At 40.7% G+C, this 71,624-nt stretch overlaps 4 protein-coding genes across 5 annotated transcripts in view; 2 read left to right on the top strand and 2 right to left on the bottom strand.

Annotated features, from left to right (window-relative positions):
• The first annotated feature begins 4,203 nt into the window (after positions 1–4,203).
• LOC133461477 (E3 ubiquitin-protein ligase RNF19A-like) lies at positions 4,204–27,310 on the top strand. Its single transcript, XM_061742419.1, has 10 exons — positions 4,204–4,342; positions 14,737–15,558; positions 19,696–19,904; positions 20,102–20,246; positions 21,517–21,679; positions 22,398–22,512; positions 22,662–22,820; positions 23,721–23,940; positions 24,936–25,079; positions 25,789–27,310. The coding sequence occupies exons 2-10, from the start codon at positions 14,960–14,962 to the stop codon at positions 26,570–26,572; spliced, it is 2,538 nt and encodes an 845-aa protein (XP_061598403.1). The 5' UTR covers positions 4,204–4,342; positions 14,737–14,959; the 3' UTR covers positions 26,573–27,310.
• Positions 27,311–29,232: 1,922 nt separating this feature from the next.
• spag1a (sperm associated antigen 1a) lies at positions 29,233–41,115 on the bottom strand. Its single transcript, XM_061742421.1, has 8 exons — positions 40,712–41,115; positions 37,615–37,714; positions 36,708–36,860; positions 35,233–35,390; positions 32,778–32,919; positions 31,769–31,895; positions 31,553–31,690; positions 29,233–31,439 (listed from the first exon to the last, which is right to left on the bottom strand). The coding sequence occupies exons 1-8, from the start codon at positions 40,986–40,988 to the stop codon at positions 31,434–31,436; spliced, it is 1,101 nt and encodes a 366-aa protein (XP_061598405.1). The 5' UTR covers positions 40,989–41,115; the 3' UTR covers positions 29,233–31,433.
• A 25,466-nt stretch (positions 41,116–66,581) lies between these two features.
• Positions 66,582–67,809, bottom strand: polr2k (RNA polymerase II, I and III subunit K). Of its 2 annotated transcripts, none has more exons than XM_061741818.1 (4): positions 67,741–67,809; positions 67,479–67,561; positions 67,015–67,107; positions 66,582–66,917 (listed from the first exon to the last, which is right to left on the bottom strand). In XM_061741818.1, the coding sequence occupies exons 2-4, from the start codon at positions 67,537–67,539 to the stop codon at positions 66,895–66,897; spliced, it is 177 nt and encodes a 58-aa protein (XP_061597802.1). In that variant the 5' UTR covers positions 67,540–67,561; positions 67,741–67,809; the 3' UTR covers positions 66,582–66,894. The 2 variants fall into 2 exon arrangements, with proteins under 2 accessions (XP_061597802.1, XP_061597803.1); XM_061741819.1 differs by having other exon boundaries at positions 67,479–67,545; positions 67,741–67,798.
• A 2,571-nt stretch (positions 67,810–70,380) lies between these two features.
• The window catches only part of stk3 (serine/threonine kinase 3 (STE20 homolog, yeast)), a 9,720-nt gene continuing 8,476 nt past the window's right edge, over positions 70,381–71,624 (top strand). The window contains exon 1 of the mRNA XM_061742422.1: positions 70,381–70,534. Within this exon, the coding sequence (XP_061598406.1) occupies positions 70,512–70,534 (23 nt within the window). The 5' untranslated portion in view covers positions 70,381–70,511. The remainder of the gene's footprint in view (positions 70,535–71,624) is intronic.

Here is a 71,624-nt window from a genome sequence, read left to right on the forward strand (position 1 = left end):
GAAGTAAATATAGAATTAATGAAATCGAGTTTCTAGGTGTGGTGACTACAAGATCTGCTGGAAACTTCACATTCAATTTGTTCAAGCTAAAGTATCCACAAGTATTTTAGTCCACAGTAAAGCTAAATATGTATTGAATAATAAAGTATTACATGTTGTATATTGTTCAATTATTTTGCCGTATTTGAATTATTGTGTGGAAGTTTGGGGCAACATCTACAAATCCTCACTCCGACCATTGTGCACACTCCAGAAAAGAGCCATCAGAACGGTTCATAAGGCAGGTTTCCAGAAGCAAACTAATGATTATTTATAAACTCCTGCCTGATAAAACTCCCAGATCTTGTACAATTTAACACAGCTCACTTGATGTATAAGGCCAGAAACAAACAACTACCAGATAATATACAGAAACTCTTTACTGATAGAGAGGGGGGTAATGATAACAGGGGGAGCCTGAACATCAGAACCAGGAATGTTCCAACAACCATGAAGAGAAGCTGCACTTCAGTCAGTGGCGTTAAGGTCTGGAATAAACTCAGCCAAGAACTGAAGCAACGTCCAAGCATGATTTGTTTAAGGAAACGGAGGCTCTTGGGGTGCACTGTGTATGTGGGTGTGAATGTGTGTATGAGTATCAGTGTGTAGTTGGATTTGAATGTCTATCTGGATGTGAATTTACAACTCTAAAATGTAGCATTAAACTAATATTAGATTTATTTCTGCATTACTTTATATGCATATATAGTTTTTTTTTTTTTTTTTTATAAATTCATAAGAAAGCAGAATGTAAAGTGTAATTATGGACTACTGGAGAAGAGATGTTTAATGGGATTTACGTGTAATGTGTATTGTGATGTGTTTGCATGTATAGGTATATATGTATATATAGATGTATACAATATACAGGACTGTGAAGGCCACTGACTGGGACATTCTAGCTGTAAATTCTATTTGGGTTAAAGTCCCTCAGGTTTGAATCTTATAAACTACTTGGTTTGGAGTCCCTTCTGGTTTGAGTCCGGATAAATACCAAAATACTGAGTGTGTTTGTGTACAAAATTTAGTTTTCGTTTTGTTCTATTTTGTTTTAGTTTATTTCTTTTTTGTTTAAATTTTAAACCATGCTGTTTATTTCTACTATGTGGTGTTTTAATGTCTCTGTAAGGCACTTTGAATCACTTTGTTGTTGATTTGTGCTATACTAATAAACTTGCCCTTCCTTGCCTTTATCAAGTCAACACACGACTGAAAGTGAAAGGGTTGGTTTAGTTTATTAAACTGGGATGAAATTATGCAAGAACCTATACTTAGATTTGTTATTTATATTTTGAAAAAATTAGTTCTCAGTTTCCTGGAATCTGACCGAGGATAAGTCCCATGAATCAGTGTCAATAATCCACTCTGTTTATTTCTATATTTGGTAGTGATTCAGGTTCTCTCAGTAAGTTTCTCTCAATTTCTTCTCTCTTTCATTTCAATGTCTCCCTTTCTCCACAAGTTCACATTCTGACTAGCTTTTTGTCCAAGCCAAAACTTAAGTAAGCAGCAATGGTTATATAAGGTGGTGTTCTAGTACCAACTTCTAACACTATTCTCACATTTGCATGAAGAGATCACTGGACAGGAACAGGTCTAGTGGCCCAGGAGTAAGGAGACCCCTGGTCTTGTGCCTATCCATGGATTTAAGGAGTTGACCAACAGTCAGTTTGGTATCAACCAAATACTGGCTGGCTACAAGACACTATCACACCTTTCACACCATGGTATCCACCTGACCCCAGTCTTATTTCAGAGGCTGAAGGCTGAGGTCTCCACAAACCAAAAATGTTCAAGGTACCTTGAGAGGATTTTGAATAAGAAGAATGAAATAGAATCAGTGAATAAGCACACACACACACACACAGACACACACACAGACACACACACACACACACACACACACACACACACACACACACACACACACACACACACACACACACACACACACACACACACCTTTAAACTGTTTTCCATGATGTAAAGCATATAAGTACAAACTATATGTATTTTTCTCTTCACACTGGCGGACAGATCCGAAAAAATGTGTGTTACAATTTGTCCCAGCTAAATATTGTCGTGGGGACACTGTAGACTAGCGGCCACAAGGTGGCTGTGTTTCCTCTACAAGGTGAACACCAGCATACTGTCAAGGCAGCAGCTGCTACAAGAGAAACACGTTTAATTGACCAAGTGGTTCCACAAATAAAACAGGTAATTTGCTGCAATCGGTGGAGCCATTTCTTTCAGTTTTTCTTGTCTCATAATAAGATGTAAACCACTATTTATCTAGTCATAAAAAAAGCACAGTAACAACTTACACAAAAGGGGAAGCAAATACCACGTAAAAACAAGAAGATGCATGACTTAACAATAGTGAAATTCAAGAGTTGACTCACAGCTTCAGTTTTATTTTCTCAACAATAAAGTTATAATAAACCTGAAATATTTTATGAATTCTACTAATACCGTACTTTTCGAGGGGAAATTATATAGTTTCTATTACTATGTATAATTAATATTACGGAAATGTCTACTTATTCATTTTGAAAACATTTTATGGAATATAGTTGTGAATGATGCTTGTGTTGCTTACATTTCAATTATATTCAATAACATGAGTAATTAAGTATGCTAGGCCGGATTATCCATATACTGAACCCAGGGACACCAGCCAATGAGCGGGGACCAAATCAAATGACTAACTGGACTATATATGTCATATTTTTTTATTTTCTCTATATATTTGCTGGAAGAGGAGCAAGCATGTACAGCAGTAACCAATGATATAATAAAAATACATGAAAATTATTATTATTATTGTTAATGTGCTGTTCCCTACCTTCACATCAGCTCATTGCCTGTTTGATTGTTTATTTGATATGCTGTAATAGTTTTGCATGTAGTCCTCAGACAGGCCATATATGATGGAAATGATGATAGTTAACATGTGGTGTTACATTGGCATGTGAGTTGCATTCTGATTGGAGCGTCAGTGTAGTTTGGCGTTTGTAGACTCATGTCCAGGGGTGCACACAAGCCGGTACTCGAGGGCCAATCTACTGCACATTTTAGATGTTTCCCTGTCTCAACACAACCCTGATAGACAAGGCTGTGTCACCAACAGAGTTGTGTAAACCTTGATGACATGTTGATGACGACCAGTGATTAGAATCAGGTGTGTTGAAGACGGGGAAACATCTAAAACATGCAGTAGACTAGCCCTCGAGTACCGGCTTGTGTGCACCCCTGCTCATGTCTATCTGTGGTTTTACTCTTAGTTGGTTTCTTGTCTTACATTTATTTGTAGTATGAGTGTTGAGCATGTACTTCAGCAATACGTTCATGTAAATCTATGGTCTTTATAACCAAAGTAAATTTTTTTTTTACATGTGGTAGGAGGGGGACACTTCAAGTGTGGTCACCCTGGGGAACCACACTGAGTTAATTCAGGTCTGTAAATATGTGGTCTCATTTAGCTTTTAATGAACATACATTTACTTAAATACAATATTTAAATTGATTACATTTAGTAGAAACAGAGGTAAGTGATTTGTCCCCAAAAAATATGCGTATTCATCCACCAGTGAATATTAACCCTTGTGCTGTCTTAGGGTCAAGGAAGGGGGAAGGGAGGAAGGGAAGAAGGAAGGGAGAAAAAAGGGAGGAAGAGAAGAAGGAAGGGAAGAAGACAAGAAAGAAGGATAGAGACAAGGAGGGAGGGAGGAAGAAAAAAGTAGGAAGGAAGAATGGAGAGAAGAGAGGAAAGAAGGAAGAATGGAGACAAGAAGGAACGAATGAAGGAAGGGAGAAAAGGAGGGAGGGAGGTAAGAAGAAAAAATAGGAAGGCAGGAAAGGAAGAAATGAGGAGAAAGGAAGGAAAGAAGGAAGAAAGGGAGAAAAGAAGGAATGAAGGGAAGGAAGGAAAGAAGAGGAGAAGGAAGGATGGAGACAAATGAAAGACATAAGGGAGAAAAGCAGGAAGGGAGGAAGGGAGGAAGAAAAAAGTACAAAGGAGGGAAGGAGGAAGAATTGGGAAGAATTGGGTCATTTTGACCAGAGGACAACGCAAGGGTTAAGAAGAAACAATAAGGGCTTTTATTATGAAAATAAACTATGTGAGAGCGGAAGTACGTGCGTGCTTTTATTGTGACGTGCGGCTGTAGAGCGACATCAGACTCGGGGAATGTTCCTCCGCTGAAGTTTGCTCTTACACATTTTCTCCAACACCCGCTGTGAAATGGAGACTACGACCAACACTTCTGCTGTGAAGTAATTTCAAATCGGCGTATACGTGACGGTAAGTGTTATATAAAAACAGAGAAATGTCCCAACCAGCTATCAGTCGTTAAAGACTCTCTCACAGCAGAACTTCCTTCTCTGCGAGGCTCGAGAGCTAGCCGTGTTAGCTCCTCATTTATCTGCTTTAAATCAACGCTGGGCTGGCACTAATAGCGTTTTTTGTACCAACATAGTTTTTATTGCGGTTATAAGTAATTTATGCAAACCGTGTGGTTGGTATAATCGAGAGGTAAACAGTAGAACATGGCAACTCTCTGGTGATTAAAGTTCATCAGCTTCCTGCTACAAACATGAGCTCAGTGTTTTAGCAGCTGGAGAGTGTAAACAGTGTTTAGTCCTTATGTGCAAGAGTTAAAGACAAATACAGTTAGACCTTTCCAGTCACTGATCTTAATGTCACTTCTCTTAAAATGAGTTGCTTTTTAAAAAGAAAAAATGTAACTGGATTAATTTATTTAAAAAAAAACATCATTTCTACCATCAAACTAATCACATGTTTGCGGTAAAATGGTCCATCTTCCGGTTCTTTTACTGGGGATTACACTAAACGTTATTGCCATTTTGTCGATGATTTCCTAGATTTGGAAAACGTCAGATTCTCCTCGTCAAACTAATTTAACACTATCCATCAAAAGTAGTTTTGGTTTCCATTTTTACACTAATGATTGATAGTAAAAAGCCCGTGTTTTGAAGTTGTGTTCTGTCCTGGTACACATGCATGGTTTCCCTATTTAAACACTGTATCAATGATTAATGATTAGATTAATTTATCTAATTTAGATAACTTATCACCCAGGTAGTCCTTCCTTAGTACAGGTTTTCAATTAATCTAGGCCATTTGCACTAGGCCTGACAAGATAATATAATTGCCTGTTCACAGTCATTTGCGCTCACTGTGGTCCTTTTTTGATAGTCATTAGAAGAATTACCTTTTTAATTATAAGCAGGTTAAAACCAACCATCGAGTCAAATTTCAACCACCATTAATTTTTGGTTTTACACCATTTTTGGCATGTTTTTCTGTTAAGGTTTAATGGCTCAAACTTAAAGTGACACACTTAAACTCTGTTACTGAACAACAAAACATTTCTGAGGATCTAATGCAGTTATTCTCACTTATAATGTTGAAAAGCTACATATATCTTCACTGTTGGATCATTTTGAATTTATGTAAATGAGAGAGAAGAGTCCAATCATTTTCACACACACAGAGATTTAAAGCAAAAATATGGTGGGCAGATGTGGTTTTACCACTTAACACTAATCAGGACTTAAATGGGTCAGACTAAGTCATTTAAATCAGTAACTGCAGCTTGTTGTATGATTGGTTAATTATCAAGCAGAATTTCATAATTTTAATTGCGTTTGGGGCTCTCATGGCTGGGGCTTTCTGGTGGTGAGTCACACTGCTTTTGCTTCCTCTTGGTGGCCCGTATTGTTCAACTTACTGTAAGTTTTTGACTTCAGGAATACACTAAACTAAATGTTTCATGTGGAAACTTTTTGTGCCACAGTGCTATATGGGATCACTCCCAACAAAGATGAATTGTGGTTGGTACTTTTTATTTATTTTTTATCAACTATGACAGTACGTTTTCATTCTCTAATTTGTACTGGTTTATTGTGAACTGATAAAACCATTGAATTCAATTATTTATCATCTTTTTGCCAAGATATGTTTTTCATAAACACACCAGTAAGGTTTTAAATGGGCTGCGGTTTGGTATAGTTTAGTCTTTTGTGAAAAGTGACTAAATATACAGGTAGTCAATTTCATCTTTTATGCTTATCCTTGGTAGGACTCCGGACTAATTTTTCCCACTAGTTGCAAAGCTGCTCCGAACTAAAAATCTTAGGAGCATCACTACAGAATTGGTAAGATAGTCAGTCGCTGCCTTCATTCCACGTGGGAATTGGACCCTGTTAGGGTTCCCCTTTGTCACTGATTGTCATCATTACTCCCATGGGCAGAGTTTCTAGGCACAGCCAGGGGGCAGAAGGGGTCCCCTTTAGTGCTTTCATGTTGTATCAGTCTTGTATTGGCATCAGCGTTTTCTGTCTCTGTTGTCTTTTGATCTTGAAAGAACAAGATTGTGGATACAAGTGGCTCAAATCATTTTGCTCCACAGGGCAGTTGGACCCTCCCTTAGAAATGAGGTAATAAGTTCAGTCATTGTGTGGTTTGGGCATCCCTTTAGGCTGCTTCCTGGAGCCCTCCCCGGTAAGGTGTTTTGAAATGTCAAACCAGTTGGAGGCCTTGAGGCAGACTAAGGACAAACTGGTGAGTTATTTCTTGGCTGGCCTATAGGAACACCTAGGTATTTTCTCTGAGAGCTGAACCAGGATAAGCAGAAGTTGATGAATGACTAATGGTTAGTACTAAAACTTTACAAAAAATGTTTTGTGAAATTTGTAAAACGGAGTACATATTTAATGGATAGTACGAAACCTAGGAGCACCTCTTAAATCTACTTCAGCACAATATTCATATTCATTTGTAACAACCCTGAAGAAGCTTATTTCTTATAGAAAGAAAGAAAAACCTCGGCCCATACTTCACATTTGAAACCTCAGAGTGAATTAGAATTAAAGAGAAAAATCACTAAGTTAAACAGTGTGTTTTATTATTTATTGGACAACACATTTTCTGAATCTCTTGATAAAAGCGCTTCCTATATGACAAAATCATAGCTTGATATATCTGTGGTTGTCATCACAATGCAGCCATGCCAGAAACATAAATTAAGTGAATTACTCATTGATAGACATGGATTTCCTCAAACTCTTGTTTAAAAAAAAAAAAAAAACTGGCCCTAATTGTGACCCATGGCATTAATATATAACAGATCTTCCTTAGCATTGTGATACAATTTGTTGAATTGTACTGACATTTCGGTGCCTTCTGCAAATCATTGAACAGATTGCTCACTTATAAATGCTGCAGGGAAATGTGCTGCAGTTCATGTTGATGTTGGGCTTGATGAGTCTCATGTCTTTGTGGTCGATTTAGCAATCTAGTTTTCACAACAAATGTTGGACCACACAGAAAGGACTCCATTAAATACATGGCATTAACTATTATTGAATGTGTGCTCAGGGAAATGCTGTTATATTTACATGTCAAGAATGGTAGACATGGGCTCTCGTTTACTGTTTTAGTTTATAAATGCCAGATGTATTTGATCAGGTCGACAATATATCCAGCTAGAAACAAAAAGGACTAGAAAAGACATTTATGTAACAAGTATTACCACTAATCATGCTCACTTGTTTTAGACACTGGAAGATTAACCACATCTGAGTGTTAACCCTTCCACTCATTAGACTAGTATAATTTAATTTCCTATATTGGTTATTTGACTGAGCTTAAACTGCACAGCGTGTGTCCAAACATTTGACTGTTACTTTTTTTTTTTTTTTTTTGTTATGTGGAAAGAAAAAAAAAAAAGAATTTATGTGGAGTCAAATGCTGAAAATAAGTACGGTAATGTAAGCTCCAGTTTGGAGATGTCTTGTATCAAAGTTAAATAAGACCTGCCTTAAGATAGGCGTGCAAGACCTTTGAGCTAAGCAAAACCTATTTTCTCGTAAGAATGCCTTTCAACCATAAACATGCTTGCTTATTTTGACTTTATTCTTGGAATAATGAGCTAACAAACACTGGTTCACAAGGAACAGCCAACAACCCAAATGCTTAAGCTAAATAAATTTAAAGATACCGTACAAGAAAAAACTTCTGACAAGGCAGGCCTCAGCAGTTCATGTAAATTGTGAATAACTGTTGATTTGTGTTCTCCCTTATTGGAGCACTAAATGGAGCAGGACTATTTCTCCAATTATTCCAACCATATGCTTACTGCTCTCCTGCTGTTTGTGGTGAAAAGCATTCTGCTGAAAGAAAGATGGAGCCTATTATACATTAGTAAGGAGATGGATGCAGATGACTGCATTTGTCAAAAGCCAACTATTCTGCTGCTGCATGAATTTGAATATACTTGAGGTTAAATTTATTCAGTCATTTATCAAGGGTGGTAGTGAGTGTCAACCTAAGATAAAGGGATACTTTACTGATCCCGAGGGAAATTCAAAGCATCCAGTAGCAGTCACATGACATTAGTTACAATAATGACAATCATTCTTCTTGACATTCAAAACGCACCTTATTTGCGTAAGGTTGTGTGTGTGTGTGCCCCCTTAAAACTTTGGTGGGGTTAATAGGCATACTCATGTCTTGCTCAGAAAAGCTAGCTATTTATCTGTGTGAGGCTTGAGGCATTGCAGGCAGATGAACACAGTTTGGCTAAAATTAGTTCTGACAAATGAGCCATAGAGGTAATTCATTTCTAGCTTGGTGTGCATGCTGGGCCACAAACCGAATCTTCTGAGGGATGACTTAGAACAGCATCAGACATTTTGCTAAGTCTTGTTTTATTTGTTTGTGTAGTTTTTCCATTGATTCTGAATCTTAATGAATAAGAACTCCAATTCTTCATTAGTATTTTTTTTTGTATTCATGTTTTGTAGAAAGTTACCTCAGCTTTGTTGTGAAACTTGGTAACATTAGAAGTGAAATGCATGCTTTCAAATTAAATAGGTGGGCTTTGCTGTTTAAAAATGTGCCGCCTCCCTCCAATTTGAAGTGTTACCGACTTACTTTTCTAAAGCAGTTCAAATCAGCTTGAAAGTATGTTTGTTCAGCATATTTCCTACATCTTTGTGTGGCATTTGAGTCATTCCAAGCTGAACTCAGTGACTTGTATATTTGTTTGTTTCCCCATCATCTTTGTGTCCACATCTACCGTACTTGCATATATGATTGACCTACTTTTAAAGTCCAGGGAAGGTTGCTATGTATTTATTGCACTAAAACGGTTGCCTTATCAATGTGTCCTAGATGGAGTAAAATAATACTTTCTTTTTTTCCCTCATGGCTGTGAGTCATACTGTTTGGAATATGTTGCACGAAGGGTCATAGATATTCACCCCAGTGTTTCTTGTCCACTCTTGAATGTCAGATGTTGTTTTTGTAGTTTGCATGGCAGAAAATTAACTAAAATTAACTGAGGCACAGAGTTACCCTTGATAGCCAGCTGATAGAAAGTTGTCCAGCACCCGATAAATGCTAGACAGCCCAAGATGTTCCAGGTAACATTTTGTAATTTCTTCAGATGAGTGAGGAACTGTTTGGCCTGTCTTTACCACTGGGCAGTGTTACGTAAACAAAGTTATGTTTGAAAAAATAAAAAGGTCTTTGGGCTGTTCCTTGGTACAAAGCCATAAAAACAGAATACATTGTCATGATCAGGAAATCTGTCTTCAAGCTGGAATGTCTCCGGAAATTAGCATACTTGAATACAGCAGAACAGCACTTTAAGTCATTTCCACTCTTGGAAGTTGATTCTTGTGTGAAGTCATTTGTACTAGACTGGAAAATCACATGACTCTTATGTCATCGTCCAGTGAAATTTTGACTTCAACGTTGAGGCACGCTGCAGGATGCATCTCGTAATAGTCATTAGCTTATTCAGAAAACGCACGGACTCAAATATTCACTGATACAAATTATTGTATGTTTTAATAATTGGGTGGGTTTGTGTTTTTTTTTTTTTTTTGACAGAAATAAAATTAATCCAGATGTGACTTAACTCATCTAATTCTGCCCAAAATAGGAGAAGTAGATAGAAGAACATAGTCCAAAGAATCATACAGGAAATGACAAAGCTGTGGTGACCGTTAAACTGCAACACTATTGGGACATTCATCTTGATTTTGAAGATATGTAATAATCGTGTTTGATAATGCTTGGTTAGCGATAGCAGATGTTGCTTTGGTGGCTAGAGAATTCAGTTGTTTCTCTGAACTTAGGTTTCCCACACTGTTGATGCTTGGGGCGGGACACTTGGATATATTAGTGGCTGCCTCAAAATATTTGGCAACCCACTCGGATGTTTTTATTTTTTTACTGTCCAAAATAATTAAATCTGCTATTGTAGGGTTTTGTGCAATACTTCAGTTCAGTCCCCTGCCCCGTTCGTTCACAGACATGTCACATTGGCCCCACCCCTCTCTTAATATACACACATCAGATCAATACACAATTGTGTATGGGAGGAAATTTTGTTGGGTTAACCAATTGACAACCAGATTTAACACACTTTTTTTTCCTGATATTTAAATCTAATCATTTAAACAAATAGCATTAAAGAAAAATGTATTACTTGATTACTTTCTGTACAAGACAGTCTTCTCCTCTCTGCTTCAGATATCAGACATGAAGCATCATGTCAGTACACCTGCATAATGATCCTAACACTGACCGTACTCCCCAACCCTAACATGTACTTGTACCACGTACATGTGGCCACTGACTGACCATTGTCTGCTCATTGAGTGACCAAATAAGCAAATAGTATGACTATACGAGGGCAGACCTTTTTCACCCTGGTATTATAACGGCTTGAAAAAAAAAACACGTTATTAAGACACTACTTCCCTTTCGTAATTTACAGAAACTATACGGGGAGACGTTTGAGCGCTGCAACAATGTGTGCTTACAACCCAGTAAGTCGTTTCTTAATCCGCCGTGTGACGGCACTATCTTTCCTAAGAGTGGTGTGTTCCACTTTTTCAGCTCAGCCCAGTTTGGTTCTGTGGCTACCTCCGTTACCAGCCCATAGGCTTATTAGTGGCATCTGTTTCAACAACCCTCTCCTCCTCTGTATTTATATACAAGACGCCAAAGCACAATGAAAGTGCATCAGTCCTGCCTTGCATGGACTAGGATAGGGAAAAAGGCACCAGTGTGAATGTGAAATAAAAAAATAACTTATAATGAAAAATGGTAAGTAAAGCAAAAAGTACATGGAAAAAACCTTGTATTGACTTGTTATATATTCAATTCAATTACTTTATTTGTTGAACAGGGACTGTACATATTAATAAACACGAGTGTAAATACGCATGGTTGTAGCCAGAGGCTAATTTCCACCATTCGTCCCCGTGGCAATTTAATGCCAGACACAGAATTGGACACCGGCAGACAAAGGAGACAAGATATGACATCCATAAACACAACATTAAAAGATACGACTGAGCTAGAAAAAAATCATTAAGCAATAAAACGTGTTACAATTGATAAGCCATTAATTAGGTGACCGTAAAGTTAAAGTGCTGAGTGCTTAAGTGCGAGAGTTTGTAAAGTGCTGATGCATATTGCACATTGCACATTTGCCCTATATATAGAGATTGTATTTAGGTTCAACTCAGAAGTAGAACAAACTGTGTAAATATTAGCATACTGTAATTAACTTCATCTGCATTTATCCATGTTCTTTTATAGTTGTCTCATAAATAAAAAATCTTAACACGGCATTTGAACTGCAATGTAAAGATTTCCATTAAAGTTGCATTATTTTTTTCTGAATTAAAGACAAGGAAAAACCTGGATTTACACAGGTTTTATTATTTTTAATTTCTGTCGCTCTCAAAAAAAAAAGTACTTATTTTGATTCTTCTGTCCCGCAGAAAACCCCTGGTTTGAATCCTCTAGAAGCCATAGTCATAATACTGGAAGGCACAAAGCTGAGGCAAACTTTGGGATTTCCTTTAAGAGTTGACAGGGGATTGAAACCATTTATTCTGCAGCAGTAGGCTTCTTTCGCCAGGCCCGAGGAACTGGGACACCATCCCAGTGTGTGAACTGTGTTTGCATGTGATAGCCCTTGAGCCACAAAACTGAACTGCGTGTATGTGTGTGTATTTGCAGAAACCCATGCACTGACCTCAGTCAAATGGAAAGTCCCACTCAGTCTTGCTACACTGCAGAGGCAGTATTTTCCAGTGTAATTACACCACAGGAGTGTAATTTCACATTGACTTGTGGGTTGCTCTAAATAATTTCTTTATCTTGTTAAATTTCCTCTTGCTCACATGAATTGGTTGGTTAACCCTACACGAGTGTTTTATAATGTGCAATTGTATTAAAGCATTGCTTAATCTTGTAGTTTGTTCTTGCAGTAAAAGCCGTCTTCAGGGTCACTGGTCTAATAATTAAAGATGTTAATGCAGTTCAGTGCTGTTGTGCTCCAATACTGGATCTGGTAATATTGTGAAACGGTTGTTCAGAGGAGCTCATATTGCCTCATAAACTTCAAAAACACTCCAACAAGTAAAACCTTTTATTAAAACTCAGTCTGCTGGATTTTCAATTAAAAAGATAAAGATGTGCTTTATTGATCCAGGACTGGGGAATGATTGTGCAGCAGCCGCATTACACACAGAAACAAAGCTCAACATAAAGCCTAGATATATACAAGTAGACGTATCTAAACGTCTATTCATATTTACATCCTATACATACATAATGGTAAGTGTGCAGCGGAAATGACCCATGAATGAACACAAATGAGCTCAGGCCCCTCTGGGAGACTTCTCAGTTTTATTTCTTTTGTGTGGTTCTTACTTATTGTATACATGAAGCATTCTAGTTTCCTTTTGCTAGTTATAATCTGGTCCTTAGGCTTATCGTAGTGGGAACACATGTGACGTTAACTAGTGTGAACAAAGAGGACTGGTACGTCAACAGTTCTGAAAATTTTTTTTTCTTTTTTTTCTTTTTTATGAGCTCACAACGTGAAAGCAAAAACGTTTTTTTACTTCAAGAGAACTGAATTTTGTTTATTTAAAAAGGACCAAATGTGAAAACTCAGTGTTGCATAGAAACTACCAAATGTATTATATTGTTTGACCTAGATGCCTCTCAAAAGCATACCAGATAGAGTTGGTATTTAAATGAATGCAGTCATGGCACCCAGCTGCATGTGGCTTGGGGCTGTGCAGCTAATGGTCCATTTAGAGGACTCTCTTCTCATACAATGAGCAGTAAAAGCTGGCTTCTGCCTACATGTCACAATTTAATGTCTGGTAGAAAAACCTCAGTCAGTCAGTCTAAGTTTCGGTGGTTTACAGGGCTGCTGCCTCATTTGGGATTTGCACCGGCTTGTTAATTAGTCGTCTATGGGCTCCCCATGGAACTTTCCTGCAATTAGTCCCTGAAGACAAACACAACAGCTTGAGGCATCCAGCCACAAAGGGAGTATTTCAGTCGTTGCGTTACCATCACTTCTAGATTTGTGCAAAACCCAAGTACCAAAAAAAGAAATCCTTTAATGGCTCTAATTTGAAAAAAAAAATCCCAACTATCTCAAACCTTTTTAATGCTTCCAGGAGGTGGTTTTTCAGGTGATTTGATAATCCACTTTATCACAAACATGTAAAACTCCTTTTTTGCGGATTTCCACGGCTTGGGCAGCGCTGGATGTGACGTAGCCGGTCAATCTAAAGTCAACCAAACCTAGTTTCCAGCTGTTTTTTGCCTCATTGATACAATTTTTTTTGTTGTGATATAACTGCTTTGCCATTTGAATTATCATCCGCTGCCTTCATCATCTGACTTTTTCTCAACAGCGGTTGTGGCAATTGGAATAATTTGTTAAAGACTAAAGATGTTTTTGTGCACCTTCCTTAACATTGAGATTTCTTTTTGTTTTGAAGAGAAGTAGGACGAAAGTTATGACAATTTTTCTTATTCAAGAATGATGAAAAAACTAATCCCCTGCAGCGATTCTCAGATCTTCAAAGCTAGTGTACACACATTTTGTATCTCTCAATTGTTTGTAAGAATAAATGCATTTTGCGGAAGAAGCCATTATGGTATACACTTTTCAATGTCGACTTGCAGGTTATTGTTGTAAATCTACAGACCGGATCTTGTAAACTGAAGGGTTTAGGGCCGAAGTTTGGTACCAACTTTCTTGTTAAAAGGTTTTTCCATCAGTTCAGTTATTAGTCCAAACCAGAAGATTTAACCAGCAAGGTCATTAAATTAGATCAGTCAATAAAACAAAAGCCCACATTGGTAAACAGCTCGTAACAGTTGTTTGTGCGTGTGTGTGTATTATGCCTTTAGATGTTCATACTGCATAAATGAGGAGTGGAAGCGTCTGCAGCCTAGGTGCTGTAGAGACACACTGACAGCTGTGGCTACACGCAAGATCTGTGGTACAAAATGGATTTATTGCCATGTTACACACTCATGGGAAAACATGCAGTTGCGGAGAGCACATGCTTGAAGAAATGCCTTTACCCAGACATTTAACTCTTGAATGGGGTCCAATAGAGGCCATCAAACTGATACATTTAAAGTATACTTTTTAAAAATGTTGTCATGTCTTTTTTCTATTACATTTCTAGTTGATTTATGTTTTATTTATGTATTTTATTTATTTGTGCATCATGGTTACTTTCAAATGCTTCTGCAGCAGATTATTAAAAGTGAATGGATTCTGCTTTGTCAAAGTACCTGATCCTCTGTTTTTTCTCTCCCTCTCATAGAACAGCATTCAGCCTTCAGAACCAGTCAACCATTGCGATATAAATCAGCGAGGAACCACATCCCCAACTGGAAGATCATCTTTACCAAGTTTCTGCTACCATGTCATAGCTAATGGTAGTTCAGCCCCATTAGTTTTTCTTTCTATTCATTTTCCTTCCTCTCAGTATCCCCTATTCCCCTATTCTCTCCTGATGTGGTGATTTCTGGCCAGCACCCAGCGTGATGAGCAGCCTCCATCATGGCAGCACAGGCTCAGAGCGAGACCTTCACTCTGCCGCTTCCTCTGTTAGCCTTCCTTCAGTTAGAAAGACGCCAAAGAAACGTCGTCTATCCCTCCATTCACTCTTTGGCCGACGCTGCAGGCCCGACCGCGACGCCAAGCGCAAGTCGCGGACTTTGCAGCCTGCAGCTGGAGTGGATGGCATCGCCAGCATTGAAAGTGTTCATTCAGACACTTCCCATGACAAAACCTCAATCCAACCTCCTTCGGATGTAGCATCAACCTCATCAGTGCCGGGGTCTTCCTCAGATCTACTGGAGTGTCCTCTGTGCCTGCTGCGCCACGGACGCGAGCGCTTCCCAGACATCATGACCTGTCACCACCGTTCATGCGCAGACTGCCTGCGACAGTATCTGCGTATCGAGATATCCGAGTCCCGTGTCAACATCAGCTGCCCCGAGTGCTCAGAGCGCTTCAATCCCCATGACATCCGGATGATCCTGGGAGACCGAGCCCTCATGGAAAAGTATGAGGAGTTCATGCTGAGGAGGTGGCTGGTGGCTGAGCCAGACTGCCGCTGGTGCCCGGCTCCTGACTGCGGGTAAGAGCGCAAACGGTGACGCTACACCTTGCTATGGAAAAAATCTTGGTATTCAGTTACACAAGAGTGCTTGACATTCCTGTTATTAAAAGAAAACAAAAAAAACACTAACACCAACCCCTAAATAGCCTTGCGAGGAACTACATCAAGGAGACTTCAAGGCTGTAATCTGGCCCTGTGAAGTTTACTCCAGCTCCTCTGATGGTGCCGAGTTAAAAATAGTTTATAGCTGTAATAGACCTGTTTCATCCTGTCAGCCTGATGAGTCAGCCAAACAATATGAGACACAAGTTTATAATCATGCTGGTTTTTTTTAATTTTATGTACAGCCAGAATTAATGGACTTAAAAACGTGGCTTAGGCCCAGCATTTATAGTATAATAGTAACTAGTGGTCACACCATAGTATATAACCTGTACCGTGGTAGATTGAGTAGTAATAACAATGTTTTGTGATTAAAGTTGGTTGTGGCTGATCACCATCATAACTTGTTTTATTTAATAGAAACTGGTTAAGAAATTAGTTGTATTAAAATACAGAAGTTATAAAGATAAAGCAACACAAAATAAAAATTTTGCACACTAAAAAACAAACACATAGAGCTTAAAAGCAAGACAACATTTAAATAACTTAATTGTATTTTATTTAACAATGTAAATGGCCCCGGTTGAGCGGGCGCATCACATACAGAGGCTATTGCAGGTTTGAATCCCGGCTTGTCTTTACTGTGTGTCTTCCCTCTCTCTCTATCTTTACTTTCCTGTCTAACAACTTTCAAAATGAAAGCCACGAGAGCCACCATAAAACATTTAAAAAAAATTTAAAAAAAACCTGTGAAAGTTATTAGCTTGAGAGCCATTAAAACTCTTCCAACTTTTAACAGCCTGATAAAAATATCTTGAGATATTATTGTGAGTGTTTGTCTATTTTTTTTATATTTTCACATGGTGATGGCAGTGCAGGGTTAAGGCCAGATCAGAGTCTAGTATGTCTGGAGCCAGCAGGGATTCAGCAGTTTGCTCACAGGGGCTATTACTGTGCTGCTCCTGCTGATTTGATCCCCTGGCTTCATCTGCAACGCAGTGCACAAAGTGTTCTTGCACTGTTCATTTACAGGCGAGACATTTTTTTGTATCTAGGGTAGGCTGGACTGTTTTGAATGAACACTACTTATGTGTCCATGGAGATTTGGTTCAGTAAATTCACATCTTTGGGATTATGGCCTCAAAGCCTGAACTCTGTAATGGTTTTCACTTTTTTTGTATGGCTTTGTTGCATAAACACTGCTGACCCTTGTCTGTTGGAAGAATGCGTCTTTCATGAGATTGTTGAAGCTCCTCTTGCTCTCCAACCTCAAATATCTGAGCTTTGGCTCACTTCCACACTCTGCACTGCTTAATGCTTTCTCCCATTGTTGTTGTATAACTGGACTTGAAGTTATTAAGCCTCCCAGGTCATTTCAGCTGCTGGGTTCATCAAACTAAAATATCATCTGTGTTTCAGGAGAAATGATCCTTTAAGCAAAGTAAAGTTTGACTGACTTACAGTGATTATGTAGTTACAAACGCATAATTTCCTAATTGTTGGGATGTCAACTGTATTTGATCACTACAAAGTTTGTATCCGTGTTTTGAATTTTATGGACTACAGAAACCGCTAACAGCAAAAGTATATGAAAATACATGACTTGATCAGTAAACTAATATGCCAACAAGTGCTGCTAATATAATTTTCCCATTGAAATGAAAGGTTCAAATGTTTTTGTAGGAGAGTGTCCAACCTGGATCTTATTAATTTTGGCCATATTTTGGTGTGAAATATAAATTGGCACAAGGGGGAGAGGGTATTTTTAAACCTTTTATTTAAGCTGTTGAAATTTAAATGAACCTTTTTAACCGTGTCCATCTCATTTTGTGTGATGTTTATAAGTAAAAAGTCACTACTAATCAGACCCAACCATTTACTCGTGACAAACCATTTACTCGCAATAGTTGTAGCTATAGAGGAGCTGCTAGAGCGTGACCTTCAGCCAATAGAATGACCTCCACTCAGTCCACAGCAGTACTCTTTGCTGTTAGAGGACAAATAGTCCTCAGGAAAAGGTGCTTCAGTCTAAGATAATGTCTCCCGTTGGTCTCTTGGTGATCACTCAAACTGCAAACACAATGGCCTTTCAGACACAGTGTGCAGACAGAAGTATTTACATCCATGTGCAGCACAGCCGGCCCCAACCTCTCTGTGTCCTAGCAGTCTGTCAACGTTTTGTGAAGTACGGCTCAGCATTTTGTTGCTTGAGCTTGTGAAACTGCAAACGTCCCACTGTTTGCCCTTGGAGAACCGTCTTGTATTCTGTGTAACATTGCCTCGCTGTTCTCAGGGAAGCTCATTCATACGAAGACTTTTCTCCCTTAACAACTCGCCACTTAAGATTGTAATCTCAGCTTACTATTTAAAGCACTTTTACGTACGCACTCTGAACTGTTCCTCCTTGTTATATTTGCATACGTGTGGGTTCTTACATGACCTCTATGTTCATTTTTATTGACGCACACAAATAAATGGTAAAGTAGGACTCTTTAGTTTAAAAATCATAGAATTATTTTGTTACATTTTTGAGGGTGAACTAACTTTATGTATAACAGCATCATGGGTTTTGAGGATAAATACAATGAGTAAAATCTGAGTATGTACAGTATGTGGGGGAAGACGCAGGGTAGTGATGAAGCCAACAAGTCCAATTTGGTCCATCCTATTCACTTGTAATTTCACACAATGTGCCATCAGCTTGTCACACTGATGTGCAAGATGTTTAAGTGGAGACTGTCTGTCTGTCTTTTTTTTTTTTGCTTGGACATGTGCAGTGATTTATTATCTCCCCTACTGGGCTGGGTTGAGATATGTGGGCTGCCGGTTTAAAATGCTAGCTTTTGGTTTTACTTCTGGTATTTGAAATTATGACTTTTGTGAACAAATCCAACAGTTATTATTTGAAAGGCCTTTAAAACACCTTTGCTACTCTGCTTTTATTGTATTTATTTATTGTTTTGCTTTTTCCTAAGAGGGAAGCTTAAATGTTTATATATTTTATATTTCTTGGCCTCGCAGCTCAGCCTGAAAGTCAAAATGCCTTTTTTCATATCCAATAAAACCTGTTAAAGGTTTAATATAAGCTGAGTACCGCTTTAACTTCTTATAGGAAGAAGCCATAGTTGTGTCATTAATTCAAATCCCTGTTTATCAAATGTTACTTAATGCACTGGTGTAGATTCATCTCAACCGATGGCTTTACCGTTGTTTTTAGTACATCAACATAATACTAGTTCCAATTGTATAGTTGCACTACATTTGTAAATCTAGTTCAGAGATATGTTTATGAATGTCTTTTTTGTGATCACATTATTTCAGTCAGATGGAATAATTATTCAGGCTCCTGTCCTGACCTCCATGCACAACTTTTATGTTGTACATTTGGCACTGAAGAGATGTGACACATGGTCCACTCCATAAGTCATCCTTTGTTTTTCCCATCATAATGTCAAGTATTAATTAATTAATGTTCCCTTCGAGGATTGATAAAGTATTTTGTGAATTGAATCATTGTACATTAACGTTGACCTGGAATGCTGAAGAGCTGCACCAGTTTCAGTCATGATCAGACTTTCAGTGTTGTCTAAGGTTTTCTTGTGAGAAAAACAATTACAGTCTCAAACACAATGTTTTTGAACGGGCAGGCAAGGTAAAACATTTACTATTATTCACCTCCCAATGTCACACATTGAAAAGCATTTAACTGAACCATTATTTGCTGTTTTTAATAGTTTTATTTATTATTAATTGCGTGTGCGTATGTGTGAAATAATGGATTTTGCATTTGTTTTGTCTCAAATACACCTTTTATTACTGGTGAGTTACGGCAACCTACAGTCATCCTGGATTGATTATAACAATACTTATTGACTGAAGATATAAAATGTATTAGCCTCAGTTTTACTTATTCTAGGTTTTTGTTTTCTAGCGCACAACCCTGTACTTGTCGTTCCAGCTCTGCTGACGCCTGCGGTTCTGTCACTCACTACATCTGTGTTTGCTCTTTCAAAACTACGAACCATTATTCTGACAGTGTTTTTCCTTGCGTAGTTATGCAGTCATAGCGTTTGGCTGTGCCAGCTGCCCTAAGATCACCTGTGGCCGTGAGGGCTGTGGGACTGAGTTCTGCTACCACTGCAAACAGCTGTGGCATCCCAACCAGACATGTGACACGGCACGGCAACAAAGGGCCCAGAACCTCCGGCTAAGGACTTTCAGGTCATCCTCCCTCAGCTACAGCCAGGAGAGTGGAGCAGCAGGTACCGTATAAATGCTTGTACACAAGTGCACTTGAGATTAATCTTACCTGTTCTGTGGTATTTGAACCCTCGGCACAGCCATCACATTTTTGTTTCATCTCTGCGTTCATCTATACACCCACCGCATGCAATATGCTCTAAAAACATTATAAATAAGTGGTCTGACTATGTATTTCTCTTGAATCAATCTACACAAGGTGATGACATCAAGCCCTGCCCTCGTTGCTCTGCGTACATCATCAAAATGAACGATGGAAGCTGTAATCACATGACCTGCGCTGTCTGCGGCTGCGAGTTTTGTTGGCTCTGCATGAAGGAGATCTCTGACCTGCACTACTTAAGGTGAGACCAACATGATCACAGCTCAAGAAAGTCAATTTCTTTGTAACAATGCTTCTTGGCAGTAAATCTTATAAGGTTGAAAAGCCTGTTTATTTCCCTTTTTAGATGGCGCCACATTTGTAAGTAACCTGCATTTTTGTGATGAGCAGCAGAGCTGAGGGCGTAGGTTGTGCTAATAACAGATTTGCCAAATTCTCTACCAATACCAAACAACTTATTTTGCTGTTGACTCTTGCTTTGAGCTCCTGTTACCCCCAGTTGTTGCCAATCAAGTGTGAATCAGGCACGCAGGTGCTGTAGATCGTCTTCTATAGATTTGCAGTCGGATTTAGAGCACAATATTTTGGTGGAGGCAGTGTGATGGGAGGAGGTGGAGTCTCACTCACTGGAAAAATGAGGCTCGTCTTCATTGGAGGCGCTCTCAATGCAGAGAGATGTGGAGATGAGATTCTGCAACCAGTGGTAAACTCACATCTCCACAGTCTGGGACCAAACTCTAAGATAACAACCCTCGACCCCCACAGGACGGGTTTAACAGAGCCCACCACCAGAATCTGGGAGAGGAGAGGATGAAATGGCCCTCCAGCAGTCCTGACCTCAACCCACTGAACATTTGTGGAATCAGCTTGTGCGTACTCTTGGTGCCAGAGTGACCAACACAACCACTTTGGCTGACGTGAGACAAATGCTGTTGAAGAATGTGATGCCATTCCCACAGCCGTGTGTGACCAGCATGAGGAGGTGGTGCCAGGCTGTAGTGGCTGTGTTTGGTTCTTACATACACTACTGTGGCTCCTCGTTGGTTAAATGGATACATTCTTAAATTGCCAATATGTTTTGTTTCTTCAAACTTCAATGATCCAGTCCACCAAACAAGAGTCAATAAGCTGTTTGGCATCAGCAGAGAAGATTTGGCAAATTTCTCAAAGGTCCAACCCACGTCCTCAGCTCTGCTGCTCCTCCCACAAATGCACGTTTCTGACAAATGTGGCGCCATTTAAAAGGGAAATAAACAGGATTTCCAAAAGTATAGGAGTTGTTACCAAGAAGCTTTGTTATACCAAAGAAATATTCTACAAATATCTTACTAGGTTAGTTAAGTTGATGTATACTGAGTCTAACTGCTGGGATACTTACTTAGAAATACGATCAGTGATCTTTAAATGGAAATTATATATTTTTTTTTTCAGAGCATAAAACAAAATGAAACTTTAGAAAAATATCTTGTCATGTGTACTAATATGTGTGCTATGTATGTATATGCTTGAAGCCCATCAGGCTGCACCTTCTGGGGAAAGAAGCCCTGGAGCAGGAAGAAGAAGATTCTGTGGCAGCTGGGCACGTTGGTGGGGGCACCAGTGGGCATCGCCCTCATCGCTGGTATCGCCATCCCGGCTATGATCATTGGCATCCCGGTCTATGTGGGCAGAAAGGTGAGAGTTTGCTCTGTGGCACCGATCAGAAGTGATTAAAAACCAACTGTGTCTTCAGGCCAACGTGAACTCCATTGGTTGTAGTAAAAATGTGATTCATTCATATAGCAAAGTTATGTTGTGTACAAAGTACTTGACTCGGTAATCCTTGACACATAATATTCAGCTGTCTTTATCCATACGGAAGAGTATTAGGGCCATGCAGGAGAAAAAATATTTGAGAGGGGAAGATTTTTTTTTTATTGTGCACTTCGAGAAAAAAGTCAAAATGTCGAGATTAATGTTGAAATACAATTTCAAGAATAAAGTCAAAATTTCGCCTTTTTTCTCAACATTTCAACTTTATTCACGAAATTTTGAATTTTTTCTCGACATTTTGACTTTTTTCTCGACATTTCGACTTTTTTCTCGAAGTGCACAATAAACATTTTTTTTTTTTTTTTTTGTAAGGTTTTAATAGTTTTCATAATTTATCGGGGGCATAAACTCCATGAAACAGATGAGAGTTCAGTTTTCTAATGTTCTTCTAAGGAGCTAAAACATAAAGATGTCTCTGTGCAAATCACACTCCACAGCCACTGTCCCATCTGTGTTAAAGAGTCTTACCGATGCGTCAATCAATACAATACAAAAAAGTCTGTGACCTTAATGCACAGGATATAAAAACGTTGCCTCATAATCTCCTTATTTAATCCTGCTCGGCTGTTTGTCTCTTCAGATTCACAATCGCTACGAAGGCAAGGACATTTCCAAACACAAGAGGAACCTGGTGATAGCTGGAGGTGTGACGTTGTCTGTGATTGTGTCACCAGTGGTTGCTGCAGTTACTGTGGGTAAGAAAGGCCTTTAGTCTCTGCCAATGCTACGCCGTCTGTCACTCATCAATTTGGGTTTAAATGGGTTTATCCTGGTGTTTGCCTGTGTTTTCCTGTATTTGTTCTTGGATTAATCTGATGGCGTTTCTTGTTTTTCCGCTGCGTAGGTATTGGTGTTCCCATAATGCTTGCTTACGTCTATGGGGTTGTTCCAATCTCCCTGTGCCGGAGTGGCGGTTGCGGCGTGTCTGCCGGGAACGGCAAGGGAGTGCGAATCGAGTTTGATGACGAAAATGAAAACATCGGTGGTGCGGCAGCAGCCACAGGTGACGATCTCCAACTCCCTTTCAGTAAACTATAAAGGAAAATGATGCCCCAAATGTAACAGGTCAAATTCTTTCAACAAATCATCAACCCGCAGCTTCCCAAGAGAAATATTTACACAACAGAAATAAGTTCCTGCAAATATTTGAGCTACTTTTCCTTGTTACTTCAGTATTAGTTTTTCATTTCTCCACTGGCCATTAAAACCAGACTGGCAGTTAATTTGCCGGTTTCATAAAGACACGTTTCTGTCATAAATACACTTTTGTGAAGCACCATGATCCTCTGTTTTAGTTATAAAACACTGACTATTGTGAAAACAGCACAAGCTGTTTAGCAGAGGCTGCACAGGAGGTTTGGGAATGTGTTTACAATCACTCATAATGTTCCTGCGAGTGTTTGGCAAGCAGAAGTGCACCTGGACCTGCCTCTGTTTTAACATTGTGGCCATTACCATGAAATGTTGCAGACGTTTATGGCAGATGAGAGCAAATATTTGTGCGTGTGATGATGATGTGAAATGGCTGTGTGAGATGTTGAACTTGCTTTTCGTTCCCTGGATGTTTTTGACAGAGGGAGCTGGAGCTGACACGTTCTGTCAACACGGAAAATAATAATCCAAATGATTAGAGACTTGTTCAGGGAACATAGATCTGAGGAATGATGACAATAAGAGTTTACAATGGCAGGAATCATTCTTGCTGTTCACAATTAATTCCTTTCATCTATTTTGACCTAGCGTTCCTGTACCTCAACTTGACAGTTGGAGAGCATCAATATTACAGTCAATACTTCGCAGGAAGCATCTTTCTTTGCACTGCAGCTAATCTATCTTAAGTTGACTGATTTTAACCAAAACATTATTTAAATAGCTAAAATTGTGTTGGCACTTGTCTCCTCAGACACGACCTCAGTGGCAGAGACTCGGCTCAACAACCCGAGCCTGGGAGACGGAGCGAGTGTCGGGGGTCTGACGGGCCTGAGCCTCAGCGTCAGCGGGAGCCACATGGAGCGCTGCGGCGTGAGCTCGGCTCAGCGGGACAACATGAGCGACAACGCCAGCACCACGGCCCTGGCCGGCACCAGCATCACCGGCAGCCTGTCTGGCAGCTGCTACAACCGGTAACGGACCAAACCTGCACCGTTTCTGCATCCTTGTAAATGTTACAGGTTTAAAGCTGGACATATACTGTGCGATATTTTAAATAGTTTGATTCAGCCCCATCTCAAACTGCACAACTAGATCGCTGAGTTCAAAAGTTCACAGCCCACGATTTATGGTCTCACACTGTACGTCCCGATGCTCTGATGCGACCCGTCTGCTCACACTATACGTTCATAATCCTCACGTCAGACTTCTGTTACTGGAACTGCAACGTCAAAAAGAAGTGGAAGAGGAGGAACCCCGAAGTGGGAGACACCGAAGATGCTCAGTAAAAACAAACGCGCATTTGTGCCATTCTGTGTGACGATAAATGAAAAAAGATTAGACAACGTTGTGATTGGACAAGGAATTGGCTGGGCAGACGTGGGAAATGCAGTCTTTTTTTTTTTTTCTGCTATTAAAAAATGATTTGTAATGTGAATTTGCAACACTTTAAACTACAAATAATAGTTTTTGACGTGACATCAGAGATTGCGCATGCTCTCTGAGAAAGGATGAGTCCAATCGATTCCTTCAGGAGCGACCAGGATTTCAAACACGCTTGATTTTCTTGAGAGCAGGCGATTTGTGATCGGGAGCTCGTCGTGAGGTGTTACTCTCTTGTCGTTACCCCACGTTTACTGCACGAGGCACGACCAACGATGGGGTCGAAATCCGTCCCGATCCAAAAAATAGTCGCACAAGTGGAAAATCGGTTCAAAACAAGCCGACAATCGCACAGTGTCTGCCCGGTATAAGTCGAGGCTGAATGCATCAGCTATCATGCATGTTGGTGAATTTGCATCTCCTACAAGCACATGATAAAGGATATTGTTGACTGCTTTGAGATTCATTTTAAAAAGACACAACTCAGAAAGCAGCGTAGAAAATATCTTGTACATTATGGATTTCACAATAAAATTATCTGGGGAATTTTCTTAGACTAAAATGTTTTCTCAACTTATTTTCTCAGGATGGAAGTCCAGGCTGATGTTCAGAAGGAGCGCTGCAGTCTGAGTGGCGAGTCGGCCACCGTCAGTCTGGGGACGGTCAGCGACAATGCGAGCACAAAAGCCATGGCGGGATCCATCCTCAGTGCCTACATGCCTCTGGAAAGGTTAGTGTTCAGAAAGCATTCATCCTACGTGTTGCCACGGCAACGTGTAGAACAAAGATGACCTTTCAGAGTACGTCTGGTGCTTGAGTTAACGTTGCACCTTCTTGTCAGATGCCCTGTGTTAGTTTAAAAAAAAAACAACCTTTGTTTTGATATTCTGTGTACTTGATTCTTGTTATCCCAAAAAATGGTTAAACACACAAGAATATTTTAAGTAAGCGAAAAAAGGCAGAATATTATTCTTATTGCAATCCTGAATAAGAGTTTCACTGACGCACTGCAAAAACTCAAAATCTTACCAGGAATATTTGTCTTATTTCTAGTTAAAATGTCTCATTTTTAGTCAAAAGATCTCATTACACTTAAAACAAGAGTCATTACCAGAAAAATGACTTATTTGACAATTCTCACCTGTTTCAAGTGAATTTTCACTTGAAATAAGTAGAAAAATCTGCCAGTGGGACAAGATTTATCTATCACAAGCAAAAAAAATCTTGTTCCACTGGCAGATTTTTCTACTTATTTTAAGGGAAAATCTACTTGAAACAGGTGAAAATTGTTGTTTTTTCCAGTGATGAGTCTTGTTTTAAGTGTAATGAGATTTTTTTTGACTAAAAATGAGACATTTTAACTAGAAATAAGACAAATATTCTTAAGATTATCTTTAGTTTCTGGATGCCAGTTAATTTCAAGTGATGATATTTTCCAGAGACAACAGTCTGGAGGTGCAGGCGGACGTGGAGCCCAAACAGGACAAGGTGAGACACGGCAGCGCCAGCAGCAGCCTGGACGGAGCCAGCTGCAGCAGCTCTGCGGGCGTCAAAGGAGCTGGCAGTAGCACATGCCCGTGCTCGTGTCCCTCCACCTGCTGCTCCGACCAGCAGAGTAACTACCACTGCTGCCCCTCGTCCCCTTGGTCCAAGGAGCCTTCCACTTCAGGGGGCAAAAGGTGCAAAAGTACTCTTTGGAGAGGAGCTAGCAGCAGCAAAGGAGAATCTAAAATTGATGAAACGCAAGGGGATGTAGATGCTCAGCTTCTGGAGCAGCGCAGCACAAACTCTTCTGAGTTCGATTCCCCGTCCCTGAGCGGCAGCCTGCCCTCCGTGGCCGACTCGCACTGCAGCCACTTCTCCTCAGAGCTGAGCTGCTCGGAGCCTGAAACCTCAAAACCAGCTCACGCACAGGGCTCCCCCCCAGGGGAGCCCCACCTTCACCATTCCACTGTCACAGCCCTGCCTGAGGTGGAGCACGATCGCCTGGAGCACGTCCCCCCTCAGAGTGGGTACCCAGCCTTCACCCACAGCCTGCTGTCTTCCTCCCCACCTGCATCGCCGAGAGAGGGAAGTAGTGGGACATTTCTGTACATCAGTGAGGAGGGTGGAAGTGAGGATGCAGACACAGGGCCAGAAAAGGACACGAAAGAGACCACCAGCAGCACAGCAACGCCGTCTGTAAGCCCAGTTAGGAAGCACTGTATACAAACCGACATCTGAAGGAACTCTTAACATCCTTCTTCCTCTTATGTTTTTGGTTTTAGTTTTTTTTATCATTGCAAGCTCAGTTACCCTACACCCCCATACAGCTTGGGAAGCTGACAATCAAACACGATTAAGCTGTGAAGACATGAATGTCAGTCTTGACGGTTACAAGAGAGTTAAAGTGTAAGTGAGTGATTCGTGTCTCAAGTATGCAGGAGTTTAGTTAAGTCAAAGATCGTTCGGTTTTGTGATGGATGTGAAGTCTGTTGGTAAGCAGCCAGACTCATAGCAAGTAAAGTTGAATGTAGGTGGATAGGTGTAAAGCATGTTGGCGAGACGCTGCAGTTCTTACGAACTAGGGAATCTAGGCAGTTCCTCAGTACGCCTTGGCTTCCCAAATCCCTGAGCATTTTTTTTTTTTCTTTTACCATTTTCCCGATTCTTAAAATCCACTGTGGTCCATTCTCTTTTTTAAAAAAAAAAAAGGCGAATCTGATCAAGCTGGGGTAAAGTTAAATTCATGCTTCTGCCTCAATTTAAGACAGTAGCTATGGCGTAGGTAGCTGAGAACTATACGTCATACCTCACATCGTAGCCTGACGTTCTCCCTCCCTGAAGTGCAACTATGCAGGTTGTTGTGGACCGCAGTGACGGTCTGTGAACGGTCGACTTGGTAGCATTTCATCTTCTATGCGTTTCCAGCTTCTACTGCTTCTCCACTCAGAAGATCTCCTCTGTTTCATTTGTCCCATCGGAGATATGAGGAAGTAAAGGGAAGCTCAATTCTGCAAGCAGAAAACGCAAACCCTGTGCTGCCACCTAGTGTTTGGCGACGTAATTACAGACTGACGCAAACAAGAATAAATGCCAACTATGGCGCCATAGTTGTGACGCAGAAGCATAAATCAGGCTTTGGGAATCTGAGCTGCTATTATAAAACTTTAAACCTTTCTGCTTTAACAAATCTACAAAAATCTTTTTTTTTTCCCTCTGGGTTTTCGTGATTCAGAATCCTCTGCTCCACTGCCGTGCTGCCAATTAATTTTAGATTTTTAAAGGATGAGAGCATCTGTCAAGTTTATGAGAGGGACCAGTTGATGCACGAGGAGATTATGTTTTCCATAATCAGACAAAAAGGGGGGTGGGGTAATACTTTTCTCTTTTAATTTTCCATTTTGGGAAAGTTGGTTTAAATGTTGGAGCCCTGTGTTGGGTTCAGTCTTTTCACTATAATCGGATGGAAACTGTGGACAAACACTGAACAGTGTGACCCGTCTCTCTTTTGTGTGTGTAATTATTGTGAATTTAAACCAGCCACCTTTTTATTCTGTAACTATTCAAAAAGCCTGATTTGCACTCGTAAAGAGATTTTTATTTTTCCCTGCACACATTTAGATTTACCCCATCACCCCTGTTGGTTTTTGTTGTCTTTTTTCTTTGAATGTATTTGAATTATGAGAGATTAATTCAAAAAAGGGAATTTTAAAATTATTCTTTTAATCAATGGGGTAAAATAAAAAGCTCATGTTTTTAAATATGATGCACCAGTTCATATATTTCACATGGCTTATTAAAGCTCAAACTGGAGAGGAAAGAAGCGTATATTTGCAATAAAAGAAGCTTTCAAGTTACGATACCATGAGCAAATGCACCAACAAGCACACACATTGGCTTTATACACGATTATTTTTGTTTTGTGCAATGTATCTAACACTTTGAGCTTCTTCAATATTAAGTAGTGAATGTACAGCAATGATAGAGATTTTCTTGTCATATTCAAATGTTTTTATGTTTTGTTTTTTTAATTTAGCTTTGTGTATTTTCATTACATTTTTTTTCTTAAATCTTCACAAATTATTGATTTCTAATCGTTTTCTATTTGTTCAACCTACAGTGCCTTTTTTGGGAAACCTCTCGTGTACAGTGTTCATTTTTTTTCATTCTGTGTGTCTTCATACGGTAAACATAAAAATCACAAGACTTTATTATAACTGCCTCAGAAAATACTATAAATGGATGTAAACTTGATAAACACTCCCCGTTCCTGCAGTCCCGGCCGTTGGCTGAACCTACCAAAGACCGCGCTCAGGTAGCTTCCTCGTGGCGCCGACGGCACCTGGAGAATATTTCTTGTCCATTAAGTTCAGTCACCGAACATTTGATTTAAGCCAGATTTTACCAAAACCTTTGATCGGCTTGATGTTGTGAGAAGATTCCTGTAAGTGAGCAAAGTTTGACGTTAACGTGCAGACTAAGTAGCAGCATGTCAGCTGCCCGAGAGCAAAGGTCTGCCCCTCACAGTGACACGAGAGTTTTAGTGCACCTCAAAAACCTCTCAAAACCTTTTCTGTACCCTCCACTGAAATGACCTGCTTAATTACTTTATTTAAAGAATAGTGCCAGACTTTTTTTTCTTTTTTTTTTTTTTTGGATCAAAAGAGGCATTTCCTCTTTTAAAACATGTATTTCATCATTATCTGCTTCAGAATGTGCATGTAAATGCATATCCTTATATAAAATAAACTCCTAAATCAAGCCTCTAGTCTTGTTTCGGCACATAACTGAAAGTGATGGTTGAATTATTGGTGAATTATTGTGAAACAATCTGATGAAAGCCATATAAAGTTGTGTTAAATGGAACCATTAAAAACCAAAAAGGCACATTAAAGCAGTCATGTACTTTATTTACACTTGCAGTCTATTTACATACAGGACATGCTTTTACATTCCATTAAGTTATAGAAACAAAACTTAAGTCAAGCTTTACATCATTTTTATTCATTTAGATGAGGTTTTCATTTTGAAAAAGAGATTTTCTTTGGGGGGGGGGCACATTGGGCTATCCCGAGTTTATTTGATGTCTGAGGATTGATGCGAGATGCTTCAGAAGCGTCATTACACTGCAAAAACTCAAAATCTTAACACGAATTTTGTCTTATTTCTAAAATGTTTAATTTTTAGTCAAAGGAAAATCTCATTACACTTAAAACAAGACTCATCACTGGAAAAAACAATTTTCACCTGTTTCAAGTAGATTTTCACTTAAAATAAGTAGAAAAATATTTTTTGTTTGTAATGAGAAGATAAATCTTGTCCCACTGCATGATTTTTCTACTTATTTCAAGCGAAAATTTACTTGAAACAGGGGAAAATTGTTGTTTTTTCCAGTCTTGTTTTAAGTGTAAAGAGATTTTTTGACTAAAAATGAGACATTTTAACTAGGAATAAGACAAATATTAAGATTTTGAGTTTTTGCAGTGTACCTGTCCAGCTCATAAGTGTCATAAGCTGGACAGATAAAGTGGGTGTATTCTCCCTCCGTCTGAACCAGGTCACGGGTCTCAGCCGGTTGAAACCGCTGGTTTGAGTCCCACCTCGTCTCTTCAGAAGGGGGATGGAGGTGCAGCGGGTGAACGTGTCACCAGCACAGAACAACAGCTGTCCTGAAACGCTCCAGGTGTGTGGGTGCAGTCCCACCCAGGAGGAAAGGGTAACATCCCGTAGTATCAGCAGACCACAAGATGTTTCATTTGGCTATTTTAAGAGAAAGGGGCCTTAAATTCTTTTGAATGTTATATTTAACTCTGAGTGTGAAATTGGGAAGTAAACTAAGCAGCAAATGTTCATTTTTGTGGTTCCTAAAGGGTACAATCTGTCCCGACAACATGCACAGGCAGACCCGTCAGGTATAATAAATAACCATTGTGATTCCAAAGTTTGGAGTTTGTTAAACAGGAGGCACATCTTTTTCGAGCGAAACGAACGACTGTGTCCCCCTGAATCATTTGGTCACCATCTTCAGCTCATGTTATAGGAGACAGGTTGTGTGTTCAGACATGGAAGCTCAGATCTGTCCCGTAACGTGGGATATTTTACCCTTTTAAAATCTTCCAGTGTTCTGCCTCTTTGACACGGTTCTTCACTTCAAGTCGTTTCCCCTCAGAGCTCGACGTGTTTGCAACCAAATATCTTCAAAGCAAACAAAAATAAACCCTTTAATCGTGGCATATTTCACCCTAACTGGAAGAAATCTTTATTAAGGCACACATTACACACTCCTTCCTCACATCAGCAATATGCAGCCGTCAGGTAAAACTATATTTACACATTACATCATAACGGAAGTAGTAGTTAATGGGAGCAGGTCACATGTGCCTTGATGTTAGCCGATGTTGCTTTTAGATAAAGCTTCCCTTATGTAAGGTCATGTATTTGGAGGTTGTGCTGATGTTTGCATTTGACACACTGCAAACGGAGCAGAGCAGAGCTGCGGCGCTGGCCGGCCTCCGTGCACGTTGCACGCAGCAGAGACGTCTCGTTTCGGGTCCACGCAGCTGAGAGGTGTAAAAGTCCTGCTGAGCTGCGGCCTGCAGGTTTACGTCACCGCGGAAAGAGTTCAGCCACATTCTTTGTAGTTCTGGTTTAATGGCTTCCAAGCGACTAATAAAAGACAAATAGTCCTGGTTTTCCAGACCTACTTGACTTTCACATTTCCTGTTCAGCTGAGGGAAAAGCTTCCTGTGCATGTTTTTCTTTCATCTAATAGCCTTCCTCTGCCTTGCAGGCTGAACTTTTTATTTTTTAGGTAATCTTTGCTTAGAGGAGTCTGAATATTTAAAAAGCTCTGAATGATGTGATACATGTTCAGCTCCGAAGGAGCCAGAGCGATCATTAGTTGAATGAGGTTTGAGAATTTGGTGAAAGTTATTTGTAAATTTTGGCTAAAATTAAGTTGGTTTTGATAAGATTTAAATGACACCCCCCCCCCCCCTTCAGTTCACCCACTTCTCACTTAATTATTCACAGAAACGGTTACCAAAAGGTGCCCAAACTTTAGCATGCCAGGAAAGGTTTCCACCTGTGCACCGCGGTGTCCTCACACCTGCGGATCAAGGGAAGGGATCAAGAGTTAGTTTCTGTGTGGTTTGTCCTCGACACAGACCAACCTGCGGTAAATCAGTGCAGGTGCGTGCACCGAAGGTCTCGTGCTCTTACCCTTGCAGTGTGCACATCTTTGTGCATCAGACTTTGCCTCAGCAGGCCCGTCACCGTCTCCAGCTCCTGCTCGGCCTCCCGTACTTTGGGGTCCAGCTGCAGGACCTCCTGCAGGTCGCTGCTGGCAGAGAGGTAATCCTGGAAGAAGAAGAAGTCATTAGCAACCCAACAGCTCATCAGTCCGACCCGACATCTGCGGTGAGCCGTGCAGGACACCTGTAAGCCCTTGAACGCCAGGGCCCGTCTGTAGAAGGCCTTCTTGTTGGTCGGTTCCAGCTGCAGCGCCGAGTCGCAGTCCCGCTTCGCCTCCTCAAAGCGATTCAGTTTCAGGAGACAAATAGCTCTAGGGGAGGTTTAAAAAAAAAAAAACCATCTTCTAATACACATCAACATCTCTAAAGTTAGTCACCACACTGCAAAAACTCAAAATCTTACCAGGAATATTTGTCTTATTTCTAGTTAAAATGTCTAATTTTTAGTCAAAAAATCTCATTACACTTAAAACAAGAGTCATTACCAGAAAAATAACTTATTTGACAATTTTCACCTGTTTCAAGTAAATTTTCACTTGAAATAAGTAGAAAAATCTGCCAGTGGGACAAGATTTATCTTCTCATTACAAGCAAAAAAAATCTTGTTCCACTGGCAGATTTTTCTACTTATTTCAAGTGAAAATCTACTTGAAACAGGTGAAAATTGTTGTTTTTTCCAGTGATGAGTCTTGTTTTAAGTGTAATGAGAGTTTTTTGACTAAAATGAGACATTTTAACTAGAAATAAGACAAATATTCTTGTTAAGATTTTGAGTTTTTGCAGTGATCCATTTTACTTATCCTGTGAAGGACAGAGTCATATTGATAAGTTCAGAAAAGTGTTTTTTATTGTTGTGTTTTGATGTATTTGATGTAAGCCCAGTGGATATTTAAAGCTTACAGAAGGCTGTATTTAACTGCTGCTATGTCATTCCTGCAGTATTTCTGCAGCTGTTTTGGTCACTGCTATTATTTGTAATATATTATATTATTTGTAATCAGCACAAATTATCTGTCCCCATATGATAAAATCCACCATCCCCCCTGATTCTTTTTTTACAACTCGAGTACTGGTTCTATTAACCTCTACTGTTCAGTTCTAATGTTCCTAAATAAGATGATCTGCAGACGTCAGAATGGGTCTGAGAGTAAGATCTGGATGTTTGGGTGCGTGCGTCCGTGCTTCATTCATACCTGTTTGTGTAAAGAGAGCACTCATCCGGCTTCATCGAGAGACAGTCGGCGTATTTCTGCAGAGCCTCTTCAAACTGGCCCTTCTGGACCAGATCGTTGCCTTCTTGTTTCAGCAAAGTAAAGCGGGCCTCTTGTTTTCTGGCTGTTGACAGAAAAAACGGTTTTATACCAAAAAAAGAGTCATCGATAGCCTTAAGTGACTCTATAATCTCCTCATCAGATCTTGTTTTTTTCTTCCACACATGCCAGGAGGAGTTTCCCCCCAAGGGTTTCGGGGTTCATCAATAAATGCTTTGGAGCAGAAGAGAAGAGTCGATTCCTCCTCCGTTAGCTGTCTGCCGTGCTGAGAAAGCCGCTACATCTGATGACTTGTGTAAAAACAAGCAGGCAAGTGCACAAACTCGAGGAAATGCACGCGGAGGAACCTGCCACAAACCAGAACTCAGAGCTGCTGATTTTTTTATATAGAGTTTAAAACATTTTAAACACCATGACAGATGGAAACTACCAAATAATACTGTTATAAAGTAATTCAAGAATAAGTTACTCAAACTTAGCTAAACCCTAAAAAAAAAACAACATTCTGTATAAATATTTGAACATTTACCAAGAAAATTAAGATGCATATATATGCATATTCAAGATCTTCACCTGTAAAAGTCATGGCTTTCTTATTCCTAATAGCTCAGAGCTTCCAAGATGTTGCTTTTGTGGTTATAAACAATTTTCCACCACCTTCTAACCATTAGTTTGCTTAATTTCCAAAATAATGAACCTGTTTAAACTGGTTTCACCTTAAAATCAATTAGAAATGTAATGAATCTCTCTCAACATTAGTTGTATTTAAACTGTGTTGTTCTTGTCCATCTCTCTCCTCTATGAGCCACGACACCATCTCCGTCTATGGAGATCTCCACAGACGGCAGTTTAGTCCGTGCGCTGCTTCTTCTATCAATTGCACAATTGCACACTGGTGAAACTGTCAGAGGCAACGAGTCCAACCTGAACCACAGACCGCCCAAACCCTACTCGAGTCTGATACTAAGTCATAAGAATATCAACAAAGAAAACTTTGTTTAAGAACACAGAAAAGGACATCAACTCCTCAGGTAAAGGTAGCAACATGTTTTACTGGATTCATGCTGTACTTTGTGAGTTTTGGTCATCAACACTAGTTACAATGGTGTAATACACCACAGTAAACTGGATATTCAAGGTGTACATAGTTATTTAAAGGAGCTTGAGGCTCCTTTTAAGAAATGAGACTCTCTAGCGCCACCCTTCACCACGACGGCCGTCGGGGGTACTGCAGCCAACAGTGAAGCCGGCACGGGAGAACGGGGAGAACGTGCATGCAGCGTCATGTGACGTCACATCTGCAGGACAGCGCGGGACACTCGGCCCCAGCACTGCAGCACATTTTGCAGCACACAGCCTGTTCAAGGCAACGGAGAGATACACTAGAGGGCTCATTCTTTTTGGTTTGGAACGCTTCATCTGACATTATTATTAGAAAACTTAAAACGTATATGAATTTTTTTCATAAATCCTGCCTCAATCTCCTTTAATGGAAAGACGACAAAAAAAAAAAAAAAGGTTTGTCATTTGAAACTCAAGCGTGTTGCCAGATCTGATTCAGCAGAAACACAGGAGGCACTTGGTCTGGGTCAGGGGACTAAAACTGGGACTGGAACTGGGAGAGAGACCTGAAGACAGGAACCAAGACGGGAGAAAAAGGTACTTCCACTGATGTCTGAGGCCCGGGGAACAACACAGGAACTAACATGAGTTCTGGGACAACAGTCCCGTAGTCTGATTCACTTTAACAGCAAGTAACAAGAGAAAAGAGAAAGTTGTTTTCTTCAATTAAGCAAAACATAATTTGGTGGAGAGATGGAGTCTGTTGGTATCGTTTCTTTAACCAGAGGACGAGTCGGGAACATAAAGCAAACTGATGTTTGTTCTATATCCAGGTTTAAGCCAAGACGAAACCTGACCCGGATTGTTCCGTTACAGCAGCACCAGTCTGCTTGGATCAGCTTCCCTCTGCATTATTGATGGTCCACCGGTCCACAACCCCCTCTCCCCAACACACACACACACACACACACACACACACACACACACACACACACACACACACACACACACACACACACACACACACACACACACACACACACACACACACACACACACACACACACACACACACACACACACAGCGTCAGCTGGAGCGCCTTCAGCGCTGCTCAGCATTTAAACACCGGTTCTGAGTGACAGCTGACGTCTGATCCCACGAGTCAAAGGCCTCTTTTTTAAAACTTGAACTTCATCTGGTTTGTCAGACAATTATAATATCTGATAGTAGTTGCAGATATCCTTGTTCACAGGGAAAAAAACGACCAGTTTATGCATTTATGCAGTGTCCATGTTAAGATGTGATGTGTTATACCTTCACTTTGAGCAGCCCTCGCGGCCCGGGCCTGGGCCATCTCAATGCTGGCCGGCTTCTCCCGGTGCTGCTGCTGGACGGAGAGAGGGACTTTGGGAATCTCTGGCAGCTTTTCCCTCCACTCAGGCCCATCTTGTTCAATCAGCAGCTTTGTGATTCTGCCAAAAGTCAAGGAGAGTAAAATAACACATTCTGCAGTAGCTTAACTAACGGCCCACTTTGGATAAAACGTCACGTGTTGCCAGTTTACGTCTGAAACGTCAGGTAAATGTGTAATCTGTCATCGGTGGGTTAAAGTTGGTGATATGGGGACGGTCTGTGGGACAGATGGTTCGAGATTCCAGTGAAGTAAAACTATACGTGAACAGATCTTCTTCACATTGTTGCAGGGTGAAATCACATGATTAACTGTTATTGAACAAGAACAGCCCGTTCGTTACAGTACCATCCAGAAGCCCCGTCTCAGCGGGTTTCTTAAACGCTGAAATTGGGTTATTAAGTTTTAATTAAACTAGTGATGCACCGAAATGAAAAATTGTGGCCGAAACCGAAACCGAAAATAATAATAAACACTTGGCTGAATACCGAATAACATACCGAACAATGGTTCCTCGCAGTTTTTCCATTTATTTGGCCAATTTTTTCACCATTGCATAAATCAAATAAATGTGCTTTAGGCATGGCTTTTCAAAGAAAAAAATCTTTTACAAAATTAAAAGGTAGAAATATTTTTTGAACATGAACAACTGAACATTTTTTAATTTCCTAGCATTTTTTAAAATATTCCAGCAGGCATTATACCAACAAGGCACAATAATTAAATAAATTAGCAAAATAATTTTTTTAGCCATCTTTGAGCTTACATTAGGCCTATAACTGACTGCTGAAAGATTGTAACATAGGCCTTAAAACAAAACAAAAAAAGTGAAAAAGAAGTGGATAAAACAAAATAAAGAAAAAGAAAATCCATCCCTTTCCCATACAAGTATTAATATGGGAAAGGGATTGATTTTTCTTTTTCTTTATTTTGTTTTATCCACTTCTTTTGCGTCATCTAAACACGCCGTTATTACAGGTAATTGTTCGTTTTTTAACCCACTTATTCCACCGAACACGAGGGTGTTTTTTTTTGCTATTTTCGGCCGAACAATTTCGGTTACCGAACATTCACTAACATCACTAAATTAAACAACTCTGAACAGCTCAAATGTTTTTCATTAAAATCTTTAAGATTCTGAGCGCTCTGATGAGTTTACGTCAGAGCGCCCAGAGTGGGTCACAGGGTTTTTAACTTTGCAAAACAAAGTAGGCCTATGTCCAAATGTTGGTTCTGTCTGTGAGGCTGACCGCTGATTTCAGAGTGACAGAAATCAGGATCGTCGGTGTCGAGTCAACTAAAAAGATGGGTGCATTGAACAACATGAATTCTGAGCACCAAATCTCAACTTTTTCTTTGGTTTTTGTCCCTGACTGACCTGTGGATGCTGTCGTGCGCGGCCTGAACCCCGGTGTCCATCTGCAGGACAGTCTTATAATCCACGTAAGCCTTCCTGTAGCGCTCCAGTGACTCATAAGCCAGAGCTCTGCGCAACAGGGGCTTCAAGGAGTAGGGCTGCAGCTCCAACGCCCTGAAACAACCAGAGGGAAGCAAAGAGAGCGGATCAAACAGCTCCACAGGTCCACACGTGTGTCTGAGCTGCAGCTTTACCGCTCATGTAAACTTCTGTACGGTAAGTATTTAGCTGAACGGCTGCCGCATTCCCCAAACACAATAAGGAAAACAGTCAGATGATTTATTTCTGTCTTTAAGAAGAAGTAACCAATTTGAAGCAGATTATCAAGATATATAAATGTCTATTCAAGGTCGGACATGTAATGGTCACGTGACAGGAAAACTTAAAACAGTTCTTTAAAGCATGAAATTAAAATGCGATTAAAAACACAAATCTCCGACCGTTTCAGGAAGGTATATTTCGGAAATATTTCATTAATACGCCAACATATAAAATAGCTTACGTATTGAATTATTCAATTATTTTCAACACAATTAAGCTACAATTTCTCAAAAATGTGATTTTAGGATTACAAAGACCAGTTCTACATGCCAAACATCTGCCTTTGAGCAAAATGTGTTCAAAATGTCAGGCTGCATGTACACACCAGACTAAACCTCTTATTCTGGTTCTGCATCAGTTCTTTTATCCAGTTATCTACCTCCTTTACACGAGAAACATCATAAAAAAGTAAACTCATGCATATATTCATCAGCCCATGGTGCACGTATTTAAACTCTTCCGTGACAGCGTGAGCCCCCGACTATTTGCAATGTCTTTAACACTAAAAACCCTCCTTGAACAGACATAACTGAGGCGGATCACGTACTTGGTGCAGTCTTGTATGCAGTCGCTGCTGTTTCCATCCTTCAGGTAGCAGGCAGCTCTGTTGGAGTAGAGAATACACAGGTCTTCTGGACTATCAAGGCCTGCAGAGGAACAACTGCGGTAACCACTCATCGTACAGGCCAGACTCTGAAAGAGCACTCATGTTATCTTTGATCTCAGACACAGAGGCCAGGCGTGCACTACTTTTCCTCTAGTTATATCACTGATGGGGCCACTTGTTCCCGGGGTGCTGCAGTGGAGATCAAGAGACAACAGAGGCAACACATTTTCAGCTGACCGGAGGGGATGGATGGATGGAGGTGTAAATAGTCCTCCCGAAGGCTGAGTCATTTTCTACTTTCTTCTATCTTCCTGCTGCTTCTTCATGGTGGCTAGCAGAACATCAGCTCTACACATATACTGCTCAAAATCAAAGATTACAAGTTTAAAAAGACGACATGCATTGTTGTCAGTGCCTTATCATATATATATATATATATTAGGGATGGGCGGTATGGACTAAAAAATGTATCACGATAATTTCTGGCATTTATCACGATAACGATAAAAAAAATACCAATTCAACTCCACCTTTGTAACTATAAATCTATCTCGCTCTCTGATCCGCCATGTTTGTTACACAAAAACGTCATCAACGGGAATTTATCTTCCTTTCTTTCTTTCTTTCTTTCTTTCTTTCTTTCTTTCTTTCTTTCTTTCTTTCTTTCTTTCTTTCTTTCTTTCTTTCTTTCTTTCTTTCTTTCTTTCTTTCAGGCTCATTTCCTTCCTTCTTTCCTCCTGCTCTCCTTCCTTCCTCCTTTCCTTGTTTTCTCCCTTCCTTCTCCCCTTTCCTTCCTTCCTTCCTTCCTTCCTTCCTTCTTTCCTCCTGCTCTCCTTCCTTCCTCCTTTCCTTGTTTTCTCCCTTCCTTCTCCCCTTTCCTTCCTTCCTTCCTTCCTTCCTTCTTTTTTCCTTCCTTCTTTCCTCCTGCTCTCTCCTTCCTTCTTCCCTTCCTCTTTTCTCCCTTCCTTTCTCCTTTCCTTGTTTTCTCCCTTCCTTCTCCCCCTTCCTTCCTTCCTTCCTTCCTTCCTTCCTTCCTTCTTCCCTTCCTCTTTTCTTCCTTCCTTCCTTCCTTCCTTCTTCCCTTCCTCTTTTCTTCCTTCCTTCCTTCCTTCCTTCCTTCCTTCCTTCCTTCCTTCCTTCCTTCCTTCCTTCCTTCCTTCCTTCCTTCCTTCCTTCCTTCCTTCCTTCCTTCCTTCCTTCCTTCCTTCCTTCCATAAATCAGCTTTACACAAAAACATCATCAACGGGAATGTATCGTTTTTACCGTGAGATACAAATTCTTACCGTGGGGAATTTTTTTGACGGTTTATCGTGAACGGTAAAATATCGCCCATTCCTAATATATATATATATATATATATATATATATATATATATATATATATATATATATACATACATATTTCTAAAGTGCTAAAATGATCCTCTGCATTGATAAGTCTCCTGTCAGGCTTCCCGGCTCAGCTGCAGGGTCTGGATATAAACTAAACTAAAGCAACCGTTCCCTCTGACTGCAGGATGGGGGGAGCGTGCATCCTGCTTTAGTAAACAGGGAGACATCGTGCATGTGAATAATAGAACAGTTTGTTGTGGATTCTGGAGCCAAACAGCTCGTATATGATAATAATGAAGCTACTACAGAGGCGCTGAAAGAGGCGTTGTGACAGTTTCTGTGCCGCCCGTCTGCAGCTGTCAGTAGCTCCATCAGAAGACTCCATCAGTGGGACTGTTTCAATGAGAGACTTGTTTCCAAAGGAAACTACATTTATTGCAGTTCAAGCTTAAAAAAAATAAATGGAAACACTTTGTGGTAAAATAACTATATATTTTTTTCTAAGATACAGCACCATGACAGTTCAAGTCCAAGACAGTATTCCAGGACTTTTTAAAGGGTTTTCTCATACATATGGGGTTTGGAGAATTTTATGAGCCACTATATCCTTGCCGCAGGAACTAAGGTCTGCTCCAACAGTGCCCACTTTCAAAAACAGACTAAAAACGTACCTTTTTGCACAGGCGTTTGAGTAAACTACATGGTTGGCTGAGTGATCACACTTGTTAAAATGTAATTATGGTTGTTATTATTACTTTTTCTCTTGTCATACTTGTTATCTATTTCCGTTATTGTAAACTTCTAATTTTGTTTGTTTATGTTTATGTATATATATGTATGAGCACATTGAATCCATGCTTATCATGTGAAATGTGCTTTATAAATAAATTTGCCTTGCCTTGCCTATAGTTTGGTAAGAATTTTTCTAATTTTGCAACTGAGGTCTTGCATCAGTGGGCTACCTGTCCTGGAACCACTGTTTCATACAAAACGTCTTTTACCACATAAAGGAGATCTCAAGAGGAGATGTGTTTATTGGGAAGTCAAATCAGACAAATTAAGGCTGATTTATGGTTCCGCGTTACACCAACGCAGAGACACGCACCGTACGGTGCACGTCGCCGCGTAGGCTACGTCCTACCCTACGGCGTAGGCTCTGCGTCGATTTAACCCTTGTGTTGTCTTTGGGTCAAAATAACCCAATTCTTCCTTCCTTCTTTCCTCCTGCTCTCTCCTTCCTTCTTCCCTTCCTCTTTCCTTCCTTCCTTCTTTCCTCCTGCTCTTTCTTTCCTTCTTCCCTTCCTCTTTTCTCCCTTCTCCCTTCCTTCCTTCTTTCCTTGTTTTCTCCCTTCCTTCCTTCCTTCCTTCTTTTCTCCCTTCCTTCCTTCTTCCCTTCCTCTTTTCTCCCTTCCCCTTTCCTTCCTTCCTTCCTTCCTTTTTCCCTTCCTTTCTTCTTTCCTTCTGCTCTCTCCTTCCTTCTTCCCTTCCTCTTTTCTCCCTTCCTTCCTTGTTTTCTTCCTTGTTTTCTCCCTTCCTTCCTTCCTTCCTTCCTTCCTTCCTTCCTTCCTTCCTTCCTTCCTTCCATCCTTCTTTCCTCCCTTCTTATCTTCCTCCCTCCTTCTCTTCCTCCTCCCTTGACCTGAAGACATCACAAGGGTTAACTCAGACCCATAATCCCGGCTCTTTAAACCGCACTCCTCCCACCTGCTTCAGCGCACCCATCAATGGCCTGCGTGTACGTCTCCAGCGCTTCTCCGAACTGTCCGTGCTTGAAGAGGTGATTCCCCTGGTTCTTGAGCCGGGCCAGGTGAGGAGGCAGAGCCCCGGCGGGCGCATCCAGGTAGCTGGTATCCACCGCGGGCCTGCGCGGCTCCCTGCGCCGGCCCGCGGGGCTGCTGTCTCCCGGAGCCCCGTTGGAGGAGCCCTTGGCCGGCCTGCCCGCTGCGGTGCAGCCCGGCGGCTTCTCCTGCGCGTTCCCCATCGCTGCTCCCCCGCCGCACTGCGCTCAGGCTCGGCCTCGCTGCGCTGCTCCCAAACAAGCTTCCTCAGTTGCGGCTGCATTTGCTGCCGCCTGCCTGGCTGGGGATTTCTGCTGGACACTCCTCCTGCCCGGGCCGTCAGGAGTGATGTCACGGGAGGGTTGGGGGTGCAACGCTGCAGCGCTGCAGCAGACACCTTAAGCTGATTTATGGTTCCACGTTACATCGACGGCGTAGGGTACGCGGCGACACGCTAAGTACGGAGTACGTCGCCGCGTAACCTACGCCGTAGGCTTTGCGTTGACGCGGACCCATAAATCAGCCTTGACGGGGAAGCCGCGATGCTGAATAGAGGATTCAGAGGATTCAGCCAAACGTGCGTGTTAAAAACATACCAGCAGGGGCGGAAATCCCGTTTCATAGTTGGGGGGGGGGGGGGGGGGGGGGGGGACAATAAACAGTAACATTTTAGAGAATAAATCCAGTGGGGGACAAGGAATAAAAGTTTTAGCCTTCCTTTAATACAGCATTTTGACATTTTCATCTCTATCTCGCAAACAGGCAGAAGACCTTTCTTAGAGAAATACAAAACAATGGTATTAGGTGGAAGGTGGCAATAATACAGCACATCTGACATAATACACTGCAAAAACCCAAAATCTTAACAAGAATATTTGTCTTATTTCTAGTTAAAATGTCTCATTTTTAGTTAAAAAAAATCTCATTACACTTAAAACAAGACTCATCACTGGAAAAAACAAAAATTTTCACCTGTTTCAAGTAAATTTTCACTTGAAATAAGTAGAAAAATCTGCCAGTGGAACAAGATTTATCTTCTCATTACAAGCAAAAAAATCTTGTTCCATTGGCAGATTTTTCTACTTATTTTAAGTGAAAATTTACTTGAAACAGGTGAAAATTTTTGTTTTTTCCAGTGATGAGTCTTGTTTTAAGTGTAGCCTAATGAGATTTTACTGTTTATTATTATTTTCGATTTCGGTTTCGGCCACAAATTTTCATTTTGGTGCATCACTACTAAATACTACTGCATTGTTCCAAAATTATTAATTCTGTCTCAAATTATTCTAGGGGGGGACAGCTTTACTAATGGGGGGGACTTGTCCCCCCTGTCCCCCCCGGGATTTTCGCCCCTGCATACCAGAAATAGTGCAACAGTTTATATGATTTTTTTTCTACTATTTTATTATCACTTATCGAGTCAATCTCCCCTTCTCTGCTCCTTACCTTCTCACATCTTAGGTTTTAGGTATTACACCCAATATATGTCAAATATTTTTATTCCTTTCTTTGTCAAAGAACTCATGACATGCCAAACCAGGATATAATCAAATTAGTTCAATTCAATTACATCAATCAATTACATTTTGATTTCGAGATTTAGACACATTTATTTATCCATTGAACTGGGCAATTTGATTCGGCAGCTTGCGCCCAAACACACACATAACAAACACATAACACATTCAATGGAAACACAGAGAGAAAGTTGGCAGCTGTGTGCAAAAATCTGAAATTTGTTTTCCACCCGCAGTCCCCACAAACAACCAGACACACTCACACTCACACCTACGGGCATGTTTTTGGACTGTGGGAGGAAACCGGAGTAACCGGAGAGAACCCACGCAAGCACGGGGAGAACATGCAAACTCCACACAGAAAGGTCTTGCTGGGCCTGGGAGTCGAACCGGGAACCTTCTTGCTGTGTTCAATAAAGTGCTGATACCAATAAATAAATTAAAAACAGTCTATACAAACACCGGATGATATCATTCCTAGAAGGTACACGGTACCTAAATGCACATACCAAACAAATCCATAAGGATAAATTTAATAGCCGGACAGCAGAGGGGATAAAAGACTTGGAAAAGCGATTACCCTCACAAACAGGTTGGGCATAACGACAAACTGAAGGCAGCAGTGAAAATGATTTTCCTAAAACATGCCCAGAAGTTCCCAGAATACTCTGAGTCTTCCTCAAAACCTGTTGTTCCCATAGTGATAGACAAGGGCGTAGGTTTGGTCTCAACATTGGTAGGGACGACATAACAGCATAACCTGCATGTACACTTTTTGCTGGGGACGGGACATTAATAAGACCAAACAGATTGGGTGAACGGGGGTTTCAAAGTTTATTTAGACGGGACAATGCATATTAATGTACACTACATTAAGCAGTGTAAATACACCAGGTTTAGCAGAAATGCTAGTTTCTACCCGCAGTCCCCACAAACAACCAGACACACTCACACTCACACCTACGGGCAATTTAGAATGATCAATTTACCTAGCATGCATGTTTTTGGACTGTGGGAGGAAACCGGAGTAACCGGTGAGAACCCACGCAAGCACGGGGAGAACATGCAAACTCCACACAGAAAGGTCTTGCTGGGCCTGGGAGTGGAACCGGGAACCTTCTTGCTGTGTTCAATAAAGTGCTGATACCAATAAATAAATTAAAAACAGTCTATACAAACACTGGGTGATATCATTCCTAGAAGGTACACGGTACCTAAATGCACATACCAAACAAATCCATAAGGATAAATTTAATAGCCGGACAGCAGAGGGGATAAAAGACTTGGAAAAGCCATTACCCTCACAAACAGGTTGGGCATAACGACGTCCTGAAGGCAGCAGTGAAAATTATTTTCCTAAAACATGCCCAGAAGTTCCCAGAATACTCTGAGTCTTCCTCAAAACCTGTTGTTCTCTCTGCTTGAGTCCAATAATCTTGGAACAGATTTTCACCACACTGTTAAGACTGTTTCTGTCCCTGAGTGACAGGTTGTTGAACCAACAAATAAAATAATAAGTTAAAAGGCTTTCAATGAAGGACTGAAAAACAACAGAGAATCACTGGACTCACAGAAAAAGAATTCAACATACGAAGATGAGATCTGTTGTTTTGAATAAAAAATGCTCTATTCTAAAACTAAAGACCTAATAAAGTTGGAGAAAAAAAATAATAAAACTGTATTTGATGAAAGTGAACTGGATTACTAAACCCCCAGTCTGTTCTATAGGTTGTGGAGACTAAGGGCCAATCTCAATACCCCCCCCAGGTGCCTGTCCCAATACCCCCAATCCCCCTCGTTTTCATCCGTACCCTGATCAGGAAGCTGAGTGCCAAAAGCTGTTTTAATTTCAGCTGTGATGTGATACTCACAAAAGTGTTTTTGTAGAATTATTATTATTGTCATTATTATTGTTTTATCTCCGCTGAAGTCACTTTTTGGTTTATTGCTATCTTTGTTTTTGGCATCTTTTTATTTTATCATTTCATCCTGCTAAAATGAGAACAAGAAACATACAAGGACTTTTAGTACCAGAAACGGACACAGGGTGGCAGCACCGGCCCCGGCCCGCGCCGCTGCGACTCTTCACAGCGCGACGAGGACGGGAAACTCATAATCCGTTGGATTTGAGAATGAGCAGTCGTGGTCCGGTGTCACTAATTTTATTTTGTGTGTTTCCAGATTGGTTATTTATGTTTTGATGTGACCTCAGATGTATTTAAGTTAATATGAAAATCCCAGACATAAAGTGGAAAAGTTACGAGTTCAGTTCAGTTACTAAGTACAGTGAATCCAAGCGTACGTGACAACTGAGTATGTGAAGATGGCGCCCGCTGCCGCAACTAGATTACATGTACTTTTTATTTATTTATTTTGGCTCCCCGGCATTTGTGGGTTGTTATTAAGAATTGTGTGTATGATACATGATTCAGGTTAGGCATTATTACTGTGTGTGTGTGTGTGTGTGTGTGTGAGAGCGCAGCAGTGTTTGTGTAGTGTCGTGCTCAGCACTAAAGATAATAAGCTACAAGCTAACACCAGTTACGGCTGTTGCCATGGTAACACAAGACCGAGTTCAAAGCCAAAAGGTCAAGCTATCAGTCAGCTATGTCGTTTCATTTATGTTAATGTTGTATAACGTGAGTTAGTGACTGCAATAATTATTATTCTGTTATGTTAAGTGAACACTTAATTTACTTTATGTACTTTAGGTACTAAATACTCTTTCAGTAAGAGACGGAAAAGTTTGTACATGATTGCTCAGATTACATGATTAGTGATGTGTGTTACTTTGAGAAAAGAGTGTACATGATTGATGAGATTACATGATTAGTGATAGACATTGTGCATGATTACAAAGAAAAATGTTTGTCTTTGGTTTAATGCAAAGGATATTGTTTTTTTTGTGGTTTATTTCTGAAAGAAAAACTAAGATATACATTTCCTGGAAATGTTTCATAAATGTGGTTGATACCAATGTGTTAATACAGAGATAATTCATTGTTGCAGTGAACAGTTAAAGAAAATGTGTGAATAAATATAATCCGTTGGACTGGAGAATGAGCAGTGGGGGTCCGGTGTCACTAATTTTATTTTGTGTGTTTCCAGTACTCCGGTTCCAGGATTATCTATCTGCTAGCGGGCGGCCCAGCCGGGACCCGCTACAGTAGCGCTGTTAATATGCCACTTTATTAAGTTTTAATATTTTTTCAGGCGTAATAGTAACCTTTAAGATCCCCAACCTGGGCTCAGTTTATCCAAATAACGCCTGTTAAGAAACTTGACTCAACGTTTTCGGAGATGAGAAGAGAAGAGATGAGGAAACCGGAGTAACCGGAGAGAACCCACGCAAGCACAGGGAGAACATGCAAACTCCACACACAAAGGTCTTGCTGGGCCTGGGAGTCGAACCGGGAACCTTCTTGCTGTGAGGCAACACAGTGGGTCAGGGCTACATTTGTCACGAATATGAACCTAATTAATTGATAGGCTAAATGATCAATGCAAAATAAATCTGTATTGACTTATACTAACTTTCATGTGTATTGGTTCACCTGATACACGGTGTGATTCAAACCTTTGTTTTCAAAAACTACTAAAGAAACATTTTGAAAACTTCCAGAATATTCCAGGATTTTATTAGCAATTTAAATTGCAATATTTGAACATAATTTAAATTATATCAACATACACAATAAATGTATTAAGTGTACTTATTAATAATCTCTTAACTATCCAGAATGCAAAAAATAAACATTTGTCTTAAGACCACTCAATCCGTGTCTGTCTAAATAAATAAATAAATTAAATATAACTGAAAAAAACTAAAATAAATAAAAATGGAACCTTCCTTCAGGTTAAACACTACTGCTTTTGTCCACAAGCACAGCCAAACTCAACAAAAAATGAAAGCTCCTTTGGGCTGCTTTAAGACCACATAAATAAAATACAAATGAAATAAAACTGGATTGGAACCAAGTAGCAACCATCAAACCTCCACATTGAGGTGAATGTAGGAAGATTCACGCAGTTTCTCGACTGACTGATGGAGGCTGGCTCCAAAATCAAGTCATTCTTTATCCCAGGCTAAAATGTCCAACTTTAGAGCAAAAATAAACATATTTACAGCCTGGTTATTATGTACTATATGTTTTTTTTGTTATTATTTAGATTTGAGAAAACACTGCAAATTTTATTGAGATTATTAATATATTATTTGTATGAGTGTGTTTTAATGTTTCAGTACCAGGATGCCAAAACACAAACGTTTTTACTAAAAACTCTTTTCCATTGTACATTTAACAGTGACATGTGGAATAAGTACACTATAAAACAACAGTTGTTTACAGAGACACAGCTTACAAAAACATGTAGATTTTAATTCCTTTATTCATTGATTATTTAGAATGGACTGATTTTTTGAAGTTAATAACCCAGAGTTCATGACCATAGGTGAGGGTGGGAACATAGATCGACCGGTAAATCGAGAGCTTTGCCTTTCGGTTCAGCTCCCTCTTCACCACGACGGACCGATACAATGACCGCATTACTGCGGCCGCCGCACCGATCCGCCTGTCGATCTCGCGCTCCGTTCTCCCCTCACTCGTGAACAAGACCCCAAGATACTTAAACTCCTCCACCTGAGGCAGGAACTCTCCCCCGACCTGGAGGGTGCAAGCCACCTTTTTCCGGTCGAGAACCATGGCCTCAGACTTAGAGGTGCTGGTTCTCATCCCAGCTGCTTCACACTCGGCTGCAAACCGCCCCAGTGCATGCTGAAGGTCCTGGCTCGAGGGAGCCAACAAGACCACATCATCTGCAAAAAGCAGAGATGAAATCAAGTGGCTCCCGAACCGTACCCCCTCCGGCACTTGGCTGCGCCTAGAAATTCTGTCCATAAAAATAATGAACAGAACCGGTGACAAAGGGCAGCCCTGCCGGAGTTCAACACGCACCGGGAACAGGTCTGACTTACTGCCGGCAATGCGAACCAAGCTCCTGCTCCGGTCATACAGGGACCGTACAGCCCTCAGCAGAGGGCCTCCGACCCCCATACTCTCGGAGCACCCCCCACAGGATGCCACGTGGGACACAGTCGAAAGCCTTCTCCAAGTCCACAAAACACATGTGGACTGGTTGGGCAAACTCCCATGCGCCCTCGAGCACCCTGCGGAGGGTGTAGAGCTGGTCCAGCGTTCCACGGCCAGGGCGAAAACCGCATTGTTCCTCTTGAATCCGAGGTTCGACTATCGGCCGAATTCTCCTCTCCAGCACCCTGGAATAGACTTTCCCCGGGAGGCTGAGGAGTGTGATTCCCCGGTAGTTGGAACACACCCTCCGGTCCCCCTTTTTGAAGAGAGGGACCACCACCCCGGTCTGCCAGTCCAGAGGCACTGTCCCCGACTGCCACGCGATGCTGCAGAGGCGTGTCAGCCACGACAGCCCCGCAACATTTTTTGAAGTTAATAATGGGAAACCGGAGCACCCGGAGAAAAACCCAAAATGTGTAACTTTTACTGAACATGAATATAAACCTCTGTGATGCTCTTCATCTTGTTATTGTTGTTTACTTCGTGACAGCCCGTTTGTTCTTGCACTCAGTCTAGATCTTGGACTGTCTTCTTGTGCTTGTACTGGCGCAGACATGCCGGGGTGAGGAATTTCTTGAATCGTCTCCACAAAGAAGGATTATATACCATTTTGGAGTTTGGATCTGAACCGGAGTCCTCTTTTATAACAGCATCCTGCGGTTCAGGGAGTTCTTCAATGACTTCAAATAGTTTCATATCCCCGGTATATACTGACCCGTTCTTCATTCTATGTCTCTGTTTCTTTGCTTTTTGTTCAGGGAGTTCTTCAATGACTTGAAATAGTTTATATACTGACTCATTCTTCATTCTCTGTTTCTTTGCTTTTTGTTCAGGGAGTTCTTCAATGACTTGAAATAGTTTATATACTGACTCATTCTTCATTCTCTGTTTCTTTGCTTTTTGTTCAGAAACCCCATCCTGTTCAGAGACCGATGCGGTTTCAGTGGTTGGTCCCACTTTTGCAGCACCGACCTCAGACTCAGATTCACTTTCACTGAGTTCCAACATATTGTTGTTTTCGGGTCCAGGCTCTGTTGGTGACGCTTTCTCTGTTTCTAGTTGAGAAATATCTTCTGGTTTGGAGACCAATTCCTTTTCATTGGCCCCCACCAGCTCAGAGACCCCCTCTGGTTCTGAAACTCCCACTTTTGTAGCCGACTCTTCTGTTGGTGCACCATCTTCTGGTTGAGGGAGCTGTTCAGTGACCTGATTGGCCTTTCTCTTCTTTCTTCGTCTCTGTTTCTTTGCTTTTTGTTCAGAAACCCCATCCTGTTCAGAGACCAATGCGGTTTCAGTGGTTGGTACCGGTTTGGACAACACTTCTGGTCCCACTTTTGCAGCACCGACCTCAGACTGGTCACTTTTTCCACTGAGTTCCAACATATTGTTGTTTTCGGGTCCAGGCTCTGATGGTGACGCTTTCTCTGTTTCTAGTTGAGAAATATCTTCTGGTTTGGAGACCAATTCCTTTTCATTGGCCCCCACCAGCTCAGAGACCCCCTCTGGTTCTGAAACTCCCACTTTTGTAGCCGACTCTTCTGTTGGTGCACCATCTTCTGGTTGAGGGAGGTGTTCAGTGACCTGATTGGCCTTTCTCTTCTTTCTGCGTCTCTGTTTCTTTGCTTTTTTCTCAGAAACCCCATCTTGTTTGTAAACCAATTGTGTTTCAGTGGTCTGTTTGAGCTCCGAGATCTCTTCTGGTCCTGACACTCCCACTTCTTGTTCAGAGACCCCCTGTGGTTCTGAAGTTTCTGTTTCTACAAATACATGGTTCCTGTCTGGAATAAAGTCCTCTGATGTAGGGACTTCACTGTGGACTTCTGCTGGGAGATTTGAGAGTTCCTTTTCTTCTGAGACATTTTCAAAAGCAGAATCCTCAGTTTGACATGAGACACTTATTATTTCTGAGACGTTTTGTGTTGCAGAAGACTCAGGTTCATCTGCACTTATCTCAGACGTTTCCAGCGCAGACTTCAGTTCTGTGAGCTCTGTAAACTTTAACTGTACACTTTGTTTTACTATTTCCTGTGCATCCAGTTTAGAGATCAGATCAAGATTAGAGCTGGTCTCTTCTTCCAGTTGCTTTTTTAAGTTCTCTATTTCATCCAGAACTGACTTATGGGACTCTGCGTGTTTGAACTTAATTTCACCGTCCTCTTCTTCCAGCGTTTTGGAGGACTGAAGTAGATCCTCAATAATGCCTTCGCACTGATTGAGTTCTTTGTAGACCAGCATGAGCTGGCGTTCAGCCTCCAAACGAGTTTCAGCTTCTTTAGTTTTTTTCAAATAAACAAGCAAATCCTTCTCTGCTGAATCTGGTTGAGGGAGGTGTTCAGTGACGTGATTGGCATCTTCAGATTGTTCTGCCTGTCTCTTCTTTCTGCGTCGACGTTTCTTTGCTTTTTGCTCAGAAACCCCATCTTGTTTGTAAACCAATTGTGTTTCAGTGGTCTGTTTGAGCTCCAAGATCTCTTCTGGTCCTGACACTCCCACCTCTTGTCCAGAGACCCCCTGTGGTTCTGAAGTTTCTGTTTCTACAAATACATGGTTCCTGTCTGGAATAAAGTCCTCTGATGTGGGGACTTCACTGTGGACTTCTGCTGGGAGATTTGAGAGCTCCTTTTCTTCTGAGACATTTTCAAAAGCAGAACCCTTAGTTTGACATGAGACACTTATTATTTCTGAGACGTTTTGTGTTGCAGAAGACAGAAGAAGCTCTGTAAACTTTAACTCTACACTTTGTTTTAGCATTTTCTGTGCATCCAGTTTAGAGATCAGATCAAGATTAGAGCTGGTCTCTTCTTCCAGTTGCTTTTTTAAGTTCTCTATTTCGTCCAGAACTGACTTATGGGACTCTGTGTGTTTGGACTTAATTTCACCGTCCTCTTCCAGCGTTTTGAAGGACTGAAGTAGATCGTCAATAATGCCTTCGCACTGATTGAGTTCTTCTTTGTAGACCAGCGTGAGCTGGCGTTCAGCCTCCAAACGAGTTTCAGCTTCTTTTGTTTTTTTCAAATAAACAAGTGAATCCTTTTCTGCTGATTCTTTTAAGTGTTTTTCCCGATCGAGAAAGAAATCCTTTTTCGCCAGCCTCTCCTTAAACGTATCTAGCTCAGTTAGTGGTCCATAGACGGGTAAATCTTCACCGGTGTTCCCCTGCTTCTGAGCAGAGGGTTGGTAGTCTGTCCTCTTTCTATTTTCATTTCCAGAGTCCACCTTTGCACGGGTAGCAGGGGCTCTGGGCTGTTCCAGCTTGATCTCCGTTCTTTGAGGAGTAATAACGGGAGTAGACGCCACCACATCGCTCCACAGACGTTTTCCTACGATACCGCTCATTGTTCTGGTTGTTTCTTTGTCAGTAAGAGCTTTTAAAAATATTGTTCAAATGTAGTTGGGTATGACTTTTGGAGTCCTAAAACCGTGATGTGTGTTGTTGGAAGTCCAAAAGGCTTGTGAGAGAATGATCAAATACGCATTCTTTTATGTAGTAGGTTTAGTGATGTCATCAGGTTCCGTGATGTCATCAGGTTCCGTGATGTCAATTCTATGTGAAGGGCGGAGTCAAAAAGGGGGTGGAACACAGGCCTCAGGTGTTCCAAATCAATTCTATGGTAGCCTATCTACAGTTTATATATACACATAACAATTTTGATATAACTTGTTTGTTATTATATTTAACATATTACATCTTTTTGCGCTGTTTTGTCTTTTATCTGTGATGTTTCTCATTTATTCTTCTGTACAGCACTTTGTTGTTCTGAAAGTGTTTAACAAATAAAACTGGATTGGAACCAAGTAGCAACCATCAAACCTCCACATTGAGGCTCATGTAGGACTAAGATTCACGCAGTTTCTCGACTGACTGATGGAGGCTGGCTCCAAAATCAAGTCATTCTTTATCCCAGGCTAAAATGTCCAACTTTAGAGCAAAAATAAACATATTTACAGCCTGGTTATTATGTACTATATGTTTTTTTTGTTATTATTTAGATTTGAGAAAACACTGCAAATTTTATTGAGATTATTAATATATTATTTGTATGAGTGGGTTTTAATTTTTCAGTACCAGGATGCCAAAACACAAAAGTTTTTACTAAAAACTCTTTTCCATTGTACATTTAACAGTGACATGTGGAATAAGTGCAATATAAAACAACAGTTGTTTACAGAGACACAGCTTACAAAAACATGTAGATTTGAATTCCTTTATTCATTGATTATTTAGATTGGACTGATTTTTTGAAGTTAATAATGGGAAACCGGAGCACCCGGAGAAAAACCCAAAATGTGTAACTTTTACTGAACATGAATATAAACTTCTGCGATGCTCTTTATCTTGTTATTGTTGTTCACTTCGTGACAGCCCGTTTGTTCTTGCACTCAGTCTAGATCTTGGACTGTCTTCTTGTGCTTGTACTGGCGCAGACATGCCGGGGTGAGGAATTTCTTGAATCGTCTCCACAAAGAAGGATTATATACCATTTTGGAGTTTGGATCTGAACAGGAGTCCTCTTTAATAACAGCATCCTGCGGTTCAGGGAGTTCTTCAATGACTTGAAATAGTTTATATACTGACTCGTTCTTCATTCTCTGTTTCTTTGCTTTTTGTTCAGAAACCCCATCCTGTTCAGAGACCAATGCAGTTTCAGTGGTTGGTACCGGTTTGGACAACACTTCTGGTCCCACTTTTGCAGCACCGACCTCAGACTGGTCACTTTCACAGAGTTCCAACATATTGTTGTTTTCGGGTCCAGGCTCTGTTGGTGACGCTTTCTCTGTTTCTAGTTGAGAGATATCTTCTGGTTTGGAGACCAATTCCTTTTCATTGGCCCCCACCAGCTCAGAGACCCCCTCTGGTTCTGAAACTCCCACTTTTGTAGCCGACTCTTCTGTTGATGCACCATCTTCTGGTTGAGGGAGCTGTTCAGTGACCTGATTGGCCTTTCTCTTCTTTCTGCGTCTCTGTTTCTTTGCTTTTTGTTCAGAAACCCCATCCTGTTCAGAGACCAATGCGGTTTCAGTGGTTGGTACCGGTTTGGACAACAGTTCTGGTTCAGGGTCTCCCACTTTTGCAGCAACGACCTCAGACTGGTCACTTTTTCCACTGAGTTCCAACATATTGTTGTTTTCGGGTCCAGGCTCTGTTGGTGACGCTTTCTCTGTTTCTAGTTGAGAAATATCTTCTGGTTTGGAGACCAATTCCTTTTCATTGGCCCCCACCAGCTCAGAGACCCCCTCTGGTTCTGAAACTCCCACTTTTGTAGCCGACTCTTCTGTTGATGCACCATCTTCTGGTTGAGGGAGCTGTTCAGTGACCTGATTGGCCTTTCTCTTCTTTCTGCGTCGACGTTTCCTTGCTTTTTGCTCAGAAACCCCATCTTGTTTGTAAACCAATTGTGTTTCAGTGGTCTGTTTGAGCTCCAAGATCTCTTCTGGTCCTGACACTCCCACCTCTTGTTCAGAGACCCCCTGTGGTTCTGAAGTTTCTGTTTCTGCAAATACATGGTTTCTGTCTGGCATAAAGTCCTCTGACGTAGGGACTTCACTGTGGACTTCTGCTGGGAGATTTGAGAGCTCCTTTTCTTCTGAGACATTTTCAAAAGCAGAATCCTCAGTTTGACATGAGACACTTATTATTCCTGAGACGTTTTGTGTTGCAGAAGACTCCTGCGAGCTCTGTAAACTTTAACTCTACACTTTGTTTTACTATTTCCTGTGCATCCAGTTTAGAGATCAGATCAAGATTAGAGCTGGTCTCTTCTTCCAGTTGCTTTTTTAAGTTCTCTATTTCGTCCAGAACTGACTTGTGGGACTCTGCGTGTTTGAACTTAATTTCACCGTCCTCTTCTTCCAGCGTTTTGGAGGACTGAAGTAGATCCTCAATAATGCCTTCGCACTGATTGAGTTCTTCTTTGTAGACCAGCATGAGCTGGCGTTCAGCCTCCAAACGAGTTTCAGCTTCTTTTGTTTTTTTCAAATAAACAAGCGAATCCTTCTCTGCTGAATCTGTTTGAGGGAGTTGTTCAGTGACGTGATTGGCATCTTCAGATTGTTCTGCCTTTCTCTTCTTTCTGCGTCGACGTTTCTTTGCTTTTTGCTCAGACACCCCATCTTGTTTGTAAACCAATTGTGTTTCAGTGGTCTGTTTGAGCTCCAAGATCTCTTCTGGTCCTGACACTCCCACCTCTTGTCCAGAGACCCCCTGTGGTTCTGAAGTTTCTGTTTCTGCAAATACATGGTTCCTGTCTGGAATAAAATCCTCTGATGTAGGGACTTCACTGTGGACTTCTGCTGGGAGATAAGCAGAATCCTCAGTTTGACATGAGACACTTATTATTTCTGAGACGTTTTGTGTTGCAGAAGACTCAGGTTCATCTGCACTTATCTCACACGTTTCCAGCGCAGACTTCAGTTCTTCTGTGAGCTCTGTAAACTTTAACTCTACACTTTGTTTTACTATTTCTTGTGCATCCAGTTTAGAGATCAGATCAAGATTAGAGCTGGTCTCTTCTTCCAGTTGCTTTTTTAAGTTCTCTATTTTGTCCAGAACTGACTTATGGGCCTCTGCGTGTTTGGACTTAATTTCACCATCCTCTTCTTCCAGCGTTTTGAAGGACTGAAGTAGATCGTCAATAATGCCTTCGCACTGATTGAGTTCTTCTTTGTAGACCAGCGTGAGCTGGCGTTCAGCCTCCAAACGAGTTTCAGCTTCTTTTGTTTTTTTCAAATAAACAAGCGAATCCTTCTCTGCTGAATCTGTTTGAGGGAGGTGTTCAGTGACGTGATTGGCATCTTCAGATTGTTCTGCCTTTCTCTTCTTTCTGCGTCGACGTTTCTTTGCTTTTTGCTCAGAAACCCCATCTTGTTTGTAAACCAATTGTGTTTCAGTGGTCTGTTTGAGCTCCAAGATCTCTTCTGGTCCTGACACTCCCACCTCTTGTCCAGAGACCCCCTGTGGTTCTGAAGTTTCTGTTTCTGCAAATACATGGTTCCTGTCTGGAATAAAATCCTCTGATGTAGGGACTTCACTGTGGACTTCTGCTGGGAGAAAAGCAGAATCCTCAGTTTGACATGAGACACTTATTATTCCTGAGACGTTTTGTGTTGCAGAAGACTCCTGCGAGCTCTGTAAACTTTAACTCTACACTTTGTTTTACTATTTCCTGTGCATCCAGTTTAGAGATCAGATCAAGATTAGAGCTGGTCTCTTCTTCCAGTTGCTTTTTTAAGTTCTCTATTTCGTCCAGAACTGACTTATGGGCCTCTGCGTGTTTGAACTTAATTTCACCGTCCTCTTCTTCCAGCGTTTTGGAGGACTGAAGTAGATCCTCAATAATGCCTTCGCACTGATTGAGTTCTTCTTTGTAGACCAGCATGAGCTGGCGTTCAGCCTCCAAACGAGTTTCAGCTTCTTTTGTTTTTTTCAAATAAACAAGCGAATCCTTCTCTGCTGAATCTGTTTGAGGGAGTTGTTCAGTGACGTGATTGGCATCTTCAGATTGTTCTGCCTTTCTCTTCTTTCTGCGTCGACGTTTCTTTGCTTTTTGCTCAGACACCCCATCTTGTTTGTAAACCAATTGTGTTTCAGTGGTCTGTTTGAGCTCCAAGATCTCTTCTGGTCCTGACACTCCCACCTCTTGTCCAGAGACCCCCTGTGGTTCTGAAGTTTCTGTTTCTGCAAATACATGGTTCCTGTCTGGAATAAAATCCTCTGATGTAGGGACTTCACTGTGGACTTCTGCTGGGAGATAAGCAGAATCCTCAGTTTGACATGAGACACTTATTATTTCTGAGACGTTTTGTGTTGCAGAAGACTCAGGTTCATCTGCACTTATCTCACACGTTTCCAGCGCAGACTTCAGTTCTTCTGTGAGCTCTGTAAACTTTAACTCTACACTTTGTTTTACTATTTCTTGTGCATCCAGTTTAGAGATCAGATCAAGATTAGAGCTGGTCTCTTCTTCCAGTTGCTTTTTTAAGTTCTCTATTTTGTCCAGAACTGACTTATGGGCCTCTGTGTGTTTGGACTTAATTTCACTATCCTCTTCTTCCAGCGTTTTGAAGGACTGAAGTAGATCGTCAATAATGCCTTCGCACTGATTGAGTTCTTCTTTGTAGACCAGCGTGAGCTGGCGTTCAGCCTCCAAACGAGTTTCAGCTTCTTTTGTTTTTTTCAAATAAACAAGCGAATCCTTCTCTGCTGAATCTGTTTGAGGGAGTTGTTCAGTGACGTGATTGGCATCTTCAGATTGTTCTGCCTTTCTCTTCTTTCTGCGTCGACGTTTCTTTGCTTTTTGCTCAGAAACCCCATCTTGTTTGTAAACCAATTGTGTTTCAGTGGTCTGTTTGAGCTCCAAGATCTCTTCTGGTCCTGACACTCCCACCTCTTGTCCAGAGACCCCCTGTGGTTCTGAAGTTTCTGTTTCTGCAAATACATGGTTCCTGTCTGGAATAAAATCCTCTGATGTAGGGACTTCACTGTGGACTTCTGCTGGGAGAAAAGCAGAATCCTCAGTTTGACATGAGACACTTATTATTCCTGAGACGTTTTGTGTTGCAGAAGACTCCTGCGAGCTCTGTAAACTTTAACTCTACACTTTGTTTTACTATTTCCTGTGCATCCAGTTTAGAGATCAGATCAAGATTAGAGCTGGTCTCTTCTTCCAGTTGCTTTTTTAAGTTCTCTATTTCGTCCAGAACTGACTTATGGGCCTCTGCGTGTTTGGACTTAATTTCACCGTCCTCTTCTTCCAGCGTTTTGGAGGACTGAAGTAGATCCTCAATAATGCCTTCGCACTGATTGAGTTCTTCTTTGTAGACCAGCATGAGGTGGCGTTCAGCCTCCAAACGAGTTTCAGCTTCTTTTGTTTTTTTCAAATAAACAAGCGAATCCTTCTCTGCTGAATCTGTTTGAGGGATATATATATATATGATATATATATATATATATATATATATATATATATATATATATATATATATATATATATATATACATACATACATACATACATACATACATACATACATACATACATACATACATACATACATACATACATACATACATACATACATACATACATACATACATACATACATACATAATAATTTAGATATAATTTGTTTGTCATTATATTAAGCATTTTACATCTTTCTGTGCTGTTTTGTCTTTTATGTTTCTCATTTATTCTTCTAAACAGCACTTTGTTGTTTTGAAAGTGCTTAACAAATAAAACTGGATTGGAACCATGTAGCAAACAGCCAGTCCCAATACACCCACTACTACTACTTTTCAGCCCTACCCCTAAATTTTGCACGTTCCCGTGAGGGTAATGGTGTCCCAATTCCTCTTTGCATCTAGGTTTAGTGGGCATATCGAGGGCTAGGGGGTATGAATCTAGCCCTTCAGAGCGAGGGTTTTCAGATGCTGACTGCCCAGAATGTTTTACGTCATCATTTGCAGACTGAATTAAAAAAACAAACATGGCGGACATTTCTTATTTTTTAATGAATAAAATCAATATTTTGAGTTAGTTTCTGCATAAAAATGCGTTTTGATTACATTTCTAGCAAGAAATATATATTTTACTTTCATAATATTCACTCAGTGGATGTACATAATCACTCGCTTGCCCGTTGTTGCAAAGATCTCGCCAGAATAAAGGCTGATTTATGGTTCTGTGTTACACCAACGCAGAGCCTACGGCGTAGGTTACGCGGCGACGCGCGCCGTACGCCGTACCCTACGCCGTACCCTACGCCGTACCCTACGCCGTACCCTACGCCGTAACCTACGCCGTAGGCTCTGCGTCAATTTAACGCGGAACCAAAAATCAGCTCCCAAGCCGGCAGGCTCTTCTCATCCCGAAAACATCGGAGCAAATTTCTTAACAGGCGTTATTTGGATAAACTGAGCCAAGGTTGGGGATCTTAACGGTTACTGTACTTTTACGCCTGAAAAAATATTAAAACTTAATAAAGTGGCATATTAACAGCGCTACAGCGGAAATTAAAACAGCTTTTAGCTCCCGGCTTGCTGATATGGTGTGACGTATGTGCAAACGTAACTACGTACGCGAATGTAAACCACGCAGTGAAGTAGCAAGTGGTGTCCCAATCCCTAGGGAAGATTACAAGGGCCCTAAAATTGTGGCTCCATTTTTAGGGCTAGTGGTATTGAGTGAGGGCTAGTGGTAGAAAGTAGGGGGTGTATTGGGATTGGCCCTAAGATTCACGCAGTTTCTCCACTGACCGATGGAGGCTGGCTCCAAAATCAAGTAATTCTTTATCCCAGGCTAAAATGTCCAACTTTAGAGCAAAAATAAACATATTTACAGCCTGGTTCAAAAAAAAGTTTTGGTCTCAATCGTTTGATTTCACACCAAGGACAACTCTGAGGGGGGTGAATGTTTTTGTACCATACCAGAAGAATTCACATAAAGCAATACATTTATTTCTAATATGTTTGATTGACAGTTGGCTCGGCCCGTGGCCAGTCCTCATTAATTCCTCATCCGTAATCGTTACGCTAGGAAACTTAGCGCTGCAATCAGCCGTTTGTATTAACCCAGTGTCGGCTAAAGGCGTCGGTCATGTTTGATTTAGCCATCGAGTCAACATGTTAAACGGTACATCCATAGGGGGGGCTTCAGGGGGGGCTGGGGGGGCTGGTACTCCCCCGGCCCCCCCTGAAGGCCCCGGCGCCCGAAAGATTTTTTTTGTTTTTGTGGCCCCACTTGGTTCATATTAGGTATAAAGCATTGTATAATATGTTGTGCTGAGATTTTCACACTCACAGTTAAGATTAAAACAAAAATTGCAAGTATAATCTCCAAATGTATTTTGGGTAACATTGTTCATCATCAACAGCCGTCTATCAACGTCATATATCATCATCGATCACTTGTCAACGGGAGTTCTAAACACAAAAGTGGAGCGATAAAACGCAAAGAAAAAGAAAAAAGGGAGCAAGAAAAAGACAAATTGCCCAAGCTAGACGCATATTTTGTTTGCCCTAATCCTCCTCCTGTGGGAGATGAACCTCACATTGTAGAAGAAAATTAAAATTAAAAACTACAGGACAAAAAAGATAAGAGATAACAACATAGCCTAATAAAACGAATACATTTCAGACACAAATGGCGCTTTTCCACTAGTACCTACCCAGCGCGACTCGACTCGCCACGCCCCGGTTTTGCGCTTCTCCACTAGGGGTGGAGGCGGGTGGAGGCGTGCCGAGTAGATACTTTTTCTGTATCTATTCTGCCGAGGTTCTAAGCGGCTGAGTCGGGCTGCATCTGACGTCATCAAAATACACGCCACCGATTGGTTGGGGGGCGGGGCCTGCAGAGTCCGAAGGTGGAAGTCAGTGAAAGAGCGACTCGCGGCTTCTTCATTTTATCCGACAGGCAATGGCAGCGCAAAAGTCTGTTTGGTGATTTAATTTCATTTGTTTATTTGTAAGGGACAGATACAGAAAACATAGACAGACATAAATGGCTATCTGATGCCTGTATCATAGCGTTTATAGCAAATGCTAATTTGCAACACTCGTCCCTAACAGGGCTCACATCACAATTAACGCTGAGGTGCAGATGTTAATAAACCTGGTGGATGAGGAGAGAATTAAAAAGGGATCTAGACGATAAGGAGCCAGCCTCCATCGGTCAGTCGAAAAACTGCGTGAATCTTAGTCCTACATGCGCCTCAATGTGGAGGTTTGATGGTTGCTACTTGGTTCCAATCCAGTTTTATTTGTTAAACACTTTCAAAACAACTAAGTGCTGTACAGAAGAATAAATGAGAAACATCACAGATAAAAGACAAAACAGCGCAAAAAGATGTAAAATGTTAAATATAATAACAAAAAAATTATATCAAAATGATTATGTACTATATGTTTTTTTTGTTATTATTTAGATTTGAGAAAACACTGCAAAGTTTATTGAGATTATTGTTATATTAGATGTATGAGTGTGTTTTAATTTTTCAGTACCAGGATGCCAAAACACAAAAGTTTTTACTAAAAACTCTTTTCCATTGTACATTTAACAGTGACATGTGGAATAAGTACAGTATAAAACAACAGTTGTTTTCAGAGACACAGCTTACAAAAACATGTAGATTTGAATTCCTTTATTCATTGATTATTTAGAATGGACTGATTTTTTTAAGTTAATAATGGGAAACCGGAGCACCCGGAGAAAAACCCAAAATGTGTAACTTTTATCCATCCATCCATCCATCCATTGTCCACCGCATTATCCGAGTCCGGTTCGCGGGGGCAGCAGTCGGAGCAGGGATCCCCAGACTTCCCTCTCCCCGGACACTTCCTCCAGCTCTTCCGGGGGGACTCCAAGGCGTTCCCAGGCCAGCCGAGTGACGTAGTCACTCCAGCGTGTCCTGGGTCTTCCTCGGGGCCTCCTCCCGGTGGGACATGCCCGGAACACCTCACGAGGGAGGCGTCCAGGGGGCATCCTATACAGGTGCCCGAGCCACCTCAGCTGGCTCCTCTCGATGTGGAGGAGAAGCGGCTCTACTCCGAGCTCCTCCCAGGTGACAGAGCTCCTCACCCTATCTCTAAGGGAGCGCCCCGCCACCCTGCGGAGGAAACTCATTTTTGGCAGCTTGTATCCGGGATCCCGTTCTTTCGGTCATGACCCAGAGTTCATGACCATAGGTGAGGGTGGGAACATAGATCGACCGGTAAATCGAGAGCTTTGCCTTTCGGCTCAGCTCCCTCTTCACCACGACGGACCGATACAATGACCGCATTACTGCGGCCGCTGCACCGATCCGCCTGTCGATCTCGCGCTCCGTTCTCCCCTCACTCGTGAACAAGACCCCAAGATACTTAAACTCCTCCACCTGAGGCAGGAACTCTCCCCCGACCTGGAGGGTGCAAGCCACCTTTTTCCGGTCGAGAACCATGGCCTCAGACTTAGAGGTGCTGGTTCTCCTCCCAGCTGCTTCACACTCGGCTGCAAACCGCCCCAGTGCATGCTGAAGGTCCTGGCTCGAGGGAGCCAACAAGACCACATCATCTGCAAAAAGCAGAGATGAAATCAAGTGGCTCCCGAACCGTACCCCCTCCGGCACTTGGCTGCGCCTAGAAATTCTGTCCATAAAAATAATGAACAGAACCGGTGACAAAGGGCAGCCCTGCCGGAGTTCAACACGCACCGGGAACAGGTCTGACTTACTGCCGGCAATGCGAACCAAGCTCCTGCTCCGGTCATACAGGGACCGTACAGCCCTCAGCAGAGGGCCTCCGACCCCATACTCTCGGAGAACCCCCCACAGGATGCCACGTGGGACACGGTCGAAAGCCTTCTCCAAGTCCACAAAACACATGTGGACTGGTTGGGCAAACTCCCATGCGCCCTCGAGCACCCTGCGGAGGGTGTAGAGCTGGTCCAGCGTTCCACGGCCAGGGCGAAAACCGCATTGTTCCTCTTGAATCCGAGGTTCGACTATCGGCCGAATTCTCCTCTCCAGCACTCTGGAATAGACTTTCCCCGGGAGGCTGAGAAGTGTGATTCCCCGGTAGTTGGAACACACCCTCCGGTCCCCCTTTTTGAAGAGAGGGACCACCACCCCGGTCTGCCAGTCCAGAGGCACTGTCCCCGACTGCCACGCGATGCTGCAGAGGCGTGTCAGCCACGACAGCCCCGCAACATTTTTTGAAGTTAATAATGGGAAACCGGAGCACCCGGAGAAAAACCCAAAATGTGTAACTTTTACTGAACATGAATATAAACCTCTGTGATGCTCTTCATCTTGTTATTGTTGTTTACTTCGTGACAGCCCGTTTGTTCTTGCACTCAGTCTAGATCTTGGACTGTCTTCTTGTGCTTGTACTGGCGCAGACATGCCGGGGTGAGGAATTTCTTGAATCGTCTCCACAAAGAAGGATTATATACCATTTTGGAGTTTGGATCTGAACCGGAGTCCTCTTTTATAACAGCATCCTGCGGTTCAGGGAGTTCTTCAATGACTTCAAATAGTTTCATATCCCCGGTATATACTGACCCGTTCTTCATTCTACGTCTCTGTTTCTTTGCTTTTTGTTCAGGGAGTTCTTCAATGACTTGAAATAGTTTATATACTGACTCATTCTTCATTCTCTGTTTCTTTGCTTTTTGTTCAGGGAGTTCTTCAATGACTTGAAATAGTTTATATACTGACTCGTTCTTCATTCTCTGTTTCTTTGCTTTTTGTTCAGAAACCCCATCCTGTTCAGAGACCGATGCGGTTTCAGTGGTTGGTCCCACTTTTGCAGCACCGACCTCAGACTCTTCACTTTCACTGAGTTCCAACATATTGTTGTTTTCGGGTCCAGGCTCTGTTGGTGACGCTTTCTCTGTTTCTAGTTGAGAAATATCTTCTGGTTTGGAGACCAATTCCTTTTCATTGGCCCCCACCAGCTCAGAGACCCCCTCTGGTTCTGAAACTCCCACTTTTGTAGCCGACTCTTCTGTTGGTGCACCATCTTCTGGTTGAGGGAGCTGTTCAGTGACCTGATTGGCCTTTCTCTTCTTTCTGCGTCTCTGTTTCTTTGCTTTTTGTTCAGAAACCCCATCCTGTTCAGAGACCAATGCGGTTTCAGTGGTTGGTACCGGTTTGGACAACAGTTCTGGTTCAGGGTCTCCCACTTTTGCAGCACCGACCTCAGACTGGTCACTTTTTTTTTCTTCAATGACTTGAAATAGTTTATATACTGACTCGTTCTTCATTCTCTGTTTCTTTGCTTTTTGTTCAGAAACCCCATCCTGTTCAGAGACCGATGCGGTTTCAGTGGTTGGTCCCACTTTTGCAGCACCGACCTCAGACTCTTCACTTTCACTGAGTTCCAACATATTGTTGTTTTCGGGTCCAGGCTCTGTTGGTGACGCTTTCTCTGTTTCTAGTTGAGAAATATCTTCTGGTTTGGAGACCAATTCCTTTTCATTGGCCCCCACCAGCTCAGAGACCCCCTCTGGTTCTGAAACTCCCACTTTTGTAGCCGACTCTTCTGTTGGTGCACTATCTTCTGGTTGAGGGAGCTGTTCAGTGACCTGATTGGCCTTTCTCTTCTTTCTGCGTCTCTGTTTCTTTGCTTTTTGTTCAGAAACCCCATCCTGTTCAGAGACCAATGCGGTTTCAGTGGTTGGTACCGGTTTGGACAACAGTTCTGGTTCAGGGTCTCCCACTTTTGCAGCACCGACCTCAGACTGGTCACTTTTTTTTTCTTCAATGACTTGAAATAGTTTATATACTGACTCGTTCTTCATTCTCTGTTTCTTTGCTTTTTGTTCAGAAACCCCATCCTGTTCAGAGACCGATGCGGTTTCAGTGGTTGGTCCCACTTTTGCAGCACCGAACTCAGACTCTTCACTTTCACTGAGTTCCAACATATTGTTGTTTTCGGGTCCAGGCTCTGTTGGTGACGCTTTCTCTGTTTCTAGTTGAGAAATATCTTCTGGTTTGGAGACCAATTCCTTTTCATTGGCCCCCACCAGCTCAGAGACCCCCTCTGGTTCTGAAACTCCCACTTTTGTAGCCGACTCTTCTGTTGATGCACCATCTTCTGGTTGAGGGAGCTGTTCAGTGACCTGATTGGCCTTTCTCTTCTTTCTGCGTCGACGCTTCTTTGCTTTTTGCTCAGAAACCCCATCTTGTTTGTAAACCAATTGTGTTTCAGTGGTCTGTTTGAGCTCCAAGATCTCTTCTGGTCCTGACACTCCCACCTCTTGTTCAGAGACCCCCTGTGGTTCTGAAGTTTCTGTTTCTGCAAATACATGGTTCCTGTCTGGAATAAAATCCTCTGACGTAGGGACTTCACTGTGGACTTCTGCTGGGAGATTTGAGATCTCCTTTTCTTCTGAGACATTTTCAAAAGCAGAATCCTCAGTTTGACATGAGACACTTATTATTTCTGAGACGTTTTGTGTTGCAGAAGACTCAGGTTCATCTGCACTTATCTCAGACGTTTCCAGCGCAGACTTCAGTTGTTCTGTGAGTTCTGCAAACTTTAACCCTACACTTTGTTTTACTATTTCCTGTGCATCCAGTTTAGAGATCAGATCAAGATTAGAGCTGGTCTCTTCTTCCAGTTGCTTTTTTAAGTTCTCTATTTCGTCCAGAACTGACTTATGGGCCTCTGCGTGTTTGGACTTAATTTCACCGTCCTCTTCTTCCAGCGTTTTGGAGGACTGAAGTAGATCCTCAATAATGCCTTCGCACTGATTGAGTTCTTCTTTGTAGACCAGCATGAGCTGGCGTTCAGCCTCCAAACGAGTTTCAGCTTCTTTTGTTTTTTTCAAATAAACAAGCGAATCCTTCTCTGCTGAATCTGGTTGAGGGAGGTGTTCAGTGACTTGATTGGCATCTTCAGATTGTTCTGCCTTTCTCTTCTTTCTGCGTCGACGTTTCTTTGCTTTTTGCTCAGAAACCCCATCTTGTTTGTAAACCAATTGTGTTTCAGTGGTCTGTTTGAGCTCCAAGATCTCTTCTGGTCCTGACACTCCCACCTCTTGTCCAGAGACCCCCTGTGGTTCTGAAGTTTCTGTTTCTGCAAATACATGGTTCCTGTCTGGAATAAAATCCTCTGATGTGGGGACTTCACTGTGGACTTCTGCTGGGAGATTTGAGAGCTCCTTTTCTTCTGAGACATTTTCAAAAGCAGAATCCTCAGTTTGACATGAGACACTTATTATTTCTGAGACGTTTTGTGTTGCAGAAGACTCAGGTTCATCTGCACTTATCTCAGACGTTTCCAGCGCAGACTTCACTTGTTCTGTGAGCATTTTCTGTGCATCCAGTTTAGAGATCAGATCAAGATTAGAGCTGGTCTCTTCTTCCAGTTGTTTTTTTAAGTTCTCTATTTCGTCCAGAACTGACTTATGGGACTCTGTGTGTTTGGACTTAATTTCACCGTCCTCTTCTTCCAGCGTTTTGAAGGACTGAAGTAGATCGTCAATAATGCCTTCGCACTTATTGAGTTCTTCTTTGTAGACCAGCGTGAGCTGGCGTTCAGCCTCCAAACGAGTTTCAGCTTCTTTTGTTTTTTTCAAATAAACAAGTGAATCCTTTTCTGCTGATTCTTTTAAGTGTTTTTCCCGATCGAGAAAGAAATCCTTTTTCGCTAGCTTCTCCTTAAACGTATCTAGCTCAGTTAGTGGTCCATAGACGGGTAAATCTTCACCGGTGTTCCCCTGCTCCTGAGCAGAGGATTGGTAGTCTGTCCTCTTTCTATTTTCATTTCCAGAGTCCACCTTTGCACGGGTAGCAGGGGCTCTGGGCTTTTCCAGCTTGATCTCCGTTCTTTGAGGAGTAATAACGGGAGTAGACGCCACCACATCGCTCCACAGACGTTTTCCTACGATACCGCTCATTGTTCTGGTTGTTTCTTTGTCAGTAAGAGCTTTTAAAAATATTGTTCAAATGTAGTTGGGTATGACTTTTGGAGTCCTAAAACCGTGATGTGTGTTGTTGGAAGTCTAAAAGGCTTGTGAGAGAATGATCAAATACGCATTATTTTATGTAGTAGGTTTAGTGATGTCATCAGGTTCCGTGATGTCATCAGGTTCCGTGATGTCATCAGGTTCCGTGATGTCAATTCTATTTGATGGGCGGAGTCAAAAAGGGGATGGAACACAGGCCTCAAGTGTTCCAAATCAATTCTATGATATATATATATATATATATATACACATACATAATAATTTGTGTTATATTATTATATTTAACATTTTACATCTTTTTACACTGTTTTGTCTTTTATCTGTGATGTTTCTCATTTATTCTTCTCTACAGCACTTTGTCGTTTTGAAAGTGTTTAACAAATAAAACTGGATTGGAACCATGTAACAAACAGCCAGTCCCAATACACCCACAGACCCACTACCCCTACTTTTCAGCCCTAACCCCTAAATTTTGCACGTTCCCGTGAGGGTAGTGGTGTCCCAATTCCTGTATGTACTATATGTTTTTTTTTGTTATTATTTAGATTTGAGAAAACACTGCAAAGTTTATTGAGATTATTAATATATATATTCTTATGAGTGTGTTTTAATTTTTCAGTACCAGGATGCCAAAACACAAAAGTTTTTACTAAAAACTCTTTTCCATTGTACATTTAACAGTGACATGTGGAATAAGTACAGTATAAAACAACAGTTGTTTTCAGAAACACAGCTGTACAAAAACATGTAGATTTTAATTCCTTTATTCATTGATTATTTAGATTGGTGTCACAGCCAGCAACCTTGTGGTTAGATTATATACAATATTATATAATCGGAATGAAGTAAATATGGTTTCTTTCAAAAGTAATATTTGCCAGAAACAACTGCATCTCACTAGAGTTTGAACCTGCTGTTGAATTAAAGTACATTTATTTATTTATTACAAAGTTCATGAATATAAATAAAACCATTTATACCCACATAACGAAGTGTATACAGTCAAGAGGTCTGATCACATTTTCCATCCAACATTTGTACGTGGAGTCCATCTGAGATAAATAAACAGAACTGGGTTCCGTGTTCGTGCCATGTGAGTTTCCTACAGTGATCATAAGCAGTAATGCAGGTGATGAATAAGCTTACTTGTTTTTTTAATATGTGTTTTTTAACATGTTTCCCTATGAAACAACTACACAAATGAACCGAAGCAGGCCATGGCCACGGGCCTCAACACAGAACCACTGGATGGGTTTCACTTTGAGCCCATTTATATCTCAGATGGAGTTCATAATCATAAGCATATTTTGGGTGGGTTCTTATTGCTTAAAGTAATTTTAAAGAAAATAAAAAAGTATTATTTGAAAACCCATTTTGAACCCATTAAAGCTGCTCAGAAAAAATGAACGATTAATTTCTGAAAAGATTAATACAGAAACCTTCATTTTGTGTGTAATGCTCTATTTATTTTGAATTTCTGAATTATACCTGGATGTTTCTGTCCTTTTAAACAGTTTTTTATAAATGTGGTGTGATTTTTACAAAAATAGTTTTCAAAAAAATAGTATTCAAAGGGTGCCTGTACATCTGGACCACATATAAAAGATGAAATGACCCAATCAGGAATATCCTGCAGCTACTGAATAAAAACAAGAGACTATACGAATGCAGTGAAATGTATGTGAATAAACTCTGGTCAACAATTCTAAAGGGATTTTAATAAAAATGCTGAAACAGTCGTCTCCAATTCTAATTATGTTTTTAATTAATCCCAACTTTCATACATCATGGAGGGAAAATGACACAAAAGGATCATTTGTGTAAAGATGGAAGCATAGACACCTGAAGCCATGCTCAATGTCTGTTTATTTAAATGATCTCCCTCTCACTCACTCACACACACACACACACACACACACACACACACACACACACACACACACACACACACACACACACACACACACACACACACACACACACACACACACACACACACACTACAAAAATAGTAAACAAAAACAGAAGTCCAATCTGCACATGTCGTCCTCTTCTTCATCGGGCATCAAAAACAACCACTGTAGTCAGTGTTAAGGAAATGTACAGACTGTAATATTATTATTTATGAATAAAAATCTTCACAGGGTCATGAGTTCATGACACTCGCAAGGATACATCTCTTCGTTCTCTTCTTGTACATGATCCTGTAACCACACTCTCTGCATCTGATGGGATCACGAGCTTTAATTTCATTTTCCGTGTGACATTCTGCAAGAAAAGCCAGAAACTTTAGTGCCCAGCAGCTCAGTGAGGTCTCACCAGAGCTGGAAAAAAATCATTGTTCTTTTTAGGCTCAGTCAACTCGCCCAATATTGCATTTACATCGTAGTAATGGACTATGTACTACACATGTTATGGTACTTTTCATTTAACGTTTCTTTGATTTTGAAATGAAAACTTTTAAGATTGTGATATATACAATGAAAATAAATATGGAATAAACAAATGACATTATTAAATGACCAATTATCTGTCAATAGATCCAATATCAGTGTGTCTATAAACGTAGATATTTGGAATTGGAAAATAAACATTTCCCATTTTGCACATAAACTGTTGGTCTTGAATACATGATTCACCTCCACAGATGTAGATCATAGGCTGCTGCTTGGGGGGCTGTAGATCTTTCTGTGGATCCATTTTAACCTGCAAAACACAAAAACTACAAATACTATAAACATAATTCATCACGTCGGATGCCAATAGAAACAGCATGGCCTAAAGTATCAAAACTACAGGGTGTAGCGGAGGTCAAAGCTACTTCAGCGGACTATATATTAAGCGGTATCATGAAAATAAGAGTTAAATGCATTAAATGAAAAGATAACGACTATATCTCACCCTTTTTACACGTTAGCAGAGCAATGCTGCGCTACTTTCATGTGTTTCGGTGTTCTGATTGCGCATGCGCAAACACGCAGGCCACCTCAGAACAAACATGTCTGTGATTGGCTACAGGATACTTTAGTGGCCAATCACACACAAGTTTACAAGTATGTTAAGTCCCATTACTATACGTATTTATGTATGTATTTGTTATATTTCACTTTTTACCAACCTACCAATTCGGGGAGGCATTCTTCGTAAAATTATGTCTACAAAGGGTGTTTTTTAATCTACGAAGGACTTCCTGTTAATATTTATTCTTTATTTTTCTTTTACTTTCTTTTTTTAACACCTCATAAACCTCTATGCAGTAACAGATTCATAATAAGTAAAAACAAATCACTATTTATGGAAGATTGGATGAAGAAAAATATTAATGAAATAATGAAAACTCACACTGAAGGTTTTCAAGTTTAAACTCCACGTGAATTAATCTGTTGAAAATGATATAACGGTGATAAAGAAACACGTTTCAACACCATTGATCCAGTCCGTTACCAAACGATATACATTATACACCAGTAAGTAAATTAGAGGGCATTTCAATTCATAATACATTTAATTAGAAATCATAACAATATATTTTGAAGTTAAAAATGATAAAAGTTCAGTAACCTGGACTAACAAAAATAATGCTTTACCTCAACACTTTCAAGAAAAAAGAACCTGGATCTGTAATAACTTAACATTTACATTTCTCTTCAAATCCAAAGAAGTTAAATTCAAAACAATAAATACAGTTTCTAGAATTATATTTGAATTTAATGTCAATTGTTGTCCCCAGTGCTTCAAAAATATTAGATCAATAGAGCACAAGTTTTATACATGTGACATAATTAACAACTTTATATGACATGCTCTTCTCAAAATCCATAAACATGAGAGTCTTTTACTTTGAAATATCAACGTTTGAGTAATATTGAAAGGGAATCCAACAGAAGTTCTTCTGTTATTATCATGACAACATGTTATACACAAATAAAACATATAGCCAAAATCCCTAAATGGAACTTGAGCTGAACTTTTGCCGATGTACAAGAAAAAAAGAAAAAAAAAGCAGTTTCGCTGGTACATTTATGAGCATTTGTGTGTATGTCTCTCCATGGTTGCAGGGTTGCGGCAGAGTGTAAAATGGTCTGCTGTGGTGAACCTTTCAAGAGGGCTTAAGCCAAAATGATTGATGATACATTTATTTGAGCCAGTTATGTTTCTAAGTTGGAGGTCTCAGAAATGAAAAAGGTCCCTGTCTTAAACATTTAACCATCAGATGGCAGCTTTTACAAGGATGAAGATCTGGACAATTGTGAAAATCAGAAAGAAAGGGAACCTTTTCAGTATATAAACATTATATAGGGAATATATAGGGTTAAACTTCCACAATTAATTCGTTTTTTCAAATGCCCAATCTTTAGTCTATTAGAACCTAAAAAATAATGTTCTCCATTCTCATGCTTTTTGTTTTCCATCCAACCTTTCTCTTTACACATTATCTTTCACCGCAGAGTCACATGAATGCTGGAGCCTAGGGCAGGGAAACACCCTGGACAGGTCGCCAGTCCATAAACACACACACACACACACACACACACACACACACACACACACACACACACACACACACACACACACACGCACACACACACACACACACACACTGCAAAAACTCAAAATCTTAACAAGAATATTTGTCTTATTTCTAGTTAAAATGTCAAATTTTTTGTAAAAAAAAAACTCATTACATTTAAGACAAGACTCAAAAACAACCATTTTCACCTGTTTCAAGTAGATTTTCACTTAAAATAAGTGGAAAAATCTGCCAGTGGGACAAGATTTTTTTGCTTGTAATAAGAAGATAAATCTTGTCCCACTGGCAGATTTTTCTACTTATTTCAAGTGAAAATGTACTTGAAACAGGTGAAAATGGTCAAATAACAAGTTATTTTTCTGGTGAGGACTGTTGTTTTAAGTGTAATGAGATTTTTTGACTAAAAATGAGACATTTTAACTAGAAATAAGACAAATATTCCTGGTAAGATTTTGAGTTTTTGCAGTGAGCGAGACTGCATTTGAAAAAGTTCCAATTTTCTTGACCACACAGATAAGCTACATAGCAGACTTGTGTGATGAGTATTTGCTGGACTTGTTGATTGATACTCTAGTTAAGTTCTGTGACTCGTAACCTTGCCATACCTTAGCTTTGACTGAATTGACGCCACTGTCCTACCCATAATATGGCCCAAACACAAAAAAACACTACTTCAATCAAAAAAGTTGTTTCAAACAAAAAACCTTCACTTCTATCAAAGAAAACATTTCCAATCAAAGAAAAACAGTGTTCAAATGCATTTTTTTGAGTCTCAAATATTCTTTTGCATTCAAATACTTTTTTTCTTTGATTTAAATAATGTTTATTGATTGAAGTGACATTTTTTTAATTGAAAATATATTTTTTGATTGAAGTAATCTTTTTTTTGATTGAATAATTAATAGACACAAATCTGCCTCCATACTGTCCCAGGCCATTAGATGTGGCGCACCGCCCCGTCCCGCCAGGGGGCGCTGTGGTGCAGCAGCAAGACCGAGTCTCCGTCACGTGACAGCTCAGCTGGCCTCCGCTACTTTCTGACTTCGACCTCGTTGATAATGTTCACATCTTGACTGTTATCGACAAAACTGCCACAACACCTCAATAGTCTGCTGTACCTTTATTTTTGAAGTTGTGCGTCATGGAGCCTACCGCACCTAAGAGGTTGGTGAACGTTTGACTGCCAGCTAAAGCGCTAATGTGGTTAGCATCGCTGAGCTAACGCAGTTAGCTCTGTCGACATCGATGAAAGTTTTATTTGGGATAAAAGCTCTTAATATCAGTCCTGAGCCCCAGAGGAGGTTATAAGTCCTCTGATGAGTGTGTGGCGGGTTTCTGTGTTTAGGGGGGGTCTTTATTCTTCTGGGGGAAACAAGCAGGATCTGACACAGAAAGTAATTAATATTAATTAATCAGTCGTTCAGCTTCAGACACGATCAATTAACTGATCTTAAAGTGAAGAGCTCACATTGATTTTTATGTTTTATTATTTTAACCTTAATTTAGAGAAATGTATCCAACCTGAAATGAATGAAGTATACAGAAGAGCACAACACTGACAGCTAATTAGACAACTTATACAAAATATTACAAATATAAATTGTTCTTAGTAAAGAGTCTGATTTAACATATATTCTCACATCCTTAAGAAATGTAAGAAAATATGGTGTTTTATGAATAAATGTACCTTTTATGGATATAAATATAGTTTAAGGAATGACCATATTTATAATTTAAAAAAAAAATCACATTCTTTTTACGGATTCTAAAAAACTAAATAAAACATTTTCCCTTCATAATGAAAAAAATCTCAAAATATGGTTATTGATAATAACCAGCTAAAATCAGCCCAACAAAGATGCATCACAGTTTCTGGATGGTCACCACAAAAACTACAATTACTATTTGTCTTTAAATTTTTATCATGTAATGTTTTCATTATATGTTGACCTGTATAAGTTAATAGTAAAATTTGGCACAAAAGTTTGAAATTTGTTTAGGATTGTTGAAGGTGTCCATTCATATTTAGTTGATAAGTTTTGTTGTTTTTTTAAATGTATTTTTCAAACCTATAAAAGAAAGCTGAATTATTCTTTCCAGCCATCTTTTCCTGGATCTAATAAAAGCACCTCAGCCTTGTGTCGATATAAGCTGTCCAGTTTGTTTAGAAGTTCGATTAAATTTAACTTCTGATTTCTTCTGGTAATAAGAGGCAATCTTGCTTATTACTACTTCTTCTTCTTCAACTTTCCTC

This window comes from Cololabis saira, chromosome 15 (genome assembly GCF_033807715.1).
Source record: "Cololabis saira isolate AMF1-May2022 chromosome 15, fColSai1.1, whole genome shotgun sequence".
In the NCBI taxonomy this organism is placed as follows: Eukaryota; Metazoa; Chordata; class Actinopteri; order Beloniformes; family Belonidae; genus Cololabis; species Cololabis saira.

Coding starts and splice junctions, on each gene's coding strand:
- polr2k (XM_061741818.1), bottom strand. CDS start 67,539: ATGGATCCACAGAAAGATCTACAGCCCCCCAAGCAGCAGCCTATGATC. Junction 67,108..67,478: donor TATGATCTACATCTGTGGAG/GTGAATCATGTA, acceptor CTTTTCTTGCAG/AATGTCACACGGAAAATGAA. Junction 66,918..67,014: donor CAAGAAGAGAACGAAGAGAT/GTATCCTTGCGA, acceptor CACTGACTACAG/TGGTTGTTTTTGATGCCCGA.
- spag1a (XM_061742421.1), bottom strand. CDS start 40,988: ATGGGGAACGCGCAGGAGAAGCCGCCGGGCTGCACCGCAGCGGGCAGG. Junction 35,391..36,707: donor GCGCACGACAGCATCCACAG/GTCAGTCAGGGA, acceptor GACTTTTGGCAG/AATCACAAAGCTGCTGATTG. Junction 32,920..35,232: donor GAGGGCTGCTCAAAGTGAAG/GTATAACACATC, acceptor TTCTGTCAACAG/CCAGAAAACAAGAGGCCCGC.
- LOC133461477 (XM_061742419.1), top strand. CDS start 14,960: ATGAGCAGCCTCCATCATGGCAGCACAGGCTCAGAGCGAGACCTTCAC. Junction 15,559..19,695: donor TGCCCGGCTCCTGACTGCGG/GTAAGAGCGCAA, acceptor TTCCTTGCGTAG/TTATGCAGTCATAGCGTTTG. Junction 21,680..22,397: donor CGGTCTATGTGGGCAGAAAG/GTGAGAGTTTGC, acceptor TTGTCTCTTCAG/ATTCACAATCGCTACGAAGG.